The following is a 72,089-nucleotide window of genomic DNA, read 5'->3' as shown; positions in this document are numbered from 1 at the left end:
CGGGGCAATTTGTAAGTGTATTTTAAAAGCCTTAAAAATGTCAATAGGGCTTCCCTGGTGGCGCAGTAGTTGAGAGTCCGCCTGCCGATACAGGGGAAACGGGTTTGTGCCCCGGTCCGGGAAGATCCCACATGCCGCGGAGCGGCTGGGCCCGTGAGCCATGGCCACTGAGCCTGCGCATACGGAGCCTGTGCTCTGCAACGGGAGGGGCCACAACGGTGAGAGGCCTGCGTACCGCAAAAAAAAAAAAGTCAATATCCTTTGACCCAATAATTCCATTCTAGTAACTCATAAGGAAAATTTTAAACTGCACGAATATTTGACTATGAGGATATTCATCCAGCATTTGTAATAGCCAAAGAACCCAAAATAACAATAAAACTATAAGCAACCTAACTGCACATTGATATGGGTTGGTTAAATCAATTAGCAATTATAATATGGACTATTTTGTAAGTGTTACAGAGGTTGTGTAAATGAATACTTACTGACATGAAAAGACATTTATGCTAAATTCTGTGAAAAGGGTCAGCTACAGAATTGTATGTCCAGCATGTGTGTCAATTTTGCTTAAAAAAGAAACAACAACATTAAAAGCATACATCTGCAAAGACAATTGGCTGAAAGAATATTCTCCAAGGGATTAATAGTCATCTCTGGACAGAGGCTATGGGTGGGCTTTCTTTCCTTATTTTTAAAACTGCTTTTATAATTAACTTTTTTAAAGATTATTTTTAAGTAGTCCTACCTAGTCTTTATCACAAGTGACACGTTCTTTCCCAAGCCCTCGCCAAAGGGGAAGAACCAACGTTTTCTTTAAAATCCCGACACTTTCCCCATACCTATTAGCATTGTTCCATCTCGTCCTCTAGTCCCTGTGTCCAGTCTTTTGCCCTACAAGCCTGGGGACCCTTCACCGGGGTCCTGTGTCTCTCTTGTCTCTCTCTGCCCCACCGCCTGGATGAGACCCCGTCGGACCGGCCGGGTTATTGTAAAACTTCAACAGGGTCTGGCCCGACTTCTTGGAGTCGGTGGAATTGGAATCCAAAGGTCTGTATGGAGGAGACAAAGGGAAAGGCCAGGAGGCCGGCTCCGAGGGACGACTGCAGACCTCCCTCCCGCGGCGGCATTCCGCGCCGTCCCCTCGCCTGTTGCACAGGCAGCAGAACCTCCGCCCGGCTCGCGGCGGCGGGCGCGTAAAGATGTCATCCTGGACACAACGCGAAGGCTGCGCCGCGAAGTTTGTCCCTTTGGAGGCACCGTTCCTGCCCACGGCCCGCTCGCGTCATGTGAACGACCGAGGGGCACCCGAGACCAGCGGCGAAGAAGGAGACGACTCGCGGCGGGATGGAGGCAACTTTAGAGCAGCACTTGGAGGACACGTGAGTAGTATTCTCGTCGGCCTGTCCTGGGGTCGCGGCTGGGGGATTTGAACGGGACAGAGGGCGCGAGCTGCGAGCGCCGGCCGGGCGTCTTGGGGACGCCCTGTCCCGGGGCCTCCGGTGTGGGTGCGAAATGACCCGGAATTAAATCCCGCCGGGGCTCCGCACTCTCTCTCCCGAGCGGGTCTCCGCGGCCAGAGCCCAAACCCGACTCTCGTGCTGAAATTGTCTGGACAGGGTCGTTTTCGGGAGTTTTAGGAACCGTGTTCGTTTGGGGGAAGGAAGTACCACTTGTGCAGAGCCCTGCCTTATAAATATAAACACACACGCGTATTTCCTTCCGGGTGTAACCAGTTACTTGCTGAAAGGCATCCGTTAAATTTTTCGAATGAGTAATATCTCCGTAAAATCCAAAGTTGGAAAAATACAAGAAGGCGTACAGGGAAACACCTCCCTCGCATCAGTGCCCCTCAGCTTCCCACTACCCCTCCAGGAGGCAGCCCGTGTTACTGAAGAGTTTTTCAACAGTTGTTTCAAGTGAGTTAGTATGTTAACATATGCATTTTTAACGAAGGCAACAAAATCCCAACTATTGCAATGTTTGTGGCCCTCCAGAGCTCAACAGTACCTGGCACAGTCTTTATTCTCATGAGAGAGAAACTGGTTTAACTATTTAATTTAAATCAGTTAATTGTAATTTAATTTTTCTTGGGGCAGGGGTGGGCCATAGTGAAAAAAGATTAACACTGACTTAAAGTACTACAACAAATGCCTGGTACAGAGAAAGCATATTTGTGTTATAATTATTTAAATTCATTTTCCCACATCATTTGCTTTCTTCTTCCTGCACTCCTGGAATTAGAATGAAAAATCCATCCATCGTTGGAGTCCTGTGCACAGATTCACAAGGACTCAATTTGGGCTGTAAGTATCTCACATCAACCCTTTGGTGGATTGCACAGCATCTGATGTTGACTGGGAGCCTAGTGTGCTATTATTCTCTAGTTTTTATTTCCTGTTACCCTGCCACTTTCTGGGGACTTTTGCAAGCGTAGGGATCATCCCCAAATAACAAAATTAGGAAATTGAAACTTCTCAATTGGTGTTTATAAAGGTAGAAATGTTCCTTGCAGTTCTAGCACTACAGAGTCGTTTCTACTAAAGTAGTATTTGAATCATTTGAATCATTGGGTCTAGAAAGGACTTGATAATGACAGCAGTTACCATTTATTGAATTTATGCCATATGGTGAGAATGTGAAGCTTTGTATACATTATCTCTAATTTTCACAATAACCCTGCTAGATGGGTGGTGTTACTTTTTAGTCCAACTTCACTTAAGAGTAAGTGAGTAGGTAGGAAAAATGGGGGCTGCAGGGTTGGACACACCTAGCTTCAACCCCTTGCTCTTCCATTTACTAGTGGTGTCAGCTTGGACCAAAAAGAACCTTTCTGAGCCTCAGTTTCTTTACTGAGTTGTTGCTTAATAATAATTATTATTATGGAATTGCATTTATTGAGCTCTTACTATGTGCCAGGCACCATTCTAAGTGCTTTGTGTATACTAAGTCATTTAATCCTCAGGACAACCCTGTTAGGCAGATAAAGAAATGGAGGCACAGAGGTTGACTGAGTTGCCTATAAGGTCATACAGCTAGTAAGTGGTTGAGCTAGGATTTGAGTCTGGCTCTGAAGCCTCTTAATCAGAATACTATAAAATTATATATGTAAAACACTCAGCACAGAACCTAGGCATAATGCTCAATAAATGGTAACAATTAATGATGAGAAAATAAATCCAGAAAGGTAAACAATGGAAGCCTTCAGCTAAGTAATGTCAGAACTAGTAAACCCAGGACACCTTGCTCCTTACTCCTCTGTACTGCAGGACTTTTTAAAGCTCTGAATTTTTGCTGGGAGGGTAATTGAAGGAAGTAGTCTGTAACTCAGGTTTTACACACAAATCAGTTTAGTTGGAAGAAAAAGGCAGATTTTTTTTGAGGCACTTGCCAGGCTCACAAAGGAAAGGCTGAAATTCAAGTGTGGAAATGTAAAACTAAATGTATTCCTTCAAGAAAACTTCAAGGCCCAAAAGACTGCACTGTGTGCCCAGTTAATGTTTTATGTAACAACAGTAAATCCATCAACTCTGCCATATTGTCATGTCTATTACCTGAGTTAGTTTCAGGCAGATGGGCTTGTGTTGCCTTTATATACAGAAAGATATTGTAAACTTAGTAATTACGTTTTGTTCCTGACATCCAAGATTTAGTTATTATCTACAGGCTAAAACAAACATTAGTAAAAAGCCAATTCTGTTGCTGTTTGAAAAACCAGTTTATTCTAGTGGAAACAATTGCTCACAGAATATTTATACATGCTGTTAAGGTGATCTTACAGCCAAACTCCTGAGTAAAGATCTTTATATCCTTTGAGGTTGATCTCAAAGGGAAATCAGATATTCCATGAGGAATATCTGATCTTTATATCCTTTGAGGTTGATCTCAAAAGGAAATCAGATATTCCATGAGGAATTAATTAGTTTCAACAAGTCTCTTGCCCTTACTGGTTTTTGTCAGTCTTACCTCTGCATTTCTTCGTTTCAGTTTGCTTTCAGATTGACTTGAATTACAGCTTCCTTATATGCTTGAGAAGGTGTTTAGAGATGGTGATGGGAATGACTTGGAAAATTGAGTGTTATGGCCTTTTACTGACTTAAAAGCTGTTATTGGCTTTCTCACTGATGTAACCACTGAGTATCAGGGCAGAATCATTTTATGTCAGTACCTAACCTAAGAGACCATGAGCTGAACCTTCTTTTTGTGAATAATTCAGTTCAGTTCTATTATACCTCTATACTCATTTTTGGACAGTCAGGCAGCATGATATCATCTCTGTCTTCCAGGCCGCGGAACCCTGTCAGATGAGCATGCTGGGGTGATATCTGTTTTAGCCCAGCAAGCAGCTAAGCTAACCTCAGACCCCACTGATATTCCTGTGGTGTGTCTAGAGTCAGATAATGGGTGAGTAGATGGCAGCAGATCCCTTCCTTTCCTTTTCATTCAGAAAAATCAATCCCTGGGAAACTTGACTGGGGTTTGCCCTGTGTTCATCAGTGATTTCTCAAAGTACTTGGAGGAAGGTTCCACCCTTTGGACCACAGGAGCAGATGGATTGATCTAAAGCTAATGTGCTTTCACACCACAAAGACATTTAAATGAAGAGTAGGAGTCGTCATGAACTATCAATAAAAGAAGCAATAAATAACACAGAGGAAGACTAAACAAAGAACAGAAACAATGTCTGTAGTAATAGACATACCAAAGACATTCCAAGTGAGTGTCCTCCGAATAATAGTAAATGAAAAAAGCAGAACTACGCACAGGGACTTCCCCGGTGGTCCAGTGGTTAAGGATCCGCCTTCCAATGCAGGGCACGTGGGTTCAATCCCTGGTCAGGAAACTAAGCTCCCACATGCCGCGGAGCAACTAAGCCTGCACGCTGCAACTACTGAGCCCACGTGCCACAACCAGAGAGCCCATGTGCCGCAATGAAGAACCTTCATGCTGCAATGAAAGATCCCACTGTGCTGCAACTAAGACCCGACACAGCCAAAAATAAATAAATAAAAATTTTAAATAAATAAACTATGCACATTATGATCACAGTTCTGTAAAGTGAGAAAAAATGTATATATGGTATACATGCAGATTAAAAAAGGAAAATATTAATAGTGGTTTTTTGTGTTTTTTTTTTTGCGGTACGGGGGCCTCTCACTGTTGTGGCCTCTCCCGTTGCGGAGCACAGGCTCCGGACGCAGAGGCTCAGCGACCATGGCTCACGGGCCCAGCTGCTCCGCGGCATGTGGGATCTTCTCGGACCGGGGCACGAACCCATGTCCCCTGCGTCGGCAGGCGGACTCTCAACCACTGCGCCACCAGGGAAGCCCCAGTAGTGGTTGTCTTTGAGTGATAGGATTATAGAATTAATTTCATTTTTATATTTTATACTTTTCTGTATTTCCCAAATGTTTTATTGTGTTTAGATATTGCTTTCATACATAGAAAAGTATTATTTTTTTAGTTGTGTCCTAAACCAAACAGCATCTTTAATCTTACATTGACTCCCACTTGCAACACTTTACTGAATATCTTCCATTTTGCCTTTCAGGAACATTATGATCCAGAAACACGATGGCATCACAGTGGCAGTGCACAAAATGGCCTCTTGACATCTTGTATCAGTTCTCCAGCAGCTTGTCATGGGGACTCAATCGTACCTTATGTTAATTATCTTATAGAGCTATTAGAGTTCCAGTAATTAGGCCATTCATGTAATGTGCATTGGGCACTTTTCTATTAATTTTAGAGTAAGCTGCTTTTTGACACTCTGTGGATTGACTTATCAAAATAGTTAAGGGAAGTATGTTTTGAAGCAAGTTTAGGTCACTTTGTATACAGAATTTTGTTATGTTTAATAAAACTGGTTGGAGGAAAGCTTGGATCTTTTCTGAATTCTTTAAACTCTTATCAAATGTTTATTTTTTCAATTATCAAATTGTATTTTTTCTTAAAAAGGTAACTGCTCCAAACCATTCTGTTTCGGAAGCTCCTGAAATACATAGATTCTCACAGAAACATCCATGGATATATAAAACAAGTCAAGCATACTCCTACACCATAATAAAAACATAATAGTAGATATCGTAAGTACTTACTATATGCCAGGAACACATTCAGTTCTCATTAACAACCCTATATGGGTTCTCAATAGCAAAGAGGTAGAAGCAACTCAAATGTCTGTCGATGGGTGAATGAATAAACAAAATGTATATACATACCATGGAATATTATTCAGTGTTAAAAAAAGGAGAGATTTTGACACATGCTACAGCATGGAGGACTCTAGAGGACATTATGCTAAGTAAAATAAGCCAGTCACAAAAAGACAAATTCTGTATGATTCCACCTACATGAGGTACCTAGAGCAGTCAAATTCATAGAGATAGTAGAATGGTGGTTGCTAGGGTGAGGGGAAAAAATGGGGAGCTACTGTTTAATGGGTACAGAGTTTCAGTTTTACAAGATGAAAAGAGTTCTAGAGATGGATGGTGGTGATGGTGGCAACAATAATATGAATGTATTTAATACCGCTAAACTGTACACTTAAAAATGGTTAAGATAAAAAAATGGTTAAGATAGTAAATTTTGTTTTATGTATTTTACCACAATAAAACAGTTTTAATTAAAAAACATGAATAAAAACACCACCTGAACTAATAAAAAATTCAGAATTACAAGACAAAGATCAACTTACAAAAAGTGAAAAAGCTTCTTCTATACCTCAAAATAGAAAATAAGAAAACATTTGCAATACCAACAAAAACAATAATGCATTTAGGAATTAATAAAGGATGAAAAAAAACCTGTATGGAGAAAAAGTTTAAACTCTTAAGGATTAAAAATTGAGCAGAACTAAATAAATACAAAATATTGAATACAATGTAACAAAAGGATATCAAATCTGCAAAGAATTTTTCCCGAATTCAATGTGTTGTAATAAAGATGGCAGTAGGAAATTATTTTTGGTAAACTTGACAAACTTTTCTAATATTACAGGGAAGCATACAAGTTTCATAAATAGTTGTCAAAAATACCCTGTATGGTAGATACTCTAATTTGTCTCATTTTGCATGTGTAACAGTATAAGGAATTAGCAGAGTCACCATTTGGACCCAAGCCTCCAAGTCAGAGCCTTACTTTTAACAGCCAGACTACTACAGAAGTAAGTATGATTGGCCAGAAGAAAATTTACCAGTTTGAAAGTATAGGACATTATCTTCTCTTCAGACTTTATCATTCTCAACAGAATGGTGCATAAGAAGATACAAAAGACTTCATTTTGTTGAATTTGAATGCAGCTCGTATTGCTCTCTAGCAATTTAATATTTGACAGTATACAAAGAAATCTCCAGAATAATATCATTTATTCAAAAATATCAAGCACCTACAAATATAAAGTGCTAGTTTAAGCACAGTGATCTCATAATTTAAGGAATGGTGGGAACCCTCCCCAAATCTTAACTCATTTCTTCACAAAGAGTGAGGACAGGGAAAATAAAATCTTGGTAGTGCTTGTATTATACTCTAAGTCCCTAAGTGCCAAAAAGTTTCATGGACTGTATTTATCAGTGGGGTGAGGGTAATAGTGGTGACAAGAAAATCATGCTGCATCCTTGCTGAATAACTTTAGGGCCAAGAGTTAGAAAGTCAGAGGTTGAGGGAATTATTTTAGTTAAAAATCGTATAAGCTTTATTAAGTCGATTGGGTACAGATGTAAAAATTTAACTAATATCCCAATGGTGGCTTAAGAACTCTTTGCTCTTGATATAAAGCCCCACATGATTAATAAGAACCATTTTTAATGAACTAAGTACCAATAGCAGGTCTGTTAATGCGCAGTTACTGTATATACATAGTCCTCACAACAAACCTGTAAATAACATTAGCCACATTTTACAGGTTTGGAAACAGATTCAGAGAGGGTAACTTGCCCAGAGTGTGCAGGCTTAAATAATGGCAAAGTTGAGATTCTAACCAAGTCTGCATTTCCCACTATACCTCAAAGCTTTCTGTATGAAAGACATGTTTCAAAGGGTTCATCTCTGACAGCATCTTTGCAGCTTTCCTAGCCTCTGGGAATGACTCATTGTTCTGCCACATTTCAAATCTGACCCAGCCCTCAGCATCAGAGCTCTCTAGCAATACAAAGCTAGCCTCATGTGATCCTGTGATCAGAATCATAGATAGCCCTGCTTTAAAAAAGCAACAAGTACCTACCAAAAACAAAGTCTTAACAGATGTTTACTAAAAAATGCTTTCTAGATTACGTTAGTAACTACATATAACTCTCTGAAAAACACTCACCTTCCCTCTTTTGGGTTTTGTCTTCTGCTGAAGGTTGGTTTGATTCTTACCACAGACCCACATAATTGGATAATCTTTTCCATTGTTAACTTAGAGGCCACCTTCCCAAACCACTAAGCTGTGCTTCTGCTAGCACTTGAATCAAAAATATTATAGAGTTGTTTTTAAGAGCCTGAGAAGCCCCTTACCTTTTAAGGAACATGCATAAATATGTGCAGATTTTCCAGATAAAACCAGAAAAACACACATCAGCCTAAAATACACTCTGGTTTAAAACCTGGAACGTTGGTGCTGGGAAGATGAAAGGCAATTTCCTGTTGACTTTTTTTTTTTTTTTTTTTTGATGTGGAGGGTGGAGCAGAGGAAGGAAATGGGATAAGAAAACTGAATTGTCCCAGTAATGTTCTAGGAGACACAGCCTTAACCATTTCCAAAATGCAATAGAAAAAAAGTTTCATTAAAATTAAATACAAGTATACACCTTTCATGGGAGGTGTTTGGAGTTAAGGTAACATGTATAGAAAAGTAATTAAAAGGGCTTGGAACTCCAAAGTACTAACCAGAATCTTCAGTCCTTACACAGAAGGTACACAAATATGCTGCAGATTGCCATTTATAGCCCGGGAAATGTATTGCCCAACTCTGGGGCCCCACTCCCTGCCTTGAGCATAATGTAAAAGATAAACTGAGGCATATTAAAAATGATAAGAGCTTATCTGAGCAAAAATCGATCTGAAGCTGGCACTGACAAACCAGAAGAGGTTAGGAGCACTCTACCATTCAAGAGTTCAGGGAGAGGCTTTTACAGAGAAAATGCAGAAGCAAAGCAAGGAAATTATTGATTGGCTACAGCTTAAAGCCTAGTTGGCTGTATGTGACTGGCTGTCCTTAGGTTTTAATTTCATAACCTTGAGGCATTTACAGGCTTAGGTTTTGGTTTGCTTATGTAGGCCACACAGCACTAGAGCCACCTTAGTCTAATGGCCTCCTGTTGCCTTAGCCAAGTGGCTTGTTAATTTCTTGCATTTGCTACACTACCAGAGGTGTTGATCCAGCTACAGCAAGAGGTATTTGCTATGGCACAGACTCTTCCTTGTTTAGCCAACAAGTAATCTAAAGCAATTCTACTATGTCAAATCATCTTACCAAGAAAACCTAGGGACTTCTGTAGGTATGGCCTTAGCAAGATTCAGCGATAGTTGCCAGAGAAGCATTGTCTTGCCGTGCATTAACAGAGAGAAAAAAGCAAGTAGTGAAAAGACAAAAGTTATAAAGGTTTCAAATAGGAAATAAAGATCTTGATCCGTGATCTCGGGAGAGCTGTCCATCTCAAGATGCTGTCTGCTTCTGGGGAGGAACCTCCATAAGCCAATTTTAATTTTAGGTCTCCAGTTGTTGTACAATTCCAAGAGTCTGGAGGAGCCCTTTTTAACTGGGAGATATGGACCCAAGGTTTAAGGCCCTGAAGTTTGACTGCTGACTTGGTATGGTCCCTTCTAAGGAGGTTCAAGGTTAGTCTTTGTTCTTAGTGATTTCAAATCAGAAGGGTAGGAGAAAACTGGAAATCTTAGTTTGGAGAGTAGCCAGATATTTGAGAAAACTAGAACAATTCAGGATCCAGTCCGGTTTACAAGTATATAACAAAAGCTCAAAGACAGTGAATAGGACTAGAATCTGATATCCACAAGATCATATTATAATTTTCTACTGCAACATAATTTTTTTAATAAATTTTTTATAAATTTTTATAAATTTATAAATTATATAAATTTATATAAAATTACCCCCATTTCTATCAAAGATAATCACAGTAAGACTAATTTGTTTGCAAAATAAGTCTAGTCTCATAAAACTTGGGCTGATTATTTACAGAGGTGCAGTAGGAGAGTAATTGACCATATAGGCTCTTTTAAAATCTGTTTTGCTAGGACTTTTCATAAGGAATCTTAGATTGAACTTTTAAAGGCTCTCCAAATTAAGAAGTCAAGTCAAGGATTTGTCATTTCAGACTTCATCTGGAATACCTATAGATTTGGGTGAATTCCTCTCTTCTCAAGGTCCCCAAGATATCCTGAGGTTCTCAGGCCTGCCAGGAAGTGACCTTCCTTACTCACCTGGTAAGGTTTCTTGGAACCCTATAAACAAGATGCCAGGCCAGTTTTTCTTAGGAGCTTTATTGCCTCCATAAAGTCAACCTTAGTTCCTTAAAACTGTCTGGTCATATCTGATTTTATGCATATTCTCAAATATGACATTCCAGTCAAAGCCTTGGTAATATAACCAAGGCTTCCAATTGTGTCCTGTTATAAGAACATATTCTTATTGGGCTTATGTAAATCACTATAGTGCCATGAAAATAAGACTACACAACAAATTTCCAAATTCTGGAGGGATCAGGTAGGGAAAAAAAGTTTCACTTTTGTTTACAAAGGTATAATTTACCAAACTGCCTTAAGTCATAAACAGCTTGAGAGAAAGGTTTCCTTAAATTTGGAAAACAAAACATTAAGGAATCGGCAGTGTTTCAAAGAAAAAGTTGTAAAAAAACATTATAATCATCCTCATCAGTTCATTTAATCATATGTTATTAATTCTTGTTCAGGATGAATCCAGTTTTTTCATTAGCTCTGAAAATTCTTACCCAGTTCACTTTTATGCTCTTAAACTTATCAGAAACCTGTATTCTAGATCTTTCCGTGAATCTCTAAAGACAAAGCATTTCTGTGAAAGCATCAGAGTAAAACAATAACTCTCTGCAAATGACAAAAAGACTTTTAATAAAGTCCTTCCATACCTTTCCTTACCCCCTAGACACATTCTACTTTCCTTCCTACTTTTCACACACAGTTGTTTCCTTTCACCCCTATATTTTAGTAGGGTTTTTTTTTTTTTGGTATTTTTGTATTTTTAATGACTGAAACAAGACAGACCTAAAACCGCAGCTTCTGAAAGAACCATTTGTTCTTGCCGGTCTTGTATCTCTCCTCAAACTTGACCTTGGCCTCTCGTCGGGCCTTGCGTTTGAGAGCAGGGTCTCTGAAGACATCTTTGTTGACAACAGTTTTGTCCAAGGGGATATCCACAGAGTACCTTGTAGGCATGAGGTGATTATAATTATAAACTTTCACGAAAGACTTGATCTTTGACCTCTTGGCAATTTTCTTCTTGCCCATGGCAGCTGTCACTTTGCGGGGATAGCGATCAATTCCAGCCACCAGAGCGTGGCTGTAGGGTCGGTCTGAGGTGCCATCATCAATGTTCTTTACGATGACCGCTTTGCGTCCGGAGTAGCGACCGGCCAGGACCAGCACCACCTTCCCGGGTTTCATGAACTTGCCCATGTCGGCAGCAACCTCTCCGGCCTACAGCCTATTTTAGTAGTTTTAAATTACATATAACGATGAGAATTCGTAACCCTTAGACTCCTTACTTCCTAGTGAAAACTAAGAAGTAAGCAATTGTGGACTGTTACACTAGCATTCTGTGGATTGGCACATTTATAAATACATTTCATAATTTCCAGAAGTATATTCTTCCTCACAGTAAATTTTTCAATGTGGCATAAAACACATTTACCGATAAACCCAAATATCTTTAGTTCCTCTGTAATAAGAAGCCAAAGTAGATAAAATGCCAAAAGTAGATAAATTTGTGTTCAGTAATTAATGTTTCAGTATTTTATCTTACTTGGAAATAATCTAGTCAATGAATATCCATAAGTTAACTTAGTAGAACTTTCACCTAGTTTCCAAATCGCCCCCCACATACTTGTTTTTGTCCTTCTAATAAGAATCACCTCCCTGAAGTCCACATTTTCAAAGAAATGGCTCTAAATACTTGAGATGCAGAACGCTTACATCTCAAAGCTCAAAGGCACAGAAAAAGGATGTAAATTCCACCAAGAAGGACTCTTATTCCCTAAATCCAGATGTTTTATAATATCTGCAAGCCTTTTGAGCTGAATAGGGGAGGTTTTGAAATTGGTAAAAAGGACAGACTTTTCATTGTTTCTAGAGCTGCATTTCTGTTCCTGTCAAAACTCGATTTGTAAGACAAGTAGTTGTTCTTTATTCCTCAGAGAACTGGGTTGCCAGCTGAATGATATCAAGAGGCCCAGTGAACCCACCCATCCAACTATATTATCTTCAATTTGCTTCTTTATGTCAGGGAGATTTCCAACTAAGATGAAAATTAAAAGATTCCTATGTTCCAGATTTGGAGCTGTGCATCTTTTGAATGTTTTAGTAATTCTTCCACAGTGGCTTCAGAATGTTTTTGTTTCCCTCTGGGTACATAATTTCATTTCAGCTTGATGGAGAAGCCCTTAAAAACAGTTCCTATCAGGCTCTGAATATTAACTTCCAAAGTAACCAACATTTTTTTTTTTTTTTTTTTTGCATTTTGGCTACGCTACGCAGCAAGTGGGATGGCATGTGGGATGGTTGCCCGACCAGGGATCGAGCCCCGGCCTCCGCAGTGAAAGCACCAAATCATAACCACTAGGCCATCAAGGAACTCCCCAGAGTAGCCAACTTCTAACCACAAAGCTCACTAAAAAAATCCTTTTAAATATTTTATTAACACGTTTTAGGTGGGACAAACAGTAACTATTCCTGGCAATACTGAACAAACTTTTCTTTTACTTTTAAACCAAAGGTATCCCTATCAAATGACTCAAAAACAAAACCATGGTTTAACCATGGATGCAAGAGGCATCCCCAAAGAAAAGTGCAAAAGATATTACTCCCCCAGCCCCAAGATCCAGAGCCACTCCCAAAGATAATCAAATAAAGAAAGACTTAGACAATTCCCCTGGTAGCTGGTGACCCACATTTCTGTCCAGCCATATTTTGGGGGTCCCCAATGTGACAGCTGAGCTGCCTGCACACTAAGAACTGCCAACCTGTGTGCCCTGATGGGCAGAAAGCCAAGCCAAGTTCTCAGGACATAAAACAAAATAAATGAGAAAGCTATAGCTGTCCCTGGGAGGAAAAAGACCAAGAACCAGTGGGGACTTAAATGAAAGTTCACAAGCCACCATTCAAAGATCTAATTCTTTTTTTTTTTTTAATAAATTTTATTTATTTATTTTTGGCTGCATTGGGTCTTCGTTGCTACATGTGGGCTTTCTCTAGTTGCAGTGAGTGGGGACTACTCTTCATTGCGGTGCGTGGGCTTCTCATTGTGGTGGCTTCTCTTGTTGCAGAGCACGGGCTCTAGGCACATGGGCTCAGTAGCTATGGCTCGAGGGCTCTGGAGCACAGGCTCAGTAGTTGTGGCGCACGGGCTTAGTTGCTCCGCGGTATGTGGGATCTTCCCGGACCAGGGATCGAACCCATGTCCCCTGCATTGGCAGGCGGATTCTTAACCACTATGCCACCAGGGAAGCCCCCAAAGATCTAATTCTTACAAACATTTTTCTCCTGCCAAACTGAATCTAGAATGGAAGGAACACTGTGAAATTGTACCTTCCTCTCTCAACCAGGCACCACAGTTGGAGGTCCAGGAGAACTGACTTTGGTAAGAATTCTCACCCTTTATGGGCTTCTGCCAGCTTTCCCGGGATCCCATCAGCAGGCTCTATAGCAAGTGGAGTGTCCCAGCAGGTGTCATCCTGGTCACCAGAAATTGTAGAGGAGGAAGAATAATTTTCCCTCTACCCTTATCGTAAGGGTTGGCTGGGATCCCTTTTTCTCTAGGGCACCTCATAAGTGGATAAACTGTGGCTACTGTAGTACAAAATTATCTTGGGTAAGGACAGCCTACTTGTTCACCCTTAAAACAAAATTTCATTCACCTGAGACCTCACATAGAACCAGCCCAGTTTAAGTCCAACCCAGTCTGACCCCAGACCCAGGCTGACTCCAACCAGTTTCTGGACCCAGTCTGGAAAAAGAAAGGCTCAACTAAAGTCTGACAGTTCATACTGCAAAAGCTGTGGAGCTGGGGTGGGAGAGGGACTTACCCACACCTCCAGAGGCAGCTAGAAACCAGCAAGCCAATGGGCTCTGCAGATACCTACCTCTGGCTGCTCGGGGTCTCCTTCCTTTGTTCCCTCTTCTGACACCAGAACTGTTAAAAGACAAACTGAGGCATATTAAAAATTTTAAGAGTTTATTTGAACAAAAATGGATTCAAACCGGGCAGTGTCAAACTGGAAGACGTTAGGAGCGCTCCACCAACGGGAGCTCAGGGAGAGGCTTTTATAGAGAGAAAGGAGAAGCGAAGCAAGGAAGTCATTAATGGGCCACAGCTTAATTCCTGACTGGCTGTTTGTGATTGGTCATCCTTAGGTTTCCATTTCATAACCCTGTTTCGATTTTGGTTTGCTGACATAGGCCAACTTGGCATTAGAGCCACCTTAGTGTGACGGCCTCCAGGTTTAATCAACAACAGTTACCCAAAGGATTTTCTACTTGGTTTACTCTGATGCTTGCTTTTGGGTGGAGGGAGGGCCTAAGATGATGTCAAATTACAGTCTTTCCTCCTCCCCTCAGGAAGTAAAGTCCACTGGCAGGAGTGCCTAAATTGGCTCTAACCCTGGGCTCTCACAATGCTTGCTTGTTTTCACAGGGCAGAAGAATGAAACGCCTTAGAAAAAGAGCAACATTCTGGAAAATTGTATAGTTTCTTTTCTTCCCAGATTGTCTCAAGTCTGTGGAGGATTCCCTTGCTACACCACATCAAAGGTAGGATGAAAATGGGACTGTGTGTTGGGGTTGGTCCTCTATGTTTTGAACAACCGGCATCTCTCTCTGCGCGGCCTGCTCACCAGACAGACGGCCATATCACACACCGTGCCAGCAGATTCTCCTTCCCAGGAAGAAACAGCCTGCCTGCCTACCTGCCGGTGGCAAATAAAGAATGCCGCCCTCTCTCTCAGAATATTTACATTTTCTCTTTGCTTTTTCTATATATATATATTTATTTTACTGAACCACTTGTGAGAAGGTAGCAGACTCTATGACACTTCACTCCTGAGCTTCTTAGCACACACCTCCTAAGAACAAGCACATTCTTTGGCAGAACCACGAGACCACCATCACCCCCAAGAGATCTAACCTGGTCTGCTATACAGTCCTCATTCCAATTTCCCCAACGCAGCTCCTAAAGTCCTTTCCAACTTTTTTCTGGCCTGGGATCCTTTCGAGGAACAGTCAGTGCATGCTGTTGTCATGTCTATTTAGTCCATTAGAATATTTTCATTTTAGCAAGTGCTGTGAAAGGGAATTTCCAAACCTGAAGTTCCCCATCCCTTTTTTATTTCTCTAAAGTCAAGAGCTTACCCAGAGGACAAGAGGGTGGTGCACAGCTTGCCCTAGGATTTGGTTTGCAGACCTGGGGGGAGAATAGTGCAAGGAATGGCCACTCCACAATCAGTGAGGTCAGGCTTTGCGATCAACTCTTTTGCTATTCCTGCCTGAAGTGAACTGAGTGGTCATCTTTCAGAGGCCATTCAAACTGGTGGAAGAGAGATTTCTGTGGTGGCTTTGATGTCCCTCACATCACAGCCTTTTGTTATCTTTTTCTCATTTCTCCCATGGTTCTGCCTGGATCATGATTATGGAATAAACGAGGATAAGGGGACAGTCTAGTCGGGCAGACTTTATATGTAACTAAGGACATACTCCAAGAGAACTATCAGCTCCCTGTGGACTTCCAGGGGAAGCCAGGCAGCAGACTTCCACAAAAATCCCCCAAATGGTATAAAGCCCTGCTTGTATTTTTGAGGTTGAGATCAGAGAGCCTATAAACTCCAGAGAGTCTGTAAACTTTAGAAATGAGGAGAAGTCATCTATTTTTAGAGGTAGGCTGAAAAAAAATTGCAGTACAAGTGGAAATAAAAGTTGACATTTTGTCAACTCAGTCAACTCTGTCTTGGATTCGTCACAGGGATCTTCTGCATTTAAAACAAACGAAGCATCATGCTGAAGAGGGAGGGGAAGGTCCGACCCTACACGAAAACCCTGGATGGAGGTTGGGGATGGATGGTTGTGTTTCATTTCTTCCTGGTAAGAATTTACTTTCCCTTTGCTACTGCCTGAAAGAAGGCTCCCTGAGAAAGGCTCAGAGCAGACTAAGATCACTTATGAAATCCTTGACATTTGAATGGAAAGGGGGTTACAGCAAGGCCAGGAACTGCCAATGAACCCAACAGAAAGCTGAAAATGTCCTCCTTGAGTTAAAGCAGAAGGATTCCACCCTGTCTCCTACCCCTCCTTAAACCTACAGAGTGCTCCGGTTCCCATCAGCAGCTCTGCCCTGGCTGCATGGCAATTAGGATTTGGGGACAATCGTACATTTAACCATCCCAGAAGTAGCACTGGAAACTGCTAAAAAGTGCTTTTGCAGGGGTGGGTGGGGAGGGGGTTCCCCAGCTCAGCCCAGCATAGACGTAACCCTGCTGGAAGCAACCTCCGTCTCTCCTACGGGGCAGGGACTTTTCTTCTGTTCTGCCTGCTGTCCACTTCCCAACCCATCCCTGCCAACCATAACTTATGCTAGAGTTAGGCCCAGTGTATATTTCTGACATGTCTAGAAAGGGAGAGAATGATGTGGATTCTGAAACTGGAGCCTGATTTTTCTCCTTCATCCATAAGCAGCTGGACTCCGCACTCTGTTTTTTAATTAACTTCTTTCCTTCATCCTCCCAGAAGCTCTTGGGGTCGTTATGTGAGACAGTGGTGATGTGAATCAGCATGCTCACTCTGATGGGATTGGTGAATCCCATCACAGCTATATCCCAAACAACCCTGAGAATGGCACCAGCTCCCCAATTCCTCTTAAGTGTTCCCAAGTAAGTTAACTTTGAGATGTAGTCACAAAGATACCCTTCCCTCCTGATCCTCCTCCCCAGCCCAGCCCTATAGTAAGAAGCTCCCAGGGAAGGGAGTGCAGGTCCTGGTGACTACTAACTACCCTGAAGCCCACAATGTAGAAATACCACACCTCCTCCCTTATGACAGAGAAGCGGAAAGAAGTCCTCAGCCAGGATATACATAATACAAAACTCCAAACCACAGGACTATTTGTTAAACATTAGCTTCATTACCAAAGAATGTGGAATCTCTTTTTTTTCCTCCCAGAAGTGTTACTAAAAAGGAAACTAAGGACACCCTGAGTCTGAGAGCCTTCCTGTGACTGGGCCACCTCCCCACATCACAGGCTTTGCATAACTGGCATTGTTGGTGAGGATCTCTAATTCTCCCACCTTTCTCCCCAATAACCACCCTTCCTTTTCCTGTATTATCCTCTGAGGATAGGAAGTTATTTGACCAATTTAGTTGCTGGTAAGAAAAGTTGTCTAACAACCAGATTAATAAACAATGTCCCACTTTTTTGGGTGTGATGCTACTTATAAAATCACACACACAAAAAAAACATTTTGGGTCCTCAAAATGTTAACAGTTAACTCAGGCCAATCACCCACAGCGGTAATGTGGGTACTTAAGATGACGATGCTTTTGCGTCTGCATAAGTTACAAGTCTACTTTTCTATAATAGATGAGCTCCTGAAAAGGTGAGTGAAAAACCCAATAACAACATGTTCTTCAGGAGCTCCCTACTTTTTTAAAAAAAATGACTCATTCTAACTTACCATACTTTATAACTACATATTTGCATGATTGTTTTCTGTATTCAGCCTGTGTCCCAGGACTGAATGTTCCATGAGCACAGGGGCCATGTCTGTTTGCTCACCACTGTAAGCCCTAGTAAATAGCCTAGAACACAGTAGGCACTCAATAAATACCTGTTGACAGATAGGAGGATGGATGGATGGATGATGGGGTAAGCCCATGTACAGTGTCTGATGTGGACTCTGGAACAGGACTGAAACCCATCAACCTTGGTCCAAAACATGAGATGAAATAGTATAATATAGATTTATCTAGTCTGCTTAGTTAACTAAGGGAATATCTGGACCTTGGGGAAAAGATTTTTAATAGTTCTGAGTCAAAACAGAAACAAAGTTGGAAGGTTACAAGTTAAGGGAGGGAGGCAGGGTGGCTACAAAGGCTATGTCCTTGGTCTTTTTGGTATACACAGTGGAAGGCACAGACCCAGTTATTAGAGACAAGTCATATCCACTTACAGCTGCTATGCCCAGACACCAAGGAAAGACCAGAGAGAAGGGGACCAGTAGCTAGCCAAACTCAGATGGCTAAGAACATAGAGGCCAGCATCGTGTAGATGCCAGCACAGAACCCATGTTCATAGAAAAAGAGGAAGGGTAATTTTACAGAATGACGCCTCATTGTCACATTCCCTGCTCATGAGAGGAGGCAATCACCGCCCTGTATTTTAAATTGAAAGAAACAAGTCTGGGTCATTTAAGGTTCATGTATATTCTTTAGCCTCATTTCCTGATAGAGGTGCCTTTGAGGCACGTTATGATTACAAAGTGCTTGAGAAAATGCTTTTTTCATTTTTGAGTATATTCCTGGTGTCCATAGCATTGTTCACTCTAAATAAGGAAAGTCTTGTAGCTTCTATCAAATCAGAATGGGAAAAAATACATTAAGGGACTTCCTCCTCACCACCCCATCTTTGCAACCTTGGAGCACCACCACTGATTCCTAGTCCCTTACTCCAGACAAGAAATAATACTAGTCTGAAGTAAGAGTCTAGCGGAAAGGATGGAGGGGAAGGCCTTGGTTATTTTATTCAGTAGGTAGAGGCTGAGGGAAGGAGGTTCCTAAGTGGAGGCAGGTCTCTGATTTGGGTGAGTGGGTGGATGGTACCAATCAAGAGAAATGAAAAGGAAGAGTAGGCATGGGATAAGAGAAAGATGAGTTTAGTTTTGGATAAGTTAACCTGAGTTAGAAAGATATGGTAGACATTAATATGAGTCTCGAGCTCTTGGGAAAGCAGAATGGTTACACATGATAACAAAAACATAGTTAATAGTTTGAGTATTAAGTGCTAAGTATTACTTTACCAGAATTTTCTCATTCTTCACAGTCCTATGAGCTAGGTGACATTTACTTTACCTCTACTTTATAAAAGAGGAAGCTTAACTTCCGTGGTTTGCCCAAGGTCACACCCCTAATAGGAAGCAGAGCCAGGATTCTGGCCGAGGCAGGCTGACTGCAGATGGAACACAGTATTCACAACTACACCATGAGTTCAAGGGTGGTAATTAAAACCTTGAGATATAATGGTTGTCTATGGGGCAGGTATAAAGTGAGATGACTGCAGAACCACAGGGGGAAATATTTACCAGGTGAACAGAGAAAGAATCAGTGAAAAGGAACCCAGGATCTGTGGTCCTTCCACAATGCATAGACAACTTGAAAGCAGAGAAAGTGGCCTTGAAACACCAAGGCCACTGAAAAAAAAGGAAAGGGGCCACTAGGAAGCCCCTGGAGACAAGAGTGAGTACATGTGGCTCCTGGGCTTTGACTGACTGCAGAGCCTGTCTAGGCCTCCCTTCTAGTTCCCCTCAGAACCTTGCTCCTCACTGCCCTGCTTCTAATCAGAATTCCAAGAAACAAATGCTGGTACTCCACTGAAAGAAAACCTGACCTCAAAAGAGGAGCTCCCCCTAGTGGAAGGAAGGAGGGTGGTGCAGGCAAAAGGGTTAGATGGGACAGAAAAAAAGGGTGAGGCACATGACCCAACCGTAAGGTGACCATATATCCTCATTACCCTTGCTGCCCAGGCATCAATTAATAGCGCTACTTTTCACTCTCAAAGAGCTTCAACTGGGTGATAAATTATCACGGTTGCCGTATTTATATACCAGGTGAGGGAGGGTACTCAGCTCAAAAGCAGAGTTAAAGCAAAGCTAACCTAAGGACTGACAGAACAATTCTTTTGGACCAACACACATCTCTCACAAAGGTAACTGGAATTAGCTGTTTTTAACAGATGCTACTGTAACAGGATGGTATAGTGGTTGGTCTGGAGTCAGTCTATCTAGGTTCAAGTCTTAGCTCCAGCATTCCCATCTTGAGCAACTTTTAAGCTAAATCCCAATTTCCTGAATTTCTAATACAATATTGACACACCTATTCCATGCCTTTGTAATGAGAATTAAATGAGATGCTTTCATGTAAAGTGATTAGACACTCTAAGTGGACAACCTGCCCCCAAAATATAAAATGTTACAAAGAGGAACTGGCAAACAAACTGGTAAAATACAGGTGACACAGAGAATCAGAGCCTCCAGCAGTTCCAACCTCCCCTGTAATGGCTTACTCACCACCTGACTTGGACTCTTTGGTCTGCTTTGATTTAGGTAAATGTATTCGTGATGGGGATGACCAAGACTTTTGCAATTTTCTTTGTGGTTTTTCAAGAAGAGTTTGAAGGCACCTCAGAGCAAACTGGTTGGATTGGATCCATCATGTCATCACTTCGTTTTTCTGCAGGTATAAAGCCATCAATAAGCTTGCTATCCAAGGAAAAGGACCACCAAAGGGCAATTCCAAGAAGACTCATCTGTCAGTCAATCAAGACTGAAGCTTTGCTAAAACTCAGGTTCATTTATCAATATGTAAAGTTGAGAAAAGGACTTGCAGTGTTTAGCCTCCGCTTGACTTGGACAAACTAGAAAAATTAGTGCTTAAACAAAGAAAGGTGAAGAATCCAACTATTTAATTCCATGATTCAATTTTCATGCCTTGTTTCTTTCAACAGTGTCTTAATATAGGTTCAGTGAGCCAGTCTCAACTGGAATGTCGACCATAAAGCTCTGACCATAAAGCTCTAAAAGACAGAACCAATTCCTCTTCCTTTAGTTCTAGTTGGAGCTAGAACATGGTGTAGATAAATAACTGAACTTTGTTCTAGTCATAGGTCACTAGAGGCAACCTTTTTTTGCAGAGGTCTCATAATGTATTTTCACCAAGCTTCCTTTCCAAACCTGCTTATTTACAATCTTTTCTTTAAAACAAACAAAAAACAACAAAACTTCTTCCTAAAAGCAAAATAGTGTGGGGCTGGGAATATTAAGAAACTCAATACAGACACCTTTTTGAAGGATACACAAATGTAGAGTCCTCTTATTTCCCTTCAGTTGCCCATTTAAACTGCACACCAGAAGCTAAGGGATGCCAGAGCACATTTAACTAGCATTTGTTTCTTTTCCCAAGGTCCCCTAGTTGCTGTTATTTGTGACATAATTGGAGAGAAAACTGCCTCCATTCTTGGGGCTTTCCTTGTTACTGGTGGATATCTGATCAGCAGCTGGGCTACAAGCATTCCCTTTCTTTGTGTGACTATGGGATTTTTACCTGGTGAGTCCATTGTAAAAGTTAAGACTTAAAAAAAAATGGAAGCAGGAACCTTCCCTTTTACTCTCCATGAGTTCAAAAGGCCTACTTATATTATCTCAGGTCCAGGAGAATATCTTGTCCAGTACCAAGCCACTTAATGTGAAAGTGATTCCAAGCTATTATGTTTTTCTTTTAGGTTTGGGTTCTGCTTTCTTGTACCAAGTCGCTGCTGTGGTCACTACCAAATACTTCAAAAAACGATTAGCTCTTTCTACAGCTATTGCCCGTTCAGGGATGGGACTGACATTTCTGTTAGCGCCTTTCACAAAAGTCCTGATAGATCTATATGACTGGACAGGTGAGTCATTCTAAGTTTCTGAACCATCAACTCTGTAAGATTTAATGTTGAGCCCTCTCTCTGATGACTACAGAGGAAGTGAGCATGATTCTAAAGTAAAGTATTCTTCCTTGGAGAATATATGGCAAAAGAGACTCTGAACTACTTGCAGGCTTTGCCCACCACGCAGGCAACTCAGAGTTCACCATAGAGTTCAAGTCTGAGGGGATGGAGGGCAATCTATGCGGCTGGGGAAACACACCTTTGCAGGGAAAGCGGTACTCCTGGGGAAATAAGGATCCTCTACTCAAAGCATTCTCTTCAAATTTTCTCTTTAAGAAAAAAATCTGCATTTTAAAAAAAGTCTCCTCCATCAGATTCACTAAAATAGATGGAAAAAAATTGAGTGAAAAGAGGATTATGTTCCTTAATACTTAATCTTTTATATACTGTCAACTATAAATTTTCACAAATGAATAAAAACCATTCACTCCACAATTTTCTTCATACCTGAGATAAAACATTTGGATTAAAATAACCTCAAAGTATTGGGGGAAAAAAATCTATGTATATATACATATACATGAATATATAAGCCTATTCCTATCTACAGAGCAGTTTTGTTGAACTTTTCCTTTCCTGATTAAAAAAACCACCAGTAGTCTCATGGTGAACAAGACCAGCTGACAAATCCGTAAGACAGGATAGCAGAACCTACAGCTAATTCTATCTCTAGAAGCAACACACCCAAGTCACAGCTTTGGTCAGGACATGCTGAAGTCAAGCAACTATTCAGCTTCAAAGGCAACACTGGCATGTCTTCTTTCGAGGAAATTTAAAACATCACAGGATGACAGGCTATCTCCTCTTCTAAGGCAGTTTCCAAATGATTCCCGTTACCTAATTCTGTATTTTCTGTACCTAAGTCTACACCCTCACTTCAGGATATTTAAAACACATTGTAATTTTCTAACATTTGAAATGACTTCCCCCCACCCCAAACCATTTTTTTCCTTTAGCACAAATAACTCTCCTTCCATGCCCCCTAGTGGCACAGCTTTCCCCTTTTCCATCTCCAAGGACTCCCTGTTTTCACAAGGATACAGCAGTGTGTACGGCTAACAGTTAAGTCAATGAATTTAAATACTTTCAGCTAAATACAAGGACAAAGCAGGGTTTTCAGGAATTATTGCACTATGATTGAATATTTAGTGGTGGGGCCTCTTCTGAGCCTAAGCATATAGAGTATTGTGAAATGAGAGAGGTAATTTTTAGCTTAACTTCTCAATTTCTCTCTCCTGTTTAGGTGCCCTTATATTATTTGGAGCAATCACATTGCATTTGGTGCCTTCTAGTATGCTCTTGAGACCCACCCATATCAAAAGCGAGAGCAATTCCGATATTAAAGATAAAAGTAGCAGTTTTTCTGCAAGTGGTCCAGAGGCAGCGTGTGGGACAGAAACATCATGCTGCAATGAGATACAAGAGTCTGCCATCAGGGACAATACTATGCAGGATGGACAACCTGGTATAAGTTTAACAGTCTCACAAAATCAAAATGAAGAGTTCAACAATGAACCTAACAGGAACAGACTCTTCCGAAAAACTAATGAAGAAAGTTATGGGAATAAGAGTATTTTGTGGAGCTGCAAACAAAAACTCTTTGATTTTTCTCTTCTTAAGAATCCTTTTTTCTACATATTTACATGGTCTTTTCTCCTCAGTCAGTTGGCATATTTCATCCCTACCTTTCACCTGGTAGCCAGAGCCAAAACACTGGGGATTAATATCATGGATGCCTCCTACCTCGTTTCTGTAGCTGGTAAGAAAGTCTACTTCAACCTCACCCTCAAAAGGAGAAATGAACTTAATTTTACAAAAATTTATTAAATTTTATTTTTAAAAAGCTTAAGAAGGATATTTTTTTTTTTTTTTTTTTTAAAGGAGTTCTGGGAAGGCCAGAAAAGCAAGTTTTTTGAGGCTGGTGGGAACAGCAGGACTTTCCCTCCAACCTGTCACTGCATCTTGCACACAGGCTCTTCCCTACCAGACAGCGGACCCCAAAGCAAGTCTTATTTTCATGTCAGTATCTAAGTATTTGTTGGATACCGAACTTTAGAAACCTGGTGCTCAGTGACAACTGCCATTTTAGCAAGCAAAAACAATCCTAGGTAGGCTGCACAGTGCAGTGGTTGAAAGGATTGGTTCTGGAGCTAGACTTTCCAGGTTCAATCTTTTGCAGTGTATGACAGTGTGACCTTGGGCAAGTTACTTGCCTTCTCTGTGTCTCAATTTCCTTGTGTGTAATATATGAATAATAGCATCTACTCTCAGAAGGTGATTAGGATTAAGCAAGTAATGCATGTAGAGTTCAGTATAGTACCTGAACTACTGTAAGCATTCAATAATGTTCTAGTAGTATTTGTAGCTAAAAATTTTTCCCCCTTTAACTCAAAGTAAGAGGATAAGATAAATAAGCATACTAAGGCTAGTTCATTAATGGGTAGGCTGACATTTAAAATGAACTAGGATGAAAAAAACAATCATTTTAGTTGAGTACTTATAAAAATGTATGGAAACAGAATGCTTGATCTAGAAGATATGGATTCTTTCAACTGACAAAATAGGGAGTCTAAAAAAATGAAAATGAATGAAATAGAACTGGTTTGCTCTATCTGGAAATTCTCAGTAGCTCAACATTAACTTTTCTCTTGCTAATTTCTGGTAAAGACTATTTACCAAGCTCTTGCAAAACTGATTGCACCCCATTTCCAACTGCTTCAGTCAAATAAAACTTGTGTACACAAGAAAAAGATACATAGCTAAACTGACTTTTTTTCCACTAAAGTGTCTGGTAGTATCAATTTAGATCAGATTAGGGCTTTACAGCAGGACCAAAGAACGTAATAAAGTTTCAATACGTAATCTAGGAAATAACTGTAAAAATAGATATAGAGATGGTAGTATGAATTTTTAATTCCTTTTTGTGGAGCAATTTATGTTTAAACCATAGGAAGAATTTTAAGTATAAAACAACTGCAGCTCATGCTCCTCTTGGTGAAAATCTCTTTCAGTATTTAACTGCTATATTAACATATAATAGGATAAAGGATAAGAATGTTCTGTTACCATAAAACTAAGTGAAAAATGTTATTCTTAAATTTTATTCAAGTTACACCATAGTTCCAGTGTTCAAGAGATGATCTCCCATTTCCAGACTTTCTACATATTTTCAAGTTAAGCATAATAGCCTTTGGACTTAATTACCAAAACCTCATATACAATTATGAGTCTCAACATCTGTTTTTTTTCTTCACCATAAGACTTTATTATTTATACTCCAGTCATCCACCATATAACTTCCCAAGGACACTAACCTGTGGGTTTACTAATCTTCAAGAAATCTCACTTCCTCACCTCTTCAAGGGAGGCCTACTGAGCCCAGCGTTCTCTATAACCTGGTATTCCCAGTTTGGTGGTATGAGTTTCCCAAAAACAATCAGAAAAAACAACTGGTGAGTCCTCTACCCAACTCTGAAGGAGGCTATTTGGTATTTTATTGATGTGTCTGGAATAGGTAAGTAAATGAAAGAATCTACTGATAGACAAATGGAACCGTTTTTTTTCCCTTATGTCCCAGCCTCAGGATGAAGTCATATTACTTAAGAAAAGATGCCTTATGCATTTACAGTTTTCAAAGGGGCTAGGAAAATGGAATTAAGATTTCATAAGACCTTTTCAATATTGTTCCAGGTATCATTGAGACAGTCAGTCAGATTATCTCCGGATGGGTTGCTGATCGTAACTGGATCAAGAAGTATCATTACCACAAGTCTTACCTCATCCTCTGCGGCATCACTAACCTGCTTGCTCCTTTTGCCACCACATTTCCACTACTTATGACCTATACCATCTTCTTTGCCATTTTCTCCGGTGGTTACCTGGCATTGATACTTCCTGTACTGGTGAGTAGATGCACTCATTAATGCTCTTACACCATTTAGTAAAAGTGTTAACAATCACCTCCCCAAACGAGAAAACATATTTTGGATTAATTTTATAATTAAAAACATACTCAGAAACCTTTTAGCTATATCTTATCCAGCTATTCATCTTACCTTGGGGGGGTGGGGCCGGGGGGTGAGAGGACTATCCACGTGGGACAGGAAAGAAGAGCAAAATAGGGATCAGAAGGATTCCATTTTGCTTATCAATCTCCCAGGTTAGACTTCAGTTCACTTCTTTCCTTCAGCTTCAGAAATTTCTTTGGTTCTAAGACACATCTTGGAAGAGTTCCTTAAAAGAAAAAAGGGCTTCCTGAAAAGCACTGGCTTCTCTCTTGTTGAGAGAAGTTCTGTATACTTTAATAAGCACACTGTGTTTTTAACTCCTCTCCATCTTTACCCCAAATTGACATAAAGTCCTAGACCTGAATGGAACTGAGTTATACAAATACTTCTGGGTTTTTCTTGGAACCCCATGGGTTCTTAGAACTAGGCCCCCAGTGTGCTGCAACAGAATTCCCCCGGAATCTTCTGACCTGATATCAATATTAGCGTAAGTGCTGCAGGATCTTATATGAGGCTTAAGCAAAAAGCAAACTTTCTAAAGCTGAAATCAACTCCTGTGATATCTGATTTCTTATAAACCAATGGTTGGTATTCAGCCATAGGTGGATTCAATAATACCACTGTCAGCTCCAACTGTAAATACCATTTCCTAACAGAGAAGAGCAGTGAGGTTCAGGGGAAAAAAGTATCCCTGAACCAATTAAAAGATTTTTAAAAAGAAACAAAAACCAACGTTCCTTACTAATAAAATGAAAACACTGTCTGCCTACTGAAATTACTATTCCCTATCTGCCTCAGCTCTTTCATAGTATCAGGGTAAAATGCCATCCAAATCACCTCAGAAGTCAACTGTTCACAGTTTCAGATGACATACACAGTATTTGCCCCTCTGTAGGAAAAGGTCTCCACAGAATTTCACCCTCAATATGGCTAACATTGGATTCTAATCCCTGCAGGTTGATCTGTCTGGGAATTCTATGGTACACAGGTTCTTGGGGCTTGCCAGTTTCTTTGCTGGGATGGCTGTCCTTTCTGGACCACCTTTAGCAGGTAACAGCTTACCCACACTCTGAGTAAACTTCAACAGCAATGAAACAAAATGCTGATCCATGATTAATGGCAACACGTAACGACGTTACTGATGATTATCTCTGCTGTTCCTATACCAACTCTCACAACTCCATCACTAATCCAGGAGAATCTGAGGGTTAACTCAACAGATGTGCACTAGGCAGACTCCTACATTCTCTTGGGAGTCTTAGAACAGAGATTGTGTGCATATCTACTTCTCTGGGGAGACAATCCAGAGTTTTATCAGATGCCCAAAGACCTATGATGGTTAAAAACAAAAACAAACAAAAGCTGTCTTGGACTAAAGGCCAGAATCTGTGGAGAGGATATGTGGGGCCACTGGGGAACATTAAATACAAGTAGAGTAAAACTTCAGGGAGTTCTGTTTTTAAGGTAACTTTAAGGCTGAAGCATTGTTTTACATTCACTTTTTACCTATTGGGACATTTTGTGCTTGCTGAACATTTAATCTAAGACTATTAAAAGACTGCCTACTCACACAAATTTCTTTAGGAAACAGACTTAAGCTTTAGTATCTTACACTATAGGTTCTCAATATAGTTGAATTACAAATTAATACAGCATTTCCAATCATCCACAAAAAGGAATTCAGCCTAAAACTTACTTCTGCTTCCCTCAGTCCTGAAGTAAGACAGAAAAAGGGTCTGATCTTGTCCCACTATCATTTTTTTAACTAAGTTTTATAATGACGTTAGATTTGCACCTCTATAAACGTAAGACATAAAGGCAAATATCAAAAGTATAAAAACTTAATAAAAGAAATTATTACTGAAGGTACAACAATGTACCACTATCTGAGTTTCAATTTAGGTATACCTATCTAAAGGAAAAAATTACACAAATACACAACTAAGTCCTTATTTGCATTTATGAACACACCTCGTCCCATGAGCTCTAACTCAGCCAATACTTCGTAACTGGAAAACAGGCTAGAATTTCATAGCCCAGAACTGTTATACAGGGAGTGGTAAAAGACCAAGCACCAGAGGTGGCTAGAGCTACTCTATGGCTAGTATCCAGGTCAGTGAAATACAGAGTTCAAATACAGTTTGCTGATGAATTTTTTCAATTTTGACCCTTCTTCACTGGCTGTCCTAACGATGCCTTGGAACTTTTCAAGTCTATTAGGCCGAAAGTGTAGGGAAGTAACAAATACCAGGGTACAGAATATCTTATTCAAATGATGAAGGCAAATAACAAAACTACAATATGTTTAGAGATAAATGTTTTTGTATACATTTAAAAATATTTTAAAAGTTCAATGTATGAGAAGACAAAGCAAGTTTTGTGAGGAGTATTACTTAAAAGGAAAAAGCTATAGATGTATGTGTGGGTCTTGAAACCAATTTGTTGGTCATGATCTTTAAAATTTTCTTTTTAATAAAAAAGGACCACGAGCAGATTAGAAATCAGAGTGCATCACTTTATTGTGAAACTTATTTCACACGCACACACACCTATGTAACAGAAAACATATGTGATGTAAAACACATTTCTTACTATTAGTGAGTCAAAAAAAAAAAGTTACAAGCCTTTTATTACCCAATGTCCATGATACCCTAGCACTGTATGTGAGGATAAAGACAGAGCTCATGGTAGAATTTTTACCTACTAACTCTGAAAATATTATTTAGGCAATCATAAATTTTTTAAGTTCTACAAAAAAGTCAAAGGAAGTGATAAGGCTATTGCTGAAAGCTTAAGTATAGGTTTTTAGTCTGGGAGTTGCTCAGAGTATCTTAAACAAGATTATGATAATAATATATAATTCAGTTAAGTTGCCTGCTCTGTACCATGGTCTCTCATTGACTACAATGTAGTGCTAGGCTTCTTGCTGAAGGGAGACTTCGGGAGAGCCCTTGCTGTAGGTCCTTGCTCTGTGAAGTGACAAGAGGGTTTTACAAAGGCCATTAGATTTGTTCCTAACTTCTGACTCCAGCAGCAACTAGTAAAGAACGTCAGAAATACTGAGTTACAGATCCATTCAACCGTCAACTGGTACAGGCAAGTTACGTTACTGTCTTTAGCTTTAACTAAATCGAAAGGCTTACTGGTTATAAAATATTAAATTCTAAACCAAACTTAGATCTTCCGAACTGTATGAGATCCTCATTTTTTACTTACCTAGACTTGTTATTACCAAATTATAAAAGTTGAAATTCCTATAAAAGATTACAGGCATTTAAAATGAGGAATCTAGCAAACAGTAAAATGTTTCACAATAGTCCTCAGTCAAAAGACTAGTTAAGGGCTTCCCTGGTAGCGCAGTGGTTGAGAGTCCGCCTGCCGACGCAGGGGACACGGGTTCGTGCCCCGGTCCGGGAAGATCCCACATGCCGCGGAGCGGCTGGGCCCGTGAGCCATGGCCGCTGAGCCTGCACGTCCGGAGCCTGTGCTCCACAACGGGAGAGGCCACAATAGTGAGAGGCCCGCGTACCACCAAAAAAAAAAAAAAAGACTAGTTAAAAATGGTACATGAATAATAATTTTCTCCTTCCTGTATGGAAATGAAAAAGAAAAACAAATTAGTTCTATACAGCATATTTTAAAAATTCAAGGAAAGGGGAAAATAAAGCATAGGAAACCCAAGGAATCATATAACTGAGATTTTTTAAAGTTACTTTTTTCTTTAAAAAAACATAAATAGAGCATATGGTCAAGAAAATTATTTATACATCTTTTGTAATGGTGATTATGATAAGAAATATAGTGGCAACAAAATTCTTCATCAGATCTCGGTTAAAATTGACAGGGATTGAAATAAATAATAGTTTAAAAATTATCCCCCCGCCTCCCCACAAGCGACCACCCTGCCCGCTCCACCCCATAGCCCTCCCTATTCTTGCCAATACTCAGCAACAAATTCAATTTTAGTTAATAATATGGCCTGCTTCAGACTGGATCAGTTTTGGGGTTGTTCTAGTTTCCTGACCTAGGTAGGTGGTCAGTAGACCCAAGGGTAGGCCAAATGTCACTGTTCATCCAAACCCAAATGCTGTTTTTTGCTGGTAGATGGCATCCAGAACTAAACACTGACACCATGATGGAAGCCTTGGAAGGTTGTGGAAAAATAAAAAGTATTAATATTTTTAAAACTTAATATACATTTCTAATAGATCCCTGTTAACAAAAGTTCACCTGCAAAAAGCAATCTAAATACAAAAATAGTGCCTTGGGCAAAAAAAGCAAGTATATAATCATATTCTCCAATGTACAAGACAGATATAAGTTACTTATGTGAAATTCTTAGTCTTGTACCCGAGGTATTTGACGTATGAGCTCAAAATTCTAAGGGCTATTCAGTTTCATTTAAAAATAAAACCACCAACAACCCATATCAGCTGCCTATGAAACAAAACCACCGAATGTAGTTACCCTCTCTTCCACATACACCCCCCTTTCCCAACTGATGAGTGCATATATTATGCTAATATTTATTTTAATATAAAAAATTTAAATCACCAATCTCTGAAAACTCCCTTAAAATGCCATAAATAATTTTGTTTTTGTTTTCACCACCGAAAATTTATTTTCCATCCATACAGGTGATTTCCCTTATCCATTTAGCCCTCCCTCCTGCCCCTGCCCCTCTGATAACAACTACTCTGTTCTCTGTATCTACATGTTTGTTTGGTTTGGTTTGTTCATTTATTTTGTTTTTGTTTGGTTCACAAATAATTAGTTGATTATAACTCAGTATTCATTCAATAATTATTAATCAACTTATTAGCACAGAACTCTACTAGCTGCCACATGGACACAGAGAAGACAAAATTATTTGTTCAATGTTCTTTCATACCTTATTGGATCATGGTATAGCATTCACTCTGTCAGCCACATACACTGCTTAACATTAGGACTTAGTCTAAAATGTCTAAAACTGAGAATTGTTAGAATTTGCATTCTTCTTCCACTTCATTAATTGAAAATTTGGTTGAGCCACTGTAACCCATGTCTCCATTTTCTTACCTTTAAATGAAGGCACCCTAAGCTTTGGTATAATAAAAATGACCTTAAAATATAGTAAAGCTTCACTCAATCAAGCAGATATTTCACAAAAATAATTTTTTTCAATAAACTCAAGGAAAGTTATTTCTAATGCCAAATAACTATAAGTTGATTGTATTCCAGAATAAGCTAAAGGTAACTAGTTCCTAAAGAAGAAGTACATCTCTCTCTTGCTATTTTTATTCAACCTCACAATTCATCAGAAACACCATGGAGCAAAACTGGTAATTTTGCATTAACTCTTTTTCCAAGTTTTTTTCTTTTTTATAAATTTATTTATTTAGTTTTATTTATTTTTGGCTGAGAGGGGTCTTCATTGCTGCACATGGGCTTTCTCTAGTTGCAGCAAGCAGGGGCTACTCTTAGCTGCGGTGTGCGGGCTTCTCATTCTCTTGTTGCGGAGCATGGGCTCTGGGCACGCGGGCTTCAGTAGTTGTGGCACGCAGGCACAGTAGTTGTGGCTTGCGGGCTCTAGAGTGCAGGCTCAGTAGTTGTGGCGCATGGGCTTAGTTGCTCCACGGCATGAGGGATCAGGGATCTTCCCGGACCAGGGCTCGAACCCGTGTCCCCTGCATTGGCAGGCGGATTCTTAACCACTGCGCCACCAGGGAAGTCCTGCATTAACTCTTTATCTGCGTTTTACAAGAAAAGACAATGGCTAAAATGGAAATTCATCCATCTAAGCTTGTCTCTGTCCCATTAACACAGACAAGTTCATCTCCTCATGAAATGACAGGTCATTTCCTATCTCTATTCCATCCTCATTTCAGATACAATGTTAAACAAATAATCCACCCAGTCCTCACTCCACCTTTTATCAACCATGCCCTCTACAGTTTTATTAGTCATCTTGGCCTATCAGTTGAGAATTTCTCTACGGCCTGAAATTTTATTTGGAAAACAAACACACAAGCAACTCAACCTTTTGGTCTGCTATAAATCCATTTTGGAGATTGGGAATATGGGGGACAAGTGAGAAGGCAGAACAAAGTACTCTGTCCTTTAAATCCTGAGGAATATATTATACCCTGAAGAGGCAAGAGGAAACAATGGAAATCATTTCTTTATCCAGTGGTTATTTTCCCCATAAGCAACAAACCCCACAGAATTTTACTTTGATACAGCATTCCTAGGATTAATGAATCCCTACAAAAGCATCCAAAATAAATTCCAAATAGCTCTCTATTGTGGTTTAAAAAGGAGAGGGGGGAGGTAGTCCTTCCCTTTCAAGGCCAAGGAATCAAGTTTCAAAATCCTAACACAGTCCACAATCCTCTTAATAAAACTTACAACACAGAGCCAATACTTATAGCACTACCAGTAAATCTTATGGCAAATTTCTATCATGAGGCCTTTAGAGAGTTCCTGTCTTAAAAGGCACTGAGGTTTATATTTGCTAAACCATGTTTCCCAAGATTTTTCCCTTCATGGCACATACGGGGAATATTTGTACAGCACACCCAAAGTAAAATGACAAGGCTGCTAACAGCCAGCGGGCAGCTCCAGTGACCCCAAGAATGTGAGAAGTTCATTGTCTCTGCACACCTTGGAAGTCTGCCACTATTCTACAGCCTAACAGCTAGAAGCTCTGGTTCAACACTGGCCAGTCACTTACAGAATCCTCAACAACTAATTTGAACTACCATCAAGGAACTTTGGAATTAAGGGCCTTCTAGGGGTATTTCAAATCTTAACAAGATGACCAATAATAAACTTACAGTAGTAATCCTATTGAAAAGGATTCATTACTCAGCTAAAAATCAACTTCTGAGATATCAGATATGAATACTTTTTAGACAAGATGTTAAACTCATTTTTAAACATGTATGGCTTAACCCATAAAATTATATAGACTATCATTTTTAAAATGTTGACATTTAAAAAAATTAATTTAGATTCTATATTAAACATCAAACTTAAAAGATTATTCCAATCCCTTTTTTGTTGACTGTAAGAAAACTGGTTTGCAAAACTGTTTAAGGAAGCTGAGGCCTATCTTCTTAGTTGTTTTAAATTATCACAGGAAACATTATTAGATATTCCTACCCAGAACAAGGGTTACAGCTATAAAGAAGTAATTTGGACAACAACTTTATTGTACGTAAGAATCAACTGGGTGTCACCTAGGAGGAAGTATGCTTAGGAAGCCAATGAATTTGCACAATTAACATGCATCTTAAGCGAATCTGATGCAGGTAGTCTGGAGACACCAAGGAAATGCTTAGAGGGGACTTCAGCTTAGGAAGTCTGTACCAGTAGGCAGCGTACTCCTCAGAATGCTGGCTACATACAGTGTTCCTTAGCATGGAGTGGAGGCTCAGATCCACTACTCGCTTTCCTGGACTGTGGCTGGTATTCTCTGCCACTCACAATGCTTTTGCTATGACCACAAAGAAACCCAGTCTTTTGAATGTCAACTTATGCGTGTATTTCCATTTGAAAATGATTAGAATGCAGTGGCTTCTGAACTACCAACAATAACCCTGAAACTGTTTAGGGCTGAAAGTGCATTTTCATGCTATTATAAAAAAAGTACAAAGACCTAATAAAATCAGATCAAATATACAGTCTTCTTTTTTTTTTTTTTTTTTTGGCCGCACCACGTGGCATGTGGGATCTTAGCTCCCTGACCAGAGATTGAACCCCTGTTCCCTGCAGTGGAAGCGAGGAGTCCTAACCATAGGACTGCCAGCGAATTCCCTATACAGTCTTCTTTTACTTTCAATGGTGGGGAAAGGCTAATTATTCCAACCACGTAGAGATGTTTGGTTAGAGCAGCAAAGCTATGAATTTAACTTACCTAGTAGCCACTTAAATTTAAGCTTGATTATGAAGCTAATAATTTCACAGGACAATTAATTAATAATAGTACAATATAGTCCTGCATCTTACATTTCACCTCATATTTGTTATTATAAATAACGTCTTAAAACTAAATACTCAACTGCACATTATTATCGTACGGAATGGCAATTAGATCTTAGAGACAGAATTTTAAAATATACTAATCTGGGCTTCCCTGGTGGCGCAGTGGTTGAGGGTCCGCCTGCCGATGCAGGGGACGTGGGTTCGTGCCCCAGTCCGGGAAGATCCCACATGCCGTGGCTTGGCTAGGCTCGTGAGCCATGGCCGCTGGGCCTGCGCGTCCAGAGCCTGTGCCCTGCAACGGGAGAGGCCACAACAGTGAGAGGCCCGCGTACCACAAAAATAAATAAATAAATAAATAAATAAAATATACTAATCTGTCAATAATCAAGCATGAATGAGAGAAACAGATTTAAAACAAATTATTTCATTAAACTTTGCATTGGTTATTCCCTGGCAGTCCAGTGGTTAGGACTCAGTGCTCTCACTGCCAGGGGACCAGGTACAATCCCTGGTTGGGGAACTAAGATTCTGCAAGCTGTGCGACAGGACAAAAATAAATAAATAAAAACTTTGCATGGAAATACATGGAAACAGTTCTAAAGCATGCTAAGTAATTCCCTGCCCTGGTAAGAAAATACACTAAATATATCTTAATCTTTCACATTTCAGAAACAACATTCTGACTTTAAGTGTGTGTGAAATGAAAGGCTTATAAGCAGTTTTCTCTTAAACTGTTTTAGTCCCTCCAGGATTTATAAAACAACTCAGTTTCACTATTTTTAGCTTTACCCTCCTGACCTTTTAGCAGCACTATCTACCTCCCTCTCCAAGAGTTTGTAGTCTTTTCCTAGAGTGTTACTTCAAATACCCCTGTCTTGTAATTCACAGGTTATATATAAACTGGTAAATTGCTATACTAAGGGACGAAGGCAAGAATGACAAAGGATAAGGGGTTGCTGCTGCGTTCCACAGTTCCTCCTTCATAGAAATTTCTAGAAAAACTGATAGATTGGTCAACCGTTACTTAGATATCTAAAGGTCAATCAACATAATACAAAGACTTGTCCCAGTCAGTTTCACTATTTTGCTTAACTCCAAGGAACATTTAAATGAGGTCACTGATCAAACAAGTAAAAGCAACTTAAAGTTAGCTGAATTTAAATAAAACATTCCATTCATTCATTACATTGAGAAAAGGAAACAAAAAGCGAATGAAGCAAACAAAAATTGAAAGTCTCTATCAGAGCCAATTAAGAGAATAAAAAGGAGAGGAAATAGAGACATACACAATCAGACAAAAAAAAAAGGGTATACTCTACACATCCAGTGAGAAATCATGTTCCAAGATATAAGTGAAAATCAAAAGATACAATGTAAGCTCCATGCAGACAGATATTTTCATCCATTTTTGTCCATGGGTTTACCCCTAGTAACCAGAACTGTGCTGGCATAGAGTACCAAAATTTTTTAAATAAATGATCAGAATAACATCCTTGACCTAAGGTTTTTCAAGATTTTAAATATAAAAACTTATAAAAGCCACATTGTAAGTTTGCATCTACAAACATAATATGCATACAATAATCTAGAAAAGACTGTGACCCCCCCCCCCAGAGGTCCTGAGCCGCCTTTAGGCAGCCTGAGGTCAAAACTATTTTCATAATAATATTGAGACATTATTTGCCTTTTTTCACAGGGTTGACTTTTGCAATAATGTATAAACGTTGGTGCCTTGCACAAATATTCTTTGCCACCACAAACTCACACTTTAAAAAAAAAAAAAAAGCATTTCACCTACGAAGTTCTAGTATGTGCCATTAGCCAAATGATTTTGAGGACCCTCCCAATTCTTGCTTTAAAAGAGCACTTTGATTTCAGGGGGAATTATCATCATTGTTTAACCCACTTGGCCAAGTAAGTCAGTTCCTTTTCATTTGTTCTCATAACCTCCTGAACCATCCATCCCCTCACAGCCTTTATCGCAGGTGTAATTTACATGGTTAATACCAAATCCCCACTAAACTATATGGTCTATGAGGGCAGGGACCATGTCTGTTTTGGCTCATTATCATATCCTTAACACCTAGCACGTTGCTGGGAACATAGTAAGAATTCAAATGTCTGTTCAGTGAAGGAAAAAAGGATAATAATCAGTCCTCACTTTTTTCTTTGGAAAATAGTAATTCACAATATTTTTCTTCACAAGAATAGTGGTCTTCTAATAAAATTCATTGTAAAATGAAATGGTACGTGTTCCTAATTTTCTCCAACTTCCATTACAAGACTGGAGATGGGCTCTGGGTTCACAATTACTTTTAACCCAAGGTTTAAACCCCTAACTCAGATGGTATTGATTTAACTTCAACAATAGAATATAAGACAGGTAAGCAGCTTGACTAACTTTCTAATGGGTCACAATACAGACTAGTAAGTACAGGAGGCTCCTTCCTTCAAGGAACGGTTCACGTCTGAGAACTACTAATGGAAAGGTTTGCATCACTAACAGAAATCCTTCCTTCCGTATAGGCTGGTTATATGATTATACCCAGACATACACCGGCTCCTTCTACTTCTCGGGCATATGCTATCTCCTCTCTTCAGTTTCCCTTTTCTTTGTACCATTGGCTGAGAGATGGAAAAACAGTCTGACCAGAAAGAGAGAGGACTGCAATCAAATGAGAGCTTAACAAAAGAAAGTCTAAACTAAAAGTCACTGGAAACAAAAGCATGGAAGAAAAGTACCCGCATTTGTAAACTAAGAAGGTGAACCACATAATTTTTTAAGGTTCCTTTTTGCTTTAGCACTCTGAAGAATGTCTAACTGATGGTAAGAAAAGAGTAATAGCAACTTAAATTAAACTGTTAGTATTTAATCAAATAGGCTAAAATTTTAATCAGTTGAAGCAGTTACTTTAGATATTAAATGAAAATCAGAATGTACTGTAATAATAAATTAACCAAACTCTCAGTTGTGCCATGGTAATTCAGTCGCAAAAATGTGTAAAGACAGAAAACCATTTTCCTTCATATAAAGCAGTATTAAACAGAGCCATTGAACTCTGGAATCTGAATGAACATTGAAACATTGTTTAGTGACTGGAAGAGTATACACCCCCCAAATAGTTTATCTTTGCTTCTTAACTAGGGATAATCTTTGTTTTCTTTTCATTATTTTGTTTCTTAAATTTTCTATAATAAACATGTATTGCTATGTAATAAAAAATAAATAAGAACTGCTAAAAAAAAGGAAAAACCCCACAAACAACAAACCTTTATTGCGAGATCATTTGAATAGTATTCCTACTCATCCAAACAATGTTACTTTTTCACTATATCCAATTATCTAGAATGTTCAAGCTAAATATCTAGACATATCTTTAGAACAAGTTTTATATGAAAGTTGGGGCTTCCCTGGTGGCGCAGTGGTTGAGAGTCCACCTACCGATGCAGGGGACACGGGTTCGTGCCCCGGTCCGGGAAGATCCCACATGCCGTGGAGCGGCTGGGCCCGTGAGCCATGGCCGCTGAACCTGCACGTCCAGAGCCTGTGCTCCGCAACGGGAGAGGCCACAGCAGTGAGAGGCCCGTGTACCGCAAAAAAAAAAAAAAAATATATATATATATATATATATATGGAATAATTATGTTAACTAGTTAATGTCACTTAGACTAAGCAACTACATGTGGATAGAGAACTCTTCATTATCTGGGTGATTTTAAATGGAAAAACAGACCACCCTAGAGTTCTCTGCAATACCAACCTCCTCTAGAATCTCCTTCAGAATGGTCCTCAAGACGATTATTACTATTATTATTCCATCTTTCCATTCCTCTCTGCTTTGAAATATCTATTAATTCCCTATAGAGAAAAATCCTAAACTGAAAGCCTGGTTTTAGCTCCAAAATGCCACGCCTTCTCACTCTCTACGTGTGCCTTTGTACAAGCTGTGCCACCAGTTACAATCCCAATGGCTTGCCATTCTCTACCAGGCAAGGTCTCACTTATCCTTCACAATCTGACTCACCAAAAGCCTCTGGAAAACCTCCCCCAGCATTGTCATTCTCTCCTCTGTAATCTCATCTAACTTTTAACAGAGCACTATATGAGCTGACATGTCAATCTTTTCCATCAGTCTGCAAGATCAACAAGATGGATGTATTTCCCAAGGGCCAGCACCAATTCTGGAACCAAATTAATCTGGGTTATCTTAAAAACTGTAGTTGGTCCTATTTAAAATGTATAGGTTTTACACTTAAATGTAAATGTCTAACGTTCTTTTTACATTTCAGATGTAAGACAATATGAATAGAGCAGAAACAGTACAACCTCACACAAACAGCAAAAATAATAAATCCAAGCTCTGCTACTTGTTACTATGTAACCTCGTGAAAGTTAGCCTCTCTGAGTCCCAATTTCCTCCTCTGTAAAATGAGGATACCACCAAGCTACCTCACAGCTATACTATGAGGATTAAATGAAAACATACTTGTACCAAGCAAAATACCCTTCATACACAGTAGCTGATAATTTCCTTTCTTCTTCTTTCTACATCAAAGCACACGATTAAGAAAATCAATGATTTACTAGGAACCACTCTCATCCGTCCCCCCTTCCCTCTTGAGCAATAACTGTTCTCAAAAGACGTTAACTACCTAGGGCAACTAGATTCTTTCCTCCTATGAAAGCAAACTATACATTTTAAGCAAAACCAACTACAGGGAGTTCCCTGGTGGCCTAGTGCTTAGCATTCAGAGCTTTCACTGCCATGGCCTGGGTTCAATCCCTGGTTGGGGAACTGAGATCCCGCAAGCCACATGGCCAAAAAAAAAATAACCCACAAAACAGTAAAAGTAGAACCAACTAAAGAACTCCAAGTTGAATTCTGATTTACAGAGGCTTTATGACTCTTACACAACAGAGCAGTTCTTCATCCTACTCCATGCTAATAGCCCCTCTAAACCTGGGCGGTGTGGATCAAGAAAGACTGACTCCCTAGACTACAGGAAGCTAAAGACTTCATAACTAATGTATTCACTATATTAACAATTAACTTTAAATGTTCCTATTCATTTACTCCTGCCCTTGAACAATATTATAAGATGTTAACACATTTCTAAGTAACCATAATCTAGACATACTATCTCGGACAGATACAGGGTTTCAAGAAAAGCAAGAGTACACTGATTTTCTATCTCCTTCCCCCTCAAGACATCCCATGGGACAAAGAAGAAACAAACAGGCTTAGAATGTGTTTGGAGAAGTAGGCTGGTGAAGAACTTTATTTCAGCATCTAATACATACTAGTCACTGAGGCAGACACATTTTATATTTAATCTTAATTTAATATTCACAAACTTTAGAAGAAAATACTATGATGACTATTTTACAAATGAATAAACTTAAGGTCAAAGTAATTAAACACCCAGTAAGTAGAGGAGTCATAACTCAAACACAAACTGACAGAAAACCCTACACTTTCCCCTTCAGACAACCCTGGCTTCTTGGCAGTGTTACAAGATTACGAAGCTAATTTAATTGTACGCAGTTATCTTATAATAAATTCGTTCTAACTCAAACTGGCATAAACTTTTAATATCTAGATTGAAATGAAAAAGAGGATGCAAAGTACCTAAGAATCAAAACAAACAAATTAAAGCCACAAAACACATCTGCTACAATGCAATAATGTAGTTGTTAAAGATAATGAACTTTTTTAGGTCTTCCAATATTCACCAACCCTGACCAAAGAAGGTAATGCCTAAGTATGTGCCACTTATAATTCCTCAATACTAAAATATTAGTTGAAATGTTTATAAAGTATTATCTATAAATACACATATTTAGTAGAGCATGATAATTTGAACATAAAAGTTCAATAATACTTTCTTCACAGTTACTCGCTGAGATATTTAAAACTATTAAGATACCATTTCTTGCTGCTCTTACTCTAAGAAAATGTCATACCACCACTGTAAAAGGAATTTTCTATATACGTTGTTCATGAAATACTATTTCTGATACTAAAACTCTACCCACACGGAGGAACTAAGCCCGTGTGCCACAACTACTGAGCCTACTCTCTAGAGCCCGTGAGCCACAACTACTGAGCCCGTGCACCACAACTACTAAAGCCTGCACTCCTAGAGCCAGTGCTCCGCAACAATAGAAGCCACCGCAATGAGAAGCCCATGCACAATGAAGAGTAGCCCCGGCTCGCGGCAACTAGAGAAAGCCTGCGCGCAGCAATGAAGACCCAATGCAGCCAAAAATAATTAAATTAAATTAAAGTAAATTAATAAAATTAAATAAATAAATAAATAAATAAATAAAACCCCTTATAGTACTTTTAAGTTTTTAAAGTTCTTTCCCACCTATTACCTCATGAGCATCATGCCAATCCTATGAGGAAGTTGGATAGGTATTAATATTCCTGTCTTACACCTAAGGACAAAAGCAAATTAAGACCAAGTTATTTGCCTAAAGTTACAAAGCTAGTCCTAATGGAGCCAATTCTGAAAACTAATTAACAACGCTGATTAGATCACAGCCCCTGGCTTTTCTTCTTTAAAGATTTTCTAAAAGTTTAAAATTTAATGAAAGCAATAATTATACTTAAATGGACTGAAATAATTTGTGATATTTTTCAAATAATCTAGGCATATTAACATGTGTGATGCTATGTTTGTTTGCAAAAAATTAGCTCCTTAGCACATAAACTTGCCTAATTGTAAAACTGGCTTTACCCATGAGAAACAAAAAAAGCACACCATATATTAATATTTATTTTAGATGTAATTTTTAAAAATCCAAACCTAGTTTCTCTGAGGACCTCATTATAAAACCAAAGCTCAATACTTATTAAAAGCCTTGAGTGTTTCTCTTAAAACAGAATCAACTTGTATAAGGCTTTAAGACATATATACATATATATTTGCCTCATTTGGCTACTCATTCACCACAAATATCTACCTAAATGTCTCACATTTATCACCCATAGTCTTAACATGGGGACACAAATGAAAAACAACAAAAGTCCTTGTAATCACCTTTTAAATCGATCAGCTTAAAATTCGTGTTTTAGGGCTTCCCTGGTGGCGCAGTGGTTGAGAGTCTGCCTGCCGATGCAGGGGACACGGGTTCGTGCCCCGGTCCGGGAAGATCCCACATGCCGCGGAGCGGCTGGGCCCGTGAGCCGTGGCTGCTGAGCCTGCGCGTTCGGAGCCTGTGCTCCGCAACGGGAGAGGCCACAACAGTGAGAGGCCCGCGTACCGCAATAAATCAATCAATCAATCAATCAATCAATCAATAAAATTCATGTTTTATTTCTATGAGAGGGAAGCTTGCATTACCTAGGATCACTGAGACAAATAAGACTATCATTTCTTTTTTTTTTTTTTTTTTTTTTGCTGTACGTGAGCCTCTCACTGTTGTGGCCTCTCCCGTTGCGGAGCACAGGCTCTGGACACACAGGCTCAGCGGCCATGGCTCACAGGCCCAGCCGCTCCATGGCATGTGGGATCTTCCCGGACCGGGACACGAACCCATGTCCCCTGCATCAGCAGGCAGACTCTCAACCACTGTGCCACCAGGGAAGCCCAAGACTATCATTTCTTTAAAAAGAAGAACTTACTCTCTGGTACATTCCAACAGAAGCTAACATATCGTAAAAATCTATTTCTATCCAAAACGATGATCAGTAACAACCTAGTGACATTGTTTCAGGCATGCAGAGAATAAGACAGGGTGACCAACTGTCTGGCTTGCCTGGAAATCAGTGAGTTCCTGTGACCTACGACTCTCTGTTTTAAAACCAGGACAAGCTGGCCACCCTTACTAAGGAGTAAAGACACATCTGGATGTCTGGATACTTGACAGCAGGCAGCTAGAGACTAAAGTTTTTTCTATCCACATTTACCAACAGTCACAAATTCAATTTATTTTTATATCATTCAAGCTCCAGTGAGCAAATAGAAACAAATAGGATACACAGTAGTCCTTAAGGAAGGGAGGCATACAGTTTTAATGAAAATCCACTTTCAGGCATTAACTGACCAAGGACTTGTGAAGTGAAATTTTTAAAACTGAATTAACTTTCCCTACTGAAAAATTTCCAACTTTCGCTTTTACACTATTTTTACAAAACTAACAATTTGGGCCAAAATAAAGCCAAGATGTCCCACTCTTTGGTTGGTGTCAACCAACATCAACATTCTCTTAGCAAGGAAAAGAGAAATCTATCACTTAAGAGCAGTATTTCATGACCAAGGAAATGATAGATAAGTTTTAAAGAACAAGAGCTAATATTACCTTCCTTCAATATCCCAACTAGTCAAAGTTTAGTATAAATTATTTACAAACACCAACCTGTAGATCGGAGGAGTTTATCACACTTGATTAAACCATTTCAAGCCTAAATGCCCCAGCTGTGCAGCATAGTCCTCTGAAGCCATAGTAATGAGATAACTCACCAACTGGCAGGTGTCTTAGGTTCTACGATTAATGGGTGTCTGCCTGGATGAGAACACATGTATGTGCCCAACAGACGACCTCGTCCCGCTTGGCTAAGAGAGGAGAGAAGCTAAAAAACTAGTCAGTTGTACAGTACTTGTTTTATAATGGAAAGAATCAGACTTTGCCCCAGAGAAGAGACTTACAATTCATGCAGACGTTTTAAATGTCCTCTGTACATATTTTATACCCCAATTTTCACTTACCAGAAAACGACAATAAAGATCTAAGAGGATAAAAAACCAATTTTATCACCCCGAAATGAGATATAAGTGAAAGTGAGAATTATCATACTGAGTTCACTGCTTCAAGAAATGTGAAGTCAGAGTCACGAGAAAAATAAATCCATATTTAAACCCTCCTATTATATTTAATGACTTGATGTCAGTTTCCACTCAAGTAAAAATCAGTAGTTCATATTTGTGTTCTAGTACACTAATGTATATATCCTTATGTGAAAACTGATACCATGCCACAGTTAATATGGGTTTATAAATATGGAGTTTAGAAGAAACTTACCCTTTCCCTTTGTGCAGCTCTGACTTCCAACCCAGTTTCTATAGAAACAGAAGGACAAGTGCCAATGCCAGAAGTCTGCCAATTAGAACTCATCTTTTAGTTGCTGAATAATAAAGCCATATCCCAAAGTTGGCTATAGGTTTTTGATTGTCAGTAGTTCCTAAAAAGAAACCCAGGAGGAAAAAAAGACATTTTAACCAATTACTATACTTAGAAATGTTCCCTCCTTTAAACTTGGCTATTAAAAAAAAAATAGAGGAGGTAGATCCAATACCATGTGTTAAAATTTTTTTTTTAAATTTGGGCTTCAGACATCTCTAAACTTAAGGAGCAGCAAATAGAAGAAAAGGTGGCTCTGAAGGTTCAAAATACCTTTAAACCACTAATATTAAAGAAAAAAACACTCATGTATCACAGAAATAAACTATTTTCAACCACCAAACCTTAAAGTTCACATGAATTCATCCTTTTCATGAATGAATTTCCAGTAAGATTAATAACACTGCAGAGGGTAAACTTCATAAATGAAATTTATCAGGAGAAATAAATGATACAGGTAAATCTCCGCTAAAAAATAAAAAAACACCTCTCATGTCTCAGGAGAAATCTATAAATCATAAAAGAACCCTAGAAAAGTTTTCTAGAGATGCTGACATTGCTGTGCTTAATGAAAAATCCCTCTAAAACACATATGCCAATTTAAAAATTAAAAAATTGTGGGATGAGAATAATCTCGTTGCAATTTTTCATTTGATATCAACATGGTTGCTTGGTTAATGTATTTTAGAATCTTTTATCATAAAAACTTATGCATTAAAAATAGCATTTCTGTATCTAAATTGATATCACGCAATTTACAGTATTTTCTGAACATTCACATTCGTCCATTCCCTTCAATATATACAAATCTTAATATTTATTATTTGTCACTGTGAACTTTAACATAATTAGATTCTTGTTGCTATGTGAAGAAAATCAGTTTATTAATGAAGTTATTATCATACAATAATTTAAAAACAAAAGCAATTAGGAACCACTCCTCAATCCTGTCCATATCCATCCCCTCCATAGAAAGCTCTGAACCTACCTCTACCAAATTTTCTAAATTATGGGGTACCTATCAGTACAGTGTCTCAAATATCCTCACCTGTATCTATAAAAAAATAACATGTTCTATCTCACAATGAAAAGAGTGGGCTAGAACAGAATAGGAGGGAGAGAAAAAAATATAAGTGTAACAAAATAAGCAAGAACCAACCAACTAGGATAGACAATAACCCCTCCCCTATCTTGGTGGCAGAGACCCTCTGGTAATTCTCTGGTCACCAGAAGCTCACTACCTATGAACCCTTGTTCTTACTTTTCTTATTGAAATATTTTTTTTAAATCTTTAAAGTAAATGTCATTGACTAATGCACAAATCTGAGAATCTTATGCATGAGGGATAAGATTCTAATCACCCATTTTTACTACAAAGGACGTTTATGTATCTGCATCTTAATAAGTACTTCTCAAACCTTCCAGTACAGAGGAATCACCTAGGGATCTGAGTCCATTCAGTGGGTCTGTGTGAGGCCTTGCAATTCTACATTTCTTAACAAGCTTCTAGGTGACGCTATTACTGCTGGTCTGAGGGCCACACTTTCAACAGCAGAAATTCTAGAACACTAAACAATATACATACTCTACTGAACCCAAATTATACTGAAAGTTTTTCGCTTTGATGTTCAAACAGTTTTTAAGAGGCTGATTGTGTGTGTGTTGGTCCGTATGTTTAAGATTTGTCTCTAGGGCAGTGGTTCTCAACCCTGGCTACATACTAGAATCACATGGGCACTTAAAACAACAGTGGGGCCTTGGCAGAGCCCCACTGTACCCAGATCAATTTAAATAATCTACAAGAGACTCCCAGCTATTGGTACTGAAAAGTTCCTCGGGTGATTTTAATGCATAGCCAGGTTTGAGACCTCCGCTACAAAATGCAGAAAAATTCCAAAGAGTGTATTTATTGAACTGTTCCTCTATAAAAGAATATACACAAACGATATGCTTATCTTGGGAGCAAGGTAAAACTACTGACAGTCAATTTCTATATGCTAAAATACAATTTTATCAAACAACACTTTTCTCAATATGCCTCAAAAATATGTAATAAAAATGTATATGTATATGGTGCCTCAAAGTGTTAATTTTACCTGTAATAATATTTCTACCCTGAACATAGATGCAATAACAAGCTTATGCATGACAGCTTTTCATTAAGCCCCTTGCTTGGGTAAAAGGAAAATCTGCTGGTTACGTGAGAAAGGTCAGATACTAATTCAGTACTTTAAAACTGTATACACACATGTAACTGGCTTGCACAGGATGACAGCCATTCCACAAAAACCCTCTAAATTGATTTTTAGTATGGAAGTTTGGTTTGATACGACTAGAAAAATTACAAGTTATGAAATATAGAAAACACGGTCAGTGTGTTATAGCAGAAACTGTATGTGACTATAGTGTAAACTGTCATGACAGTTTGCTGAAAGGAGAAAGAATAAAAAATGACAAGTTGAGAAAATGAGGATGTACAAGGAGGAAGACCTCAGGGTAGTCAACAATTATGAGCCTGAAGAAGAAATAAAATCTCTATTACAGTATTTAAATAAAAGAACACTGCTTATCTCTGAGCAAGAACATATTCACAGTCTTGCAGAGAATTTGAAATGTTCATTTATCTTTGATGTGTAAATGGTTGAAAGATTTCCTGTTTTGAATTACTCATACTGTGTTTGTCTTCAATTTCTGTAGCTAACTAATTAATTCTTCAAATATTTGGGTACCTATTATATACGAGGCACTATTCTAGATCTTGGGAATAATTGAAAGAAATCTGAAAGACATTTATTTGTTACTTTCCTGAGACACGTAGTCAAATATTGATGAAATCACTGCATCCCCCTGCTTAAAACCTCCAATGGCTTTCCACTGCATTCAGCTTTAGAATACAATCTAAACCCTTTGTCCTTGGCAACAAGGCCCTAACTTAGTTTACTACCTCCCTTCTTTCATCAGAATATGAGCTCCATGAGACATAAGGAGCTGTTTTCTGCACCAATATACTCCCAAGACCTAGAATACTAATTGACACATAACAGGTACCTAAATATTTGAAGAATTAAATAATTAGCTACACCAATCAAGACAAACCAAGTATTCATAATTCAAAATGGGAAATCTTTCAACCATTTACAAGTCAAAGATACACTCAACTTTACCTATAATTCCATTGTATCTCAATCCTATTAGTAACCTAGTTAGGAGGTAGTAGAGAAAAGTGATGGTTCGTTCATGGAAAACAACTTACATTGTGTACATACACATATCCTCACTCAATCCTACAATCGCTTTCAATTTCAAGATAGACTACAATCACATCATTTTTTAGATTAACTGAAAACTCAAGGATACCTCAATCAGTTTCTGGCTATGTACCCCCTCAGCCAAGTCATAAAACTTTTCTGGTACCCCTTTAGCATTTCATAAACTAAACAGCAACACTTCTTCACAGACAGTTATAAGGTAAAATTAAATACTAAGCTAGTATTTAATATCTTCCTGGGAGATATAATTACATGACTATAAAACTATTACTTAAGTGACAATTTTAAGTAATAAATGCCACGGCATTTGCAGTTTCATTCTGCTTGTCTCTTCAATAGCTCTGAATTTATCTTCTGGAAGCTCCTCTCAGCTTCAGAATCTGAACACTATTCTGGCTCTCCTACCTGAGCCTCTTTTCTAGCACCATCTTCCCTTCCCATGCCTTAAATATGACATTACCCCAAGTTTATAACTTCAACACTCTACTCTCTGTGGGTTAGTGTTGCGCAACCCATGGCCACTGACCACAGACTACATCAGAATTACCCGGAGGGCTTGTAAAAGAACAAAGACTCCTGGGCCATGTTGGCCCTAACAAAGCCCAGAATTTCTGGAGTTGGAGCCAAGGGCCTGTATGCTTCCCAAGAACCTCAAATGCTGATACACTATAGTTTGAAATACACTACCCAGACATTTTCTCAAGTTTGCAGCTTTAATCCCATCCCAGCCTCTGGAAAAAAGTGAGGTATGACAGTACAGTGACCAAGAGCCCTAGCTAGAACAAAAGCCTGGTTAGAACCCTGGCTCTATCACTTACTAGCTGTCAGATTATGGTCTGTGGTGAAAAGTGGATGAGACAATGTTTGTCAAGGACTTGGCAGAATGCTATTTAATAAATGAATGCTATCAGTATTGTTGCTTTACATCAGCACCCCTCAACTGATTATCCATCCTCACTCCCCACCTGCCTAAAACTGGCTTGCCTTTCAGGACTCCCTATTTTGTTGACCCAACTACGTTACTAGTTTTCTAGACTCAGCCTGCATCTTTTCCATGTATCAACTTCTATTATTATTCATGCTTCTTGGCCTGACATCTCAATCCCAACCTCCCTCCACCATTCTGTATCCTTCTCTAACTAACAAATTATTTTGTAAAGCCTTTCTTGACCACCCCAGCTTAAAGTTCATATACTCAATCATATACCCATATGGCCAGTAAAAATTCAATTAATCAAATTTGATCTGTGACATCTCTCATAGTTGTCTTAAACTATGAACTTTTTTCCCTGATATTTAACTATATACCTGTTTATATCTAGTTTCTCCAATTAGAGTACAAGTTGCTGACAGGGGTAGAGACTATTTGATACTTTGTTCTATATACTCAGCATCTTAGTTCTTAGCATACAGCCAGCATTTAATTTATACAGGAACCGTACCTGAATGCTTAATATCACAGCATTTGGGTACAGAAGCATGTTAAGTAATTTTACCTCAAAATCAAAATCTCTTTTTGGTTGCTTCTTAGCAACAATCTTGTCTGAGGTTTGAAGGAATTTTGTTACTCAATAAACTCCTCTGCTTAGAACTTATAACTAGGTTATAATTCAAGTTTTTAAGTAAAAATCCTATTTTAACCAGGAAAGCTTAAAAAGAGCAAACTGGAATGGGAAATGGTGGTGATGGTCAGATAAGCCATAACCATATATCCTATTGCAAAGAAGAAAAATAGATGCTGTACAAGCCATAAGCACTAAATTTATTGCCTCAGATAAACAGCTTGTAAATAATAATGTGCCTTAAGCTACCGAAGTGGCAATTTATAAAATCTAGGTTGTTTTACTAAACTCAGGGTAATCCCCATTTTCAATTTTAATACAACCAGACTTTTCAAAATGAGCACAAGTCAACTCAGGGGTGTTCTTGGAACTATTTCCTTTATAGTAGAACCCTAAATTTAGATCATACAAAAGACACTGGAAAAACCACACATATAATTCCAAAGGGCAGTTTCCAATTTATAAAACCAGAACTCTAGATCTAATACTCAACCCAATTAATATTTTTTCTTCATGGTGTAGCTGGAAATAAAATGATTTCATGAGTAGTTTCAAAAAAACTGTGTATCTTTCCATTTTGCATGACATGGTTTCATATACAAATAAACAAATGCCCTGTCTGCAACATTTTTTCTTCTTCTTGAGAGATGAAGCCTGAGATCTTAGAAAGATACCAAACATGAAGAAATATGTAGAGTGTAACAAAATCTTCCTCAAATTGCCACAGTGATTTTAAATATTTTTTTACTAATTGTAAAAACTACTTAATGGGCTTTCAGTAGTCACAGAAAGAAAACACACTGGAAATTAACATTTCCAACAGGAATAAACTGTTTAAAGAAATGTACATGAGAGATCATTTACCAACTCATAAGCACATGTTTTAAAAACTGTTGAAAATGACATACTGAGAACCTAAAAACCATCGTACTTCACTTTTCCCCTTTGGAAAGAGATGAAAAACAAAAATCTCATGAAAAAGAAAAATTCTCTTCAAAATATTTGATCCCATTTAAAATAAAGCAAGGAAACCTAAGTTGTATTATACATTTAAGAAGTTGTGCTTGTATTAAGCGGCCAAAGCCTCACACTTGATTAATGTTGGAGGGAGGGGCTGGAAGGGCTCAGAAGGCTGGCAGGGCTAAATGGACAATGAAAATGGTTAAGAGCTAGATCTTCCTCAACACTGCCCATTCACCTCCTGAAGTTCGTTGTAGCTACCTAATTTTATAATTAAATAAATCTCCCTGTGGAAAAAGAAAAAAATTAACTATTTTGACTAAATTATCTGTCATTCCCAGTCTGATGATACACTTTTTTGTTATACATACTAAAATATTCTTAACTTGGAGCTTTAGAAATCAGTGTTTGTAATAAGCAACATTTTTATACCAGTTGAGTTCTTCCAGCACCATTAAATCACCACTAAGGGTGAAGGCTATGGCTAGGAGAAAACGTCAAATTTTTGTAGGTCCAAATCCATAACCAGGATTTTAATACTTTGGCTCTCACATTAAAACAATTTTTTCAAATTTTAAAACTTAAAAAAATCACATTACCAAGTAGAACAAAAGTTCTGGCCTGCAACTTTGTTAATACAACACTTTGGTGAGGAGAGGAAGCTAGTTAACAGCAGCAGAGTACCTAAAGACTTCCAACCAGAGAAACATACCCCAAAACATTAAAAGCCCTCACCCTATTAATTATAATGCATTTTGACCTCTAAAAACCCTCTTACCTGTTTACAAGAGTTTATACAGCTGTTTGCCACTGGAACACCACCTTGCAGAGTATAAGCGTGGCATCCTTTGTTGATAATCACCTGTTGCCTAAGTAATCATCATCCCGCATGGAGACAGACAGCACTAGGCCTCTTCCATCCGAGGTTAAAATTCAAAACAAGCCCAACAAGCCTGCATTTCAAGGTGGTCTTCGTCTGCAACTAGTTAAGTTTAAAACTGGCAAACAACAATGGTGTCTGAAGCCAATGGTGCAGCACTGCTGGCTTCCTCTTGAACTCCAGCGTTGTCACTGTGCACCGAAGTCTCCTGCTGCAAACAGGGGAGTTGTTCTCCTGTACTGGAAACAGCTTCCAAAGCTCAGGAGCCCCTGTACAGGATAATGCAGGAACTAAAGGCAAACACTTTTTCCTCCTTAAGGATGCCTCCATTTTTTCCTCACAATCTGTACTACCAACCGAAGTGACTGGGCCTGAGTGTGCGTTCGTACCTATGAAACCGTCACGGTGCATGCACATCCAAGGCATGTGGAACCACAGGTCAAATAAGGCACAGATACCAAGTAACGGTTCTAATTACAAACGCTAGCTCTCAGGAACTCTTCATCCATTCAGAACTAAACCCATCACTGCATAACTCTGGTAAGAAGCCCCTGAAGATGGAGGAGCTCCTCAAATGTGTCAGGAAAGGCTTTATTAACATCATCATTAACATTTAAAAAGCAAGCGGAGCATTTCTCCTTCTTTTGGCAATTTGGTGCAAATGTTAAGAGCAAGATAAAGCAATTTCAAACTTTTCTTCAAATTAAAAATGAAACTAAGGCCAAACGTGATGGGTGAACAAAATAAATCAAAACTTAAATTTCAGCAACTCCGGCTCTTCAAACCAGCAAAGCCCCCGACTCGTGCACTGTGGTGAGGCTTACGGTGCTTGCCCCGGCTTCTTGCGTGCCAGCAAACAGCACCATTTCCTCATCAAGTTGAGGACTGAGAAGCAAATGATCCCCTTCACTGCAAACAAAGGGGGTCACAGTAACACTAGTGATCCTTCAGAATTGACACACTGTGATAGTCAAAATGATGGTCTCCCTGCTTCTTGCTCAAGACATACAAGATCTGAGCAGCAGCAAGTACCCCCTCAGCTGCAAACAAAGGGGTCAAAGGTTTGCCGTCAATTCACTTCCAGGCAGAAAAACATTTTCCTCAAAAGAAACAATTTATTTAGAATAAAACAAAAGCAGCTCAACTGTGAGCGCACGTTTGAGTGACAGCTACTTTTAAGCTGTGTGAGCCATAAAAAGGGTTTTTCTTTTCCAGAAATCTTGTGTACACAGCACAAAGCAAGGTCATTTTTTTTCCACTTAAAACACCGGCATTGGCATCACAATAGCAGATACACAACTTTAAGCTGCCATTTTAGTAAAATGCACAAATACTAAACAGATTAGCTTTCTTCCATCAAGAGGCCCATGTAAACTCCACATAAGCCACAACTTCTCTTCAAAAAGGTCCATTAGAGCTCTGAATTCCGTATCTTCATCCGTTGTTCACCAGTTTTGCTTGCGGGGGGGGAGGGGAAAAAGGTTATTCAGTACAAACGTTTACAATATTAAAAATATATATATTTCCCCTATGCCATTATAGCTGAACATAACATTAACAAGACCTTCCTGGATAGTCCACCTTGACTTCAAAAAGCACCAATAATACCCACTGGCACAAACCTTGAAATAAATTTACTGTATGAATAGACAACAAGTAGAACAATAGGGTGGATTTTTTTTTTAAAGACTGCAATTAAGTGAGGATTATAGGACTGAAAATATCCTTGGTACTCATGTAACTGAGTAAAACATATCAGAAAAAAGCAAGTTTACAATCAATTTATAATCAATATATTCTAAATATAACTTAAAAAATGAAACTATAAAAAGGTGGAGTTTAGTCAAACTTTTACCCCCTCTATTTTCATTCTGTAATTTATACGGAGCAATACAGACCTACTCCATTACTGTAGAAAGGGGTCAAGATAAAAAGCCTTTTAAAAATCCACCTTCATCTGTGTTACCAAAGACAGCAGCTGTTATTTTCTTTTAAGAAAACCCTCATACAAACAATCGCTAAACAGCCAAAGAACACTGTAGGACTTTTACTTTCCAACTGTTTACATCATACATATAAAGTTCTTCATTAAGCTAGACAGTTCACCGTGGTTATCTGAAATCGTTTTCTCCCTTTAGTCACATCACTATAACCAGAATGTTAACAGGGTCAGCTCCATTTCTCTTCTTGTTCTCATACCTAACTCCTATCTCCAAACCAAACACTTGGCAGAGACAGAAAAAAAATGTCCAGAAATTCTCTCCAAAAATTTTTTCACAAAAAAAGGTCATTAAGGCCCTCTTCTCAACAGGATTTCCTAGTTCTATTACCACAGTTTTTGGTGAGTGGTTCCTATAGGGAGCCAAACTGCAGTTCAAGCTGTACCTGCAAATGAGCAATTTCACTGTCTGAAGAAAGTGGATTTAAAATCAAAAAGCCAAAAAACAACAAAAAAATTGTCAGTGAAAACCTGCTCATAAAATAGTTTTTAAATAAAACTAAACAAGTGTTTGTCTCAGAAAGCAACACACACCTTACTTTTACTATTGTATCTCAAATGATCTGAGTTAAGAAGGTCCAGAGTATATATATTACCTTCAAAATGTGACAAGAGCTTACACTAGCCAGAGGATGGACATTTTAAGATATAATCCTTAAAGGGAAAACTCTATCTACTCTCAGATGAGAGTCAAAATATACATCTTAAACCAGGAATTTAAATTTTTTGCGTGGAAAACCCTTTATAAGAATCCCAGTTATAACCAACAAAATAATATTAAAAAATTGGCTAGGAGCTGAATGATTAATTTTTCATAAACTTTGAAGTTGTGATTAAAAATCTAAATTAGTTTGATGGGGTTTTTTTTTACCAGTAATACTTAATAAGTCATTTAATGATATCCTGAAGAAATTCTTTCCATTCATTTGAACTGAGTTCCAAAAAAATCAATTAAACAAATACATTTTTTTAAAGTAAAAGAAACAATTGGTTGTTACAAAGAACATCCAATGTTGAGATTACGAAATTCTGGCTAATGAGAATTAGAACCAGATAGTTTTAGACATTTGTTTTCACTACACTCTGAAGTTTTTAGTAGTTTACCAATATTATGAACCTGCACAACAGAATGAGCAACACAAATTAAGATTCATCTGAATGATGGCACTCTGCAGGTACACACCAAACTAAACATAATTAGTTATAATACATATATTTAGACATGGTATCAAGCCATTGTTTCAAAAACATTGAAGCACAAACTGCCCAGATCTAACAAAAGCCACAATGTCAGATTAAGGTTCAAACAAACATGGAGCAAAACCCACAGTACTCTGCTCTTCGGTAAGCTGTCACATCAACTTAAAAAAAAAAAAAAGAAAACCACACACTTTGTATTAGAGTAAAATTAGATGTCATGGACTTCACTCCCTAAAAGAGTAAAATTATTTGTCCAGCCATCTTATCAAAAGATATTCAAAAGTTAATGGTTAGTGAGATTATTTAAACTGGAAAAAATGTATCTAGCCACAAATTGTACTTTGACCCCACTTATGCACAGACTGCACACTTGCATAAGTTTCTGAACAGGTGTCTACTCCACATTAGCATGTCAAGCAAAGCTTTTTAAAAGCAAAAAGGACCAAAAGTCTTAATTGTAGGATTTCAGGTATTTTCCCTACAGGCACACCAAGGACCTTTGTGCTCATAGCCTAGTATCTTCCTTCTCTCAAAATGGCTAGTTTTTCCAGTTTAAAAACAAAAAATACAAAAAATTCCAAACTTAAAAAGAAAATTTACAAATGCATAGTGAAAACCAAAAAGGATGACACAGAGTGATGAGGCTTTCATGCTGACATGCATTAGACACCTGTCATAACAGACAATTAAAAATTACATGACGTTTCCCTGGGTTATTATTGGTGCTATTTCAAAACTATCAGCTTTGATAACAGAAAGAAAACAGTTGGGTTCTGCCAGGCTTTCAAGAAGTCACTTACACAGACTAGAAACATGACCATGATCCAAAGGTCCTCAAGTTTCTAATCATAATTAAATATTAAAGGCCTTAGCTAAAGTCCTCAACATTTAAATCACGGGGGAAAATATACCTACAAATGACCTGAGAAACTAGGGGTGGGGGTAGATGAAAAAAAAAGACAAACAAGGAAAACAAACACCCATTACTGTTAAGCAGCAAAAACCCTTGTTAAGAACCAGAAGTTGATATAATCTTCAGTTTTGGAAAAAAACTGTCAGGATGGGCTAAATTATTTTGTATTAATTCCAGGTGTCTGAGAAAATAAACCACTAAAAAAGGGTTTTCCTAAACTGACATTTCAATTCTCTGTGGTTGGACACCAGTGAAAATATAAACACAAAATTTCAAAGATATTCAAAATATTTTCAATAATGTAATGTCATCGCTAGTGTTTAAATATGAAAATAAAAATACAAGTAAAATTTGGAGAGTATGTCAAAGGCATTTCACGATGACATAAAAAAATCTGCAATCCAGCTATGGCTGATTAATGCCCACTGAAACAAAAGATGACTTATGAGCCTGCAGACAACTTTTCTTTCTATTATTGAAATCAGAAATTTGAATGGATACAAAAATAAAAACTCATCTCTGATGAAAAACACAAGTTTTGAAATATGCACAATTAAATTAGAACTGTACCTGCTACATCTCTCTGAAAAAGTCAGTGAAACCACCACCACACACCAACGACTGACCAAAGAATTCTGATTTTAAAAGCACCTACTCACTTCCTGCATACTAGTGTAAGCATAAGACATATGTGGTTTGTAACATACTCCTCAATTTTTACTGAACAGTTACTGCTACAAACCAAAAGTGCATATACAGGATACAGAACTCAAGAGCCAATGATAAAAATGTGTATGTTAAAGCAAACTCTCTGGGAATAAACCATGTATTTTAAGAGAAATACTCAAATACCTGAATAAAATAATCACAATGCTGTATGATTTACCAGCTTATACTAATGAGATCCCTGATCAAATTTCAGCCACACAAACAACATTTCTGGTACAGGAATTATTTACCTACATACCAATCAAGCCATTTTTAGGTGTATATTATCACCTTTATATAGTCAGTGGGCTCTTTGTTTTCCAAATTCTGACTTTTCAAATTTCTGGTTTTGTAACTTGGAGGATTTTTTTAAGCTTAAGGTTAAAAAAGAAAAAAACTGCAGAAAAAGAGGAAACAAGTTACTCATAAGAGTGGGAACTCCTAATTAAAGTAAATCCATTTGCCTGCTACCTTTAGGGCATCCCTTTCACTTAAAATAACAGCTAAACTCTCCTGACTTCTATTTTAAAGAAGTTTATAAAAATATAAAAAAGAAAAAAGCTACAACTAAACAACTAATTAAAAAGAAAATTTCATCCAATGCTGTATCCCATCACACATCACAAAACAGGAACCATGTCAAAGTACTAAATACAAGTTACATATGGACTTTAAGACGCACCACGGACAATGATCATGACCAGGTAATCTTCTTCAGATTTGGCCAGTGCCTTGGCAGGGGAATCCAGGAACTGCTGGGAGAACTCACAGGGTGGGAAGGCATGAAGGACTCCGGTGTTTTCCTTGTCTTTGTTGCCCCCCACAGGGAGGCTGATCACCCCAGCGGCCTGCTTTTGCTTTAAATAGGACACGAGGTTCCTAAGTGGCCTCTGAGTAGAGGTGGCAGTGTCTGAGGTGGCCGAGGAAGAGGAGGACCTGCTATCAGAACTTCCAGGCACAGCCAGAAGAATAGCATAACCATTGGGCCCTGCCACTTTGATGCGTCGAGTTACTTCATCCAACTTGGGCTGGTCCAAACGAAGACGCTGAGTGATCTTGAGCTGGGCCACTTTGCCTCCAGTTGAGCCCTCCACAAGAAGACTACTAGCCACCTGGAGGTCACCCTGCAACAGATGCATGTTGGAAGGAAAGTTGCTGTTCTTCAACAGAAGCATGCCCTGCCAGGCCAAACAGAGTTTGGGAGAGGCCGCTGCTGCAGGGGCTGTCCCACCATCCTGTTTCTGGGAAGGGGACTTCAGCTTTGATGAAGCAGTGCTGGTGCTGGGTGCACTCCCATCAGACCGGTCTTCTTTTTTCAGAGGGCTTTTTCCCTCAGTGGAAGCAGCTGTCCGGTGCTTCCTATCCCGTTCAGCTGATGCAGAGTTTTTACGGTCTCGCTTGTCACCCTGGCTCTTCTCCAAACTACCTCGTCGGTCTCTGATTGGAGAGGGCCTTTCCAAGAGAAGACGGGAAGATCGATCATTGTCACTGTTGTAGCGATCCCGGCTACTGCTCAATTCTGGACTGCGGTCAGGAGAAGGCGCGCAATGACGTTTTCGTGGACGGTCACTCTCCGGGGACCTATCCAGATGCCGTCCCCCACTCTCCTCAGGCAGCCTTCGCTTCCTAGGTTGGTCTCTGCTGCTGGGCAGATCTCGATCACCTCTGTCCCGGTCCAAGGACCAGCCATCCCGCCTGCGATCCAAGCTATCCAGTGGCTCATAAGCAGGCACAGCAGTAGCTGCAGTCCGAGTGCTCCGTTCACGAACTGGGGGCGGGGGTGGCACCCAATCGGAGTCAGCATAAAGGTCCCTATCACGATCTCTGTATAGTAAGGGTGGTGTCCTGTCCCGAGCACCCCTTAAAGGGTCAGGTGCCCGGTGTCCAAAAGCATCTGTCACCAGTTCATAATGAGTTAAGGGCAGAGGCTGCAGATATTGCTGCTGGTAACGATGTTCTGTGTCTGCAAAGTCTACTCTAAGGCGACGATCTGGGCCACCAAGTGGGAAGCCCCGCATATGGGTCCAGGCAGCATGAGCCGCATCCAGGCTTTCGTACTGGATATACGCCCAACTGTCACCTTTGCGGTAGTCAATGGTGCGTATGGTGCCAAATCGGTCAAACTCCCGTGCCAGGGCAGCAAGAGGCACCCAAGGACCCAGGCCACCTACCCAGAGGCGGGTGGTGGGTGTAGCTTTGCCATAACCAATTTTGATAGGATTCCGAATTATAATTTTGCCAGACATTGCTAGTTTGGCCCGGTGAGACATGTCTAGGTTCTCAAATTTGAGAAAGCCATAGGTACTGGTCTGGCCCCGAGAAGGCCTCTTGATATCTACTTCTGTGATGACTCCGAAACGGTCAAAAGCCCTTCTTAGATCACTCTCTGTCACAGTGATGTCTAGGTTGCCCAAGAAAAGCGTCCGGTTAGCGCGCTGATCATCCTCGGGTGAGATCTCATCCACTTCTCTGAAAGGAGCAGCACCTGCTCCAGCTCCCACCCTTGGCTCCAGACTGTAGGTTGGGCGTACTCTTTCATAGAACGAGTAGTCTCGCTCTCTCTCCAGGTCTCGGGGCAATGGTGGCGGAGGTGGAGGGGGCAGGCGGCCAAGAGCCAACTGCTGCAACCGGTAGTCTCTGTATCCCAAGGCTGCGCCACCAGGGGAAAGTGATCTCTGGCCTCCACCACCTCCTCCAGGGGGGTGCCGGTGACCACCTACAGAGGACCCGACAACACTGGCTGATGGAGGATAAGAATCTTTGTCTAAAGGGGAGCGGCTGCGGCGCCGGCTCACATACACGGCTTCTATCTTCAGGGGCCGGTCATAGAGCACTAGACGGCCTCTGGCATGCTTGGCCGCCCGCGCGTCCTCTGGCCGCCGGAAGTTCACAAAGGCTACTCGCTCATCCCCGCTGCCAGAACCCGAGAGATGACTGATTTTGACACTTACATCACCAAAGCGTTTGAACTCGTGAAACAGTCCGTCCTCCACCGCTTCGTCACTCAGCTGAGACCCCAACTCGCTTATCTTCAATGTCTTGTATTCCCCGCCGTCCCCGCCGCCAGGAGCTGAAGAGGCGGCCCCAGAGGAACGTGACTCCCCGCCTCCACCCCGGGAGCTGCTGCGCGACTCGCCCCCGCCCGAGGAATTTTTGGTGCTTGGGGAGCTGTAACTATGCAAGCGGCTACTGGAGCTGCCCCCACCGGTGTCGTACTCGCGGCTACCACCTCGGCTGCTAGACTTGTCCAGATGAAGGCTGCGCCGCGACCCGCCGCCGCCGTCGGTCTTTCCACTGCTGCTCCCATTGCTGCCACCAGAGCCCCCTAACTTCTTGCTCCGCTCCCCGCGGGAAGTCGAGTCCTCACCACCACGGGAGCGTTTCGGCTTGACTGGGGAGCGCTCTTTTCCCTTCATTATAGCGGGTCGTCGGAGGTCTTCTCCGCGGAACTGATTAACCCGCCGCCCCGCGCTCGTTTCACACAGCGGAACCGCACGCCGCCATCTTGGACTCCGCCGCGGCAAAGGGTCCCGCCCCGCAGTCTTCATTGGTCAATTAGCTCCTCTCTTCTACAGTCTCATTGGGAAAACTACTTGTCTGTCTTTACATCTCCCCGCGCTCCGGGAAGGCGCCCGCCCGACCACTGTTATTGGGTTCCCAACGCCCTAGTCAGAGTACCTCATTGGTTATATTCGTTGTCCATCTTAACGGTTCCTCGCGCCAGACTGTAGCTCCGCCCCCCGCACTCTATGGTCACCTGACCCGAAGTCTGGAGGCATTGATTGGACAAAAAGTCTGCCCTGTAACGGTACTTCTTGAGCGGTGAAAGCGGTGATCCAACCTCCTCATCCCTTTCATTGGTTTATGACCCCGTCCTTCAGCCTACTATTTGGGAAGTCGGGCCATATGTTCTAGCATTTTTTTCTGAGAGGCCGGGTCACAGCGATCTCGCGAGAGAGACAGAGAGAGAGAGAGAGAGAGAGAGAGAGAGAGAGAAAGAGAGAGAAAGAGAGAGAAAGAGAGAGAAAGAGAGGGAGAGGACTCCCTCCTTCTACCCCCTTCCAACTCCTCCGGCGGCTGAAGTAAGTTTAAATCTGATTGGATGTTGACGAGGAAATTGATAGGCCGAAGTAACTGTCCATCACTCGCTTAAAGGGGTAGGCCCATACACTGAGGAGGCTGCCTGAGGGTGAAAAAGTAGAATACGCGCTTGCTCTGCGACGTCAGTTAGACGTCGCGAGACGGTGACCATGAACGAGTTCCGCCTCCCCACGCTTTCTGCGTTCTCCTCTCAAACATTTGTTCCGTCCCGCTGCGTACTTGGTTGTGCTCTGGCCCTCGGACCTCAGAACTTCTGGGCTTCCTACTTCCTACCTGTGTGGGACAAGGGTCTGGGCAGGCTCTCCGGCTGTCGGGACCCACGTACCCTTCAGGAAGCCGTCGCGGGGCGCCTACCGGACACCATCTTAGCCCCTCTGGCCTCTGCGTGAACAGCCTGAAAAAGCCGCCCCCGCCCCACGCCCATGCGCCAGAAAGCGCTCTGGGGCCCGCGGGCCAGGTGGGCGGGGACGGGAGTTCACAGTTCACAAAGCGCCGGCTCACACTAACGTCAGGGGCGGGGCGGAGGCAGGACGTGGGCTCCTGCGACCCGCAGCGGGGACGCAGCGGAGCCGAGGCGCAGCCGTGGCTCGGGAGCCGGCCTTTCTGTGCGCGTTCGGTTTTCGCCTGAGTGACCCCGGGCAACCCAGGAGAGTCACCGACGCTCCCAGTTTCGCCGCCCGCGGGCGGGGTGGGGACTGTCCGGCCACGGCGGAGGGGTCAGGGCTTCCTGTTTTGTGTTGCAAATTCACGTGGATTTGAGGTTTTGTAGTCCCGTAATATAGCTACTTTTGTTTTTTATATGTACTGTCCCTCCCTGTTGAACAATCGAGTGCAATTTACGCTCCATGCAGATGTGTCGCGTTTTTTTCTGTGGCTTCTTGTACGTCCCCCCACCCCGGGTTAGTCTATACTAGAACCCAGTAGAACAGCCACCTTTCTGTCTCTAAACCCATCTCTTTTAGTTCTTTTACTCGTTAACCGCTTTAAAACCCAACTTTCTTTCCACAGACCTTCATCGTATCAGACGATAAAGCACTTACGCGAGGTGCCGGAGACCAAGATGATAACAGGTACAGCCTCTGTCCGGCTGCCCACCGTCTGGTGAAGGGAGGTAGTGCTGAGTTCATCACAGGGGTTAGGTTTCTGCAGTCCTCCCCGATATCCTCCGGGCAGAGGTTAAGAGGATTCTTGTATTGATCCTCTCAACCACACCTCTCAAGATCCTATCTGTAAGGAGAGAATATGAGATGTTTTTTAAAGGCATTTTTCAAGGTAACAGTGTCCCCCAAACTGAAACCTAAACTTGAAACTTTTAAGATTAGGGACTGCAACCTGTTTACCCCAGCCTTAGCCATCCTTCTTTTTATTAAGTAATCTTGAGGAAGGTGAAGATGTGAGCCTTTTGTCTCTTGATTACATCAAAAAACTTGAGAGAAGCCCAGTATGTAAAAGCATATCTATGATATTATATTGTGTAGACATAGTCATTGTATTAAAACCAGCTAGTGAAATAACTTCATGAGACGTAGTACGATGTGTATAATATGCCACCATTTGTGGTTTTAAAAATTGATATACCTGTATGTGTTTCTACATTTTTTAATATATATTCATAGAAACTTAATTGAGAATACTTAGGAAGTTGTTACTGAGATCATGCTAAGGAGAGGGCTAGGTGGAAAAAGACTCAAGTTTTCATTCTATAGCTTTATGCATTATTAAAAGAAAACTTTTTTTTTTTTTGCGGTACGCGGGCCTCTCACTGTTGTGGCCTCTCCCGTTGCGGAGAACAGGCTCCGGACGCGCAGGCTCAGCGGCCATGGCTCACGGGCCCAGGCGCTCCGCGGCATGTGGGATCTTCCTGGACCGGGGCACGAACCCATGTCCCCTGTATCGGCAGGTAGACTCTCAACCACTGCGCCACCAGGGAAGCCCAAAAAGAAAACTTTTGTTTACCATGTGCATGCTATTGCTGTTTCATTTTTTTCAAAATAGCAATTATTTTTAGCTTTCCTTAAAAAACTTTTTATGGAAAAACTAAAAAAATATACAAAAGTAGAATGCGATGAAGAATTCTCTTGGGGGCTACCCTGGTGGCGCAGTGGTTGAGAGTCCGCCTACCAATGCAGGGGACACAGGTTCGTGCCCCAGTCCGGGAAGATCCCACATGCCGCGGAGCGGCTAGGCCCGTGAGCCATGGCCGCTGAGCCTGCGTGTCCGGAGCCTGTGCTCCGCAACAGGAGAGGCCACAACAGTGAGAGGCCCGCGTACCGCAAAAAAAAAAAAAAAAAAAAAAAAAGAATTCTCTTGTGCCCAACACCCAATTTCAACAGTTTTCAAATCATGTCAATCTTGTTTCATCTACACTGTCCTCTTGCTCTTCCCCCTCTTCATTATTTTCTTCCAGGCTTACCTGCCCCTGACATGGAATCAGCCATTTCTCCTAGGGGTTCTGGTTCCTTTTAGTGGGAAATGATACTTACAGATAGAAATCTGGATGCTAGAGAATTTAAAAAAACACATTATTCAAAAGAAAAAACTTTGCATAGTTAGGGGGTTTCAGTTTTCATCTGTTTCAAGGTTATAGTAACACAACACAAAGTTGAAGTTAAGCCATTATCTGATTACTTTAATCAGTGTTATAGCCAATCCAAATAAATCAGGTTCCAAGGTGACTATTTTTGGCCTAAACTGACCTGCTTAGATGACTCACTGATCAAAAAAAAAAAGGGCCAAATAAGTATAGTTTCCCAAATCTCATCATAGGGACTGAGGGAGCACAAAAATTGAGGGAGAAAAGTCAGAGAGCAATACCAGTATGTGTGGCAGTGCCTGAGGCTCTGCTAGGCTTAGTGGTACTTGCCATTTGAAATACTAGGGCACTTGATGGAAGATAACTGCACACATGTGGCTGCAGTAGGAAGGCTTATCTAAGGGGTGGGGGAGGTGACAGCCTGTCTGGTATCAAGAGGACTGGTAAGTTTAATGGGTAGGCAGAAAAGGACTGGATTCCATTATCAATAACAGAGCCAAAATATAGCCTGTGTGTGTGTGTGTGTGTGTGTAGGTACGACAGAACTGAATAATGACATGTTGATCCAAGATGTACTTAAAATAAGTGATTTATTTTGTTTTCATTTTCTCTGTGTTTTTTAAAGTATGAAGTGGCTTAGTGAGGTTATATCAGCCTATGTTCACACATGCGCTTTAGAGAGAGCTGAGAGAGGATAAAAGTGACCCATGGTTTAGAGGGCCAAGACTTTAAACACTTTTTCTTGTGTTGGTGAGCGAGTTGTTGAGGTCCAGTCCAGGCTTTCATCTGGTCTCCTTGTGATCTATGGCCATATTTGTGAGGATAACTGACCGTGAGGAGGATCTTTCAGCGGTCATGAAAACAGAGTTAAGCTACCAAGCTATCATAGCAGCATGTTGATCTCTCCTTTTAGTGCCTTGTCGAAAACGAAGAAATAGTGTTGAGGAAAAGCTGCCATTGCCCATTGTGGTGTCAGTGTTGGCCCCTTGGAGCTGTACAACTCAAAGGCCCTAGAGGACGCACCCAGCAAGAGACTGGCCACAACTAGCTGTCTAAATGCAGTGCTTTCTCCATCTCCTTTAAAATCAGTTTTAGATTAGAAAGGAAAGCAAAATAAAAGTTATGTGCATGGAAGAAAGCTGTGCAATTAAAAGGTATCAGTATGTTTTCAATCAAATGTGTTCTTTCCACCCTCTTCCTTCCTAGGTTTTACTGTTTGTGTATCCTCAATACATACAGAGACAATTATGACTGCAATATGAAATTTATCTTGGGAGCTGAGAGCCCTTTGATTTCCCTGGCAGATGCAAAAAGGCCTGAAGCTAGGAATTTTAAAAAAAATTGTTTCCCACTCACAGTAGTGGATTAAAATTTTCTACTTCATTTTCTTTCATAAAGTGAGTGGTCTCCTAACAGTAAGGTTTGTTTTGTTTGCTCTGCAGAAAAAGTGTGTATTTTACCCATAGACATATATGAAATCCCTAAAATAGCAAACAATCATTTGGGACACAGTTTGCATTATAAAGTCACTTATTCGTGGTTTGTAGAATTTTTAAAAACTTTATTAAGATATAATTTACATACCATAAAATTCACCCATTTAAAGCATACAGTTCAGTGGTGTTTAGTATACATAAAAAGCTGTGCATGTGGTTCATCCTTTAACATTGTTACAGAAAGCCTCTGTTATAATTTCTCCTACATGACTAAGCCCTAATATAATTATCTCTTTCATTATCTCTTTCATTTATTTAGATATTTTATAGGGCAGTGTCTAAGAGCATGAACTCTGGAAACAGCCAGCCTGGATTAAATCCCAGCTCTGCTGTGGGTCTCAAGAGTTACTGTTAATCTCTCTGGGCCTTTATTTTCTCATCTGTAAAATGGGAATAATCATAGAACCTCTTTACTGGGAAGATTAAATGGGTTAAAGCATACAGTTGACCCTCAGTATCCACAGGTTCTGCATCCTCGGATTCAACCAACCGTGGGTCATCTGACTATTAAAAGCTTAGAAGATGCCTGGTGGTGGTGCAGTGTATAAGACTCCACGCTCCCAATGCAGGGGCCCAGGTTCGATCCCTAGTCAGGGAACTAGATCCCACACACGTGCAGCAGCTAAGGAGCCTGCCTGCCACAACTAAGACCCAGTGCAACCAAATAAATAAAGAAATATTTTTTTAAAATTATTACTCTAAAAAAAAAAAAGAAAGAAAAGTGCCCAGTACACAGTAAGCATGTATTGCTATTGCTAGTATCTTTTCTCTCTCAACTTGAGTACACAGAATTGGATTAATCATAATCCTTAGTTCATGACACATAATCATCAATGGTCCGTCCATGGGCCTTTAAACTTCTCATTTACTTATCAAGAACATAGTGAATACCCATGAACCTGTCATTCAATCCAAGAAAAAGACAGTTATCAATAATTTACATCTACATAAATGTTCCTCCCTTACCCACTGCCTACCCTCATAGATGGCTACTATCCTGAATCTGGTATTTAGCAATCCCTTGTTTTGTTTTAAGAACTTAAAAATTTTTTAATGGAATTTAAAATTTTTTTAAGTAATTTTAAAGTCCCTATCATGAGGTTTGGGGGAAAAAATATATGAATTCTTTAAAATTCCTTAATATATATGTATGTGTGTATGCATGTGCGCTCATGCACGTGCACACATATCACCTTAAAAATACGTTATTTTAGTTTTGCTTATTTTGTAACTTTATACTAATTTGTATTTGTAATCTTCCTGAGACTTGCATTTTTCATTCATAATGTTACTATGACTCTTCCATATTATCAGAAAACTTTCAAGGAATGGATCATTTCCTTCTATTTTGATGCCCTGCAATTCTTATGCTACCACACAATCTAATATGGCTTTTCAAATTCCAGTCATCAAATAACCATTTCCAGTCACCCAGCAGGGCAGATGATGGGAGGAACAGCAGCATGTCCTCCTCCTCTTAAGACACTACCTGGAAGTAACACACTAAAATTCTATCTCACTCACCAGAAGGTAGACCTCTGGCCACACTTAACAAGGAAAGCTGAGAAGTATATTCTGTATCTACTTTAGCCCAGCTAAAAATCAGGGGTCTTATTTCTAAGGAAAAGGGGGAGAACAGGCATTGGGGTCACCAACAGTCTTCCACAACTACCTACTGGGTGAATTACATGACACAATGCATGGAACGCTCAAGATACTTAGCAAGGCTCAATTAAAACTGTCATTTCATGATTTCACTTACATTATCCAATTTGATCTTCATAGCAATCATATGAGTTAGGGCAAATATGATTATCTTAATTGCAGATTGGGAAACTGGTTCAAGAGGCTAAATACAGTTGTTGCTGGTGGTAGTACTTTTTGTTTGCTTTGTTTTAAAGAACGAGTCCAAGGGAAAGGAGCAGTAGTAGCCCAATTCTGGAGTCCTGGCTTCTCGACAAAATCTACCTTCCACAAAGTCCTGTAATTCTGTGTTCTGTGACTTTCTGAATCTGGCACATAAGTCTGCAAGGTGGGGGACAGAACTTAAGTCCACTAAGTCCCACTGTGGGACGCTTTCCACTGTACCCCATATGAACCAGGTTGTTGAAAATGACATGCATCGTTCTCCAGCAGCAGCCTCTCCTTCCCACAGGTTGAAATCTGAACAAGTACATCAGATTACATAATTCACAAATAGATAATAAAAATAAAAGCCAGACTTTACTGAGCACATACTACATACCAGGCATTCTGCAAAAACTTTCCTTACATTGGCTTGCTTCACCCTCACAACAACCCAAGGAGATAGGCAGGCTTATAATCCCCCGCTTTTTTTATCGGGTAAGGAAAGTGAGGCTTAGACATCCAATATATTTTACAAATATTTAAAAAGAATGAAATGTGTAGATTTGGTTTTTTTCCCAGTCTGTGAAAGCATTTGATTTGAAGTTGTCCCTACATATTAGGGGTGACACTGGAAGTCTGATTGCCTCCCCAGTATCCATTCTCCCCTTCTGTGTTGTGAACAGATACAATACTTTGACAGGGAGAATTGTAACAAAAAATTTTACAACAAATGACATAGACAATTCCTTAGCTCACTAACATAGTGGGAAAATATATAGTAACTGTGTTAGTATCTGCCTACTTTAAGAATGGTGTTTTAACCTCAGCAGTTTATAGCAACTGGAAGAGAGTATTTCATTTGATTGTAGGCAATTTAGAGGCAAAAACTAGCTGACTTGCAAAGGAGATGGGAATTCACAGACTCTAGGCAATTTAGAGGCAAAAATTAGCTGACTTGCAAAGGAGATGGGAATTCACAGACTCTCAATTATTGGATAAAACTTCTAAAGTCAGGGCTTCCCTGGTGGTGCAGTGGTTGAGAGTCCACCTGCCGATGCAGGGGATACGGGTTCGTGCCCCGGTCTGGAAGATCCCACATGCCGCAGAGCAGCTGGGCCCGTGAGCCGTGGCCGCTGAGCCTGCGCGTCTGGAGCCTGTGCTCCGCAACAGGAGAGGCCACAACAGTGAGAGGCCCGCGTACCGCAAAAAAAAAAAAAAACTTCTAAAGTCAGAGGCAATCAAAGCTTTATTTGCTGCTCCTTATTGGGTATTCGGCAAAATCCACTTGCTGCTCCCATGTCGGGTGGAGATTCCAATTAAGGAGTTCTGGATGGTGTGTTGTATGTAGTCTTCCTGTATCTTTCATGTCGAATTCCATCCAGTTATAAACACTGGTGAGGTTATAAAGTTAATAGAATATGACAAAAAGTTGTAGATTCTATATTTTCTAGTGTGTTTAGTACCTAAAATTTCTTACACTAAGTTCTGAGATCTCACAAGCTATCTCTATGAGCCCACTATTAGCAAGAAGAAACCAGCTTTGGGGAAACCCAGCCCCTCGACACAACTGTAAATAACCTAGTAGAAGAAATGGACTTCTGCAAATGTTTGCGTATGTTTGTCCATGACCATAGACAGTATTTCCATGACATTTTAAAAATTATGAGCTCCTTTAACTAATCAATCAATTAATCAGTCTTTTTTAAAAGCATGTTCTATGTGCCCAGCATAGTGAAAATACAGGGAGAAATTGTATGACATGATCCCTACCCAGAATTTCCTTGGATGAGGATAAAAATCAGGTACACTTAAAATTAGTCACTGAATTATTAAAATATAAAAATTTTAAAGTATAAAAGTTTAGTGATGAGAACCCAGTGTGGGTTGGAGTAGTCAGGGGAGTTATACGTGTTCGTTGTAAAATTCCAGACGATATAGAATGCACAGGGTAGAATCCTATGTTCCAAGCAAAGTTTCATAAGGGTGTGACCCTAAATTTCCTTACTGTGAACATGTCACTTAAACTCTGTAAATTGAAGCTATTGTGAGGAAATGAGAGAGTATGTAAAATGAGAATGAGAGCAATTATTATGGGTGAGTTATGAGATAGTGTTTAAGCTCTAAAGACCCCAGAGGCTTGGGGACAGGATGAAACAACTTATAGCTAGTGTAATTGGGCATAGAATGAGTGGACACCTGTTTGATGTGTTTTCAGATGTGTAGAAGAAATTCTTGCATACAGTTGAGGGTGAAGATGATCTCTGTGACACCTTCCAGCTTTGAAATTCCCAGATGCCTGGAAACAAACCTATAGTCCCATAGGGTAAAAGCAGACCCCAAAGAACATGGTTACAGGCAGGGGCTCTCTTTGGATCCTAATGACAGATGCTCCAGAGAGCATCTCTAATCTGAGGACAAAAGCTTCTATACAATGATTTGCTTGAATGAATTGAGGTAAGAGCAGACCACCCCTTTCTACACCCCCAATCCCTCAGATGCAGAGAGAAGATTTCTGGAGAAGTGGATGGTACCTGTGTATTATTACAAACCCAGCTCTGTGTGGGTTCAGCTGCTTTGTAGAAGAGGGACTTGATCTAGACCAATGAGGATGAATTCTTGTCATCATCTCTTCCACCACCATCACCAAATAGCCATCCTAGACGACTTCAATAGCCTTTTAAACAGTCCACCTAGATCCACCCTGGCCCGCCTCCAATCAGTTGTCCACTCAGCAGCTTGAATGATCTTTCCAAAACACAAATCGATGGTTTCCATTGCTCCTCAGATAAAGACCAGAATTCCTAACATGGCCTATAATGTCCTATATGGTTTGGCCCTTTATACCATTCTAGCCTCATCTTGCTCCCCATCCCCCATTGGCCTTCTTTCTGTCCCACACACACACTGAACTCCCTCCCATCCCAGGGTATATGCTCTTCTCCACCCTCATCACCGGGTGAACTCCTATTCATACTTAAGGGATCATTTCCAGGTTACCTCCTCAGAGCAGCCTTCCCTGACCAGACTGATGTCCCCTATTATAGGCTCTCACTTGCCATGTAATGTGCCTCTCCTTCATTGCACGGTCACAATTGCAATTTTACTGTTGTAATTATTTGATTTACAATTTAGTGCATTTGATTTATGTCTTTTTCTCCCCCCAGTTCTTCATAAGGACAGTCCTGTGTGTCTGGTTACTTACCATTTTATACACAGTTCTCAGCACCCCGTCAGGCACATAATTGACACAAACAATTTTTGTTGAGTGAATGAATATACATAATCTATATCAGTATTTCCCAGTATCCCATAAAATGGTCCCAAGAAGAAAAAAATGAGTTTAGAAAACACTTTATACTGTATTATCCAAGCCTCCAACCCTGCCCCCATGCATCTTTGCATATAAAAGACTGGCAAAGAAAGAAAAAAAGAAAAAAAAAAGGACTCTCTCAAATCCTGCGGTAAAGAAGCCTTCATTTTAATATGACCCAGAATGTAAACCAGGGTTCCCTAGGACGTACTCTGGGCAATGTTTCCACTCAAGGGAGACATCCTAGCTGCCCGAGCTAGTGCTGTTTTTGGTACAGAAAATGGTAAGAAGAGTTTAAGTGTTTCCTAAGAGGAGTTTCCCAGGAGTTAAACTGCCCTGGGAATCCAGGCAAGTCTAGGATTTAGGATTTGAAAAACGGAGCCACAAGTACACATGAGCTCTACTAATAGAATCTGCCCCATTAGCTGAAGAATGGACCCTACTCAGCACAGTTTGTAGCATAATAAATACGTGCTCAAAGAATGAATGGAAAGAGAAAATATCTGTGGTAATAACCCCTCAGCTAGTGGTCCCATTTTTTCTTAGGAAAGATAACTGTATGGTTAAGCTTAAAATTCAAGTGTGAGTGAAAGATTTTTAAGCTTTGATGGTTAATGTATGGGCATTTTAGCTAGCTACTTAGTGAAGACTGTGGCATAATAAACTGCAGGGTTCACAGGAGCTTACCCAGTCACAGGATGTAAAGAGGTACCACTAACACTCTGAAGGTAAGTAAACACTGATCTTCACTTGTTGGTTTTGTGATAAACATTTTGTCGATTGCTATTTTTTTTCTAGGATTTAACATTAACTTCCTTTTTGTCAAATCCAATGTTTCCTTTTTCCTCTCAGTGTTCACCCTCCTTGATCTTTTGGTATCTTTTTGACTGCATTCAAGAAACCTTCCTTCTTGAAATTCTTCCTGCCCTTGTTTCTGTGACCCATACTTTCAGTTCTATAGCATTTCAACCAATATTTATTGATCATCTGTGATGTGCCAGACGCTGGGCTATCATCATTCATTTATGAACTCATTCATGAACATTCATTGAGTTCTTACTAGATATTGGGCACTGTGCCAGTGACTGAGGTACAAAGATGAACAAGATAACAATCCCTGACCTGAGAAGCTGCACAGTCTAGGGAAGGCGACAACTAATACATCATGTCAGGACAAGGCTAGGATACAAGTACAGACTCAGGGGCTATGGTCCTCAGAGAAAGAATCAATTGCTTCTCTCTGGGAGGGAGGGATACATTGCATAGCACAGTGCCTGGCACATGCTAAATCTTCAATAAATATATGTCAAAGGAACAAAAAGCCTTTCAGGCAGAGAGACTAGCATGATTAGGGGATCTTCAGGGAGCCCTACTGGCTACAGTAGTGGTTTTTAGCTCAGTGGGACAGAATATCAGATTCTCCAGGGGCATGGAAGGGGTGGTGATGGGGATGTTTATCTGAAAGAGATACTTTTTCCTACTGTTACTATTTAATTTATAAATTTTATGCACATGCATATTTAAAAGCACATGTGAATTATTAATTTACAATTTCATTTTATACATTTTTATATTGAGAATACAATTATTGTTTTCATAATACAAATTACAGAAATTAAAGCTCAAACTATGAAAACTGGTAGATAAATAGAGAATATAGAGGTTCTGCAGCAAAGCCATTGTCCTCTTGAGGGTAGTGGTGAGATGTTTAACAAAAGTGGGAGCAGACTATTGGGTTGTAAAGGACTGTATCCTGTAGGCTGGGGTTTGTCAACCGGTGTCAGAATCAAAATCATCTGGGGAATCAATTCCCAGACTCCAACTGTATTAGTCAGTGTTCTCCAGAGAAACAGAACTAGTAGGATATAGATAAAGATAGATGATATAGGACTTCCCTGGTGGCGCAGTGGTTGAGAGTCCGCCTGCCGATGCAGGGGACACGGGTTCGTGCCCCGGTCCGGGAAGATCCCACATGCTGCGGAGCGGCTGGGCCCGTGAGCCGTGGCCGCTGAGCCTGCGCATCCGGAGCCTGTGCTCCACAACGGGAGAGGCCACAGCAGTGAGAGGCCCGCGTATCGCAAAAAAAAAAAAGAAAAAAAAAAGATGATATAGATAGATATAGATACAGATTAAGACACAGATATAGATACAGATAGATACAGCTATGTCCCAAGACCTGCAGTCGGCAAGCTGGAGACCCAGAAAAGGTGACAGTATAAATTCCAGTCAGAGTCCAAAGGCCTGAGAACCAGGAAAGCTAATGGTGTAAGTTCCAGTCCAAAAGCCAACAGGCTCAAGACCCATGAAGAGAGAAGTTTTCAGTTTGAGTCCGAAGGCAGGAAAAGACCATAATCCCGGTTCAATCAGGCAGTAGGAGGAGTTGCCTTTTACACAACCTTTTTGTTCTATTTAGATCTTTCATTGGATAAGGCCAGCCCACATTGGGGGGCAATCGGCTTTATTCAGTCTGCCAATTCATATGTTAATCTCATCCAGAAACACCCTCACAGACACATCCAGAATACATTTGACCAAATGTCTGGGCACCCCATGGTCATTACAGTTGACCACCATACCACTTTATAGTACATACTGAAATTTGAGGACCTTTGCAGGCCATTTGGAACTGTGGAAGGTTTTCAAGAAGGGAAGCGATTTGATAAGATTACTTGGGAACCACTTAAGAAAGAACCCTGGCAGTTCCATGGAAGGTGAGTGGCAGTAGGGTAGGGAAGGTGAGGCAGGATGCAGTGTCATGGAACAGATTAGAGGACGGGAGCTTATTATGCAGAACACAGTGATGAGGTCCTACTCTCCCCTATGCTAATAACCCCTGGTCCGATTACTATTGCTATGTAACAAATTACCCCAGTGCTTAGCAGCTAAAAACAATCGTGGATCAGGAATTTGAGAAGGGCTCCACTGGGTGGTTCAAACTTCAGGTCTCCCATGTTGTTGCAGTTAGATGTTGGCTGGGGCTTTAGTCACCTCATCTGGGCTGGATATCCAAGATGAGGCATTCACTTGGTTGGCAGTTGACATTGGCTGTAATCTGGTACACACGGCCTCTCTGGCAGAGTAGTCTGAGGGTAGTCAGACTTCCTACGTGGCATCTGGCTTCCATTCCAAGACAACCAGGCAGAAACTGCATGGCCTTTTCTTATTCATTTATTTGTTTGTTTGTTTGTTTGCTTATTTAATACAGCAGGTTCTTATTAGTTATCTATTTTACACATATTAGTATATATATGTCAATCCCAATCTCCCAATTCATCCCACTACCACCACCCCAACCCCACTTTCCCCCCTTGGTGTCCATACGTTTGTTCTCTACATCTGTGTCTCTATTTCTACCTTGCAAACCGGTTCATCTTTACCAGTTTTCTAGATTCCACATATAAGCGTTAATCTACGATATTTGTTTTTCTCTTTCTGACTTATGTCACTCTGTATGACAGTCTCTAGGTCCACCCACATCTCTACAAATGACCCAATTTCGTTCCTTTTTATGGCTGAGTAATATTCCATTGTATATATGTACCACATCTTCTTTATCCATTCATCTGTCAATGGGCATTTAGGATGCTTCCATGACCTGGCTATTGTAAACAGTGCTGCAATGGACATTGGGGTGCATGTGTCTTTTTGAATTATGGTTTTCTCTGGGTATATGCCCAGGAGTGGGATTGCTGGGTCATGTGGTAATTTTATATTTAGTTTTTTTGCATGGCCTTTTCTGACCTAGGCCCAAAAGTCACACAGCAGAACTTGCACTGTGCTCTATTAATCAAAGCTTTCACAAGCCTGCCCAGGTTCAAGGGCAAGGAAATTAGACTCCACTTCTCAATGGGGCCAGTAGCCAGGTCACAATGTAGAAGAGGGAGATATGTGCAATGGGAGATATTGTCGTGACCCTCTTTGAAAGATATAGACTGACATAGCTCCCAAATCAAGCTTTCCAATCCTGACCTCTTATCCACTCTCCTGTTTTAGATACACAATTGCCCACAAGATATCTCACTGGGAAGTCTCATTGTCAACTCAAACTCAAGTCTAAAACAGAATTTAGGACAACAGTCCTCCATCCCGTAATCTTATTATTTTGGTAATGTGATAACTTTAAAAAACAATATAGACTAACCCTTTTATCTCTGACCTTTCTTTCTCTGAAAAATAACCTGCTACCAAATCCTGTCTTTTCTTCCTTCTTCATATGGATTTCTTGGATTCTCTTCATTGCCTGCATTCCCTTTGGTCCAGCTGGCCCCGAGCTGGTCTTC

At 40.1% G+C, this 72,089-nt stretch overlaps 4 protein-coding genes and 1 long non-coding RNA gene across 8 annotated transcripts; 3 read left to right on the top strand and 2 right to left on the bottom strand.

Annotated features, from left to right (window-relative positions):
• The first annotated feature begins 1,263 nt into the window (after positions 1-1,263).
• LAMTOR5 (late endosomal/lysosomal adaptor, MAPK and MTOR activator 5) lies at positions 1,264-5,877 on the top strand. The gene is made up of 4 exons (XM_079725770.1): positions 1,264-1,382; positions 2,245-2,306; positions 4,287-4,404; positions 5,552-5,877. The coding sequence occupies exons 1-4, from the start codon at positions 1,348-1,350 to the stop codon at positions 5,610-5,612; spliced, it is 276 nt and encodes a 91-aa protein (XP_079581896.1). The 5' UTR covers positions 1,264-1,347; the 3' UTR covers positions 5,613-5,877.
• A 5,187-nt stretch (positions 5,878-11,064) lies between these two features.
• On the bottom strand, positions 11,065-11,693 carry LOC307047798 (large ribosomal subunit protein eL27). The gene has a single exon (XM_079696478.1). It carries the CDS (start codon positions 11,647-11,649, stop codon positions 11,239-11,241), a length of 411 nt encoding a protein of 136 aa, XP_079552604.1. The 5' UTR covers positions 11,650-11,693; the 3' UTR covers positions 11,065-11,238.
• A 4,540-nt stretch (positions 11,694-16,233) lies between these two features.
• On the top strand, positions 16,234-36,590 carry SLC16A4 (solute carrier family 16 member 4; the record flags this gene model as incomplete). The annotated part of the gene is made up of 8 exons (XM_079696590.1): positions 16,234-16,320; positions 20,550-20,682; positions 21,406-21,549; positions 21,725-21,886; positions 23,172-23,687; positions 25,619-25,830; positions 26,892-26,985; positions 36,430-36,590. 8 exons carry the CDS (start codon positions 16,234-16,236, stop codon positions 36,588-36,590), a joined length of 1,509 nt encoding a protein of 502 aa, XP_079552716.1.
• Positions 36,591-50,637: 14,047 nt separating this feature from the next.
• RBM15 (RNA binding motif protein 15) lies at positions 50,638-58,069 on the bottom strand (the record flags this gene model as incomplete). 4 transcript variants are annotated; one of them, XM_079696693.1, is made up of 2 exons in its annotated part: positions 50,638-50,741; positions 55,204-58,069. In XM_079696693.1, 2 exons carry the CDS (start codon positions 58,067-58,069, stop codon positions 50,638-50,640), a joined length of 2,970 nt encoding a protein of 989 aa, XP_079552819.1. The 4 variants fall into 4 exon arrangements, with proteins under 4 accessions (XP_079552819.1, XP_079552822.1, XP_079552820.1 ...); XM_079696696.1 differs by lacking the exon at positions 50,638-50,741 and adding an exon at positions 51,136-51,158; XM_079696694.1 differs by lacking the exon at positions 50,638-50,741 and adding an exon at positions 51,840-51,925.
• A 955-nt stretch (positions 58,070-59,024) lies between these two features.
• Positions 59,025-62,568, top strand: LOC307049298. The gene is made up of 3 exons (XR_013810751.1): positions 59,025-59,079; positions 59,631-59,692; positions 62,362-62,568. It is a non-coding gene; the product is annotated as an uncharacterized lncRNA (long non-coding RNA).
• The last annotated feature ends 9,521 nt before the right edge of the window (positions 62,569-72,089 follow it).

This window comes from Hyperoodon ampullatus, assembly GCF_949752795.1.
Source record: "Hyperoodon ampullatus genome assembly, chromosome: 2".
NCBI lineage: Eukaryota > Metazoa > Chordata > Mammalia > Artiodactyla > Ziphiidae > Hyperoodon > Hyperoodon ampullatus.
Note: the sequence above shows the minus strand (reverse complement) of the source record. Positions and strands in the feature narration are given on the sequence as shown.

Coding starts and splice junctions, on each gene's coding strand:
- LOC307047798 (XM_079696478.1), bottom strand. CDS start 11,649: ATGGGCAAGTTCATGAAACCCGGGAAGGTGGTGCTGGTCCTGGCCGGT.
- LAMTOR5 (XM_079725770.1), top strand. CDS start 1,348: ATGGAGGCAACTTTAGAGCAGCACTTGGAGGACAC. Junction 1,383..2,244: donor GAGCAGCACTTGGAGGACAC/GTGAGTAGTATT, acceptor TCCTGGAATTAG/AATGAAAAATCCATCCATCG. Junction 4,405..5,551: donor TGTCTAGAGTCAGATAATGG/GTGAGTAGATGG, acceptor TTTGCCTTTCAG/GAACATTATGATCCAGAAAC.